At 39.0% G+C, this 60,948-nt stretch overlaps 1 protein-coding gene across 4 annotated transcripts; it reads left to right on the top strand.

Annotated features, from left to right (window-relative positions):
• Nucleotides 1-9,652: 9,652 nt before the first annotated feature.
• MORC4 (MORC family CW-type zinc finger 4) lies at nucleotides 9,653-59,815 on the top strand. Of its 4 annotated transcripts, none has more exons than XM_032474596.1 (17): nucleotides 9,653-10,037; nucleotides 10,162-10,234; nucleotides 15,358-15,490; nucleotides 20,607-20,824; nucleotides 21,564-21,711; nucleotides 24,005-24,137; nucleotides 24,457-24,585; nucleotides 27,674-27,793; nucleotides 29,206-29,306; nucleotides 40,817-40,915; nucleotides 43,891-44,019; nucleotides 45,778-45,846; nucleotides 46,253-46,304; nucleotides 47,680-47,855; nucleotides 57,319-58,012; nucleotides 58,318-58,563; nucleotides 58,914-59,815. In XM_032474596.1, exons 1-17 carry the CDS (start codon nucleotides 9,936-9,938, stop codon nucleotides 58,992-58,994), a joined length of 2,703 nt encoding a protein of 900 aa, XP_032330487.1. In that variant the 5' UTR covers nucleotides 9,653-9,935; the 3' UTR covers nucleotides 58,995-59,815. The 4 variants fall into 4 exon arrangements, with proteins under 4 accessions (XP_032330487.1, XP_032330486.1, XP_032330485.1 ...); XM_032474594.1 differs by having other exon boundaries at nucleotides 9,654-10,037; nucleotides 58,318-58,601; XM_032474595.1 differs by lacking the exon at nucleotides 40,817-40,915 and having other exon boundaries at nucleotides 58,318-58,601.
• The last annotated feature ends 1,133 nt before the right edge of the window (nucleotides 59,816-60,948 follow it).

Raw genomic sequence — 60,948 nt, forward strand, 5'->3', positions numbered from 1 at the left:
TTGAAAGTATGATACACATAACACTCATGTAGACACCAACTAGATTCTAAAATTTACACTTTAGTGTAGTTGTCTTGTCACATATTTATCCATTCTTCTATCCGTGTATCAAACCACTTAATTTTTGGATGCATCTCAAAGTAAGCTGCAGACATCAGGACACAGCCCTTGAAACAATTCAGCATGCATATCATTGGAGATCAATGTCTGTTTACAGTTCTTATTTTAGGCAAACATTTTTGTTTGTTTGTTTGTTTTTGTTTTTCGGGGGGGGCAACTAGGTTTATTTATTTTTAGAGGTGATACTGGGGATTGAACCCAGGACCTCATGCATACTAAGTACACACTCTACCACTTGAGCTATACCTTGCCCCCTTAGGCAAATTGTTCATATAGCAAAATGTACATATCTTTTTTTAAACATTTTTATAGTCATTTTACAATGTTGTGTCAAATTCCAGTGTAGAGCACAATTTTTCAGTTATACATGAACATACATATATTCATTGTCACATTTTTTTTGCTGTGAGCTACCACAAGATCTTGTATATATTTCCCTGTGCTATACAGTATAATCTTGTTTATCTATTCTGCACATGCCTGTCAGTATCTACAAATTTTGAACTCCCAGTCTATCCCTTCCCACTCCCCTCCCCCTTGGCAACCACAAGTTTGTATTCTATGTTTATGAGTCTGTTTCTGTTTTGTATTTATGTTCTTTTTTTTTTTTTTAGATTCCACATATGAGCAATCTCATATGGTATTTTTCTTTCTCTTTCTGGCTTACTTCACTTAGAATGACATTCTCCAGGAACATTCATGTTGCTTTAAATGGCATTATGTTGTCATTTTTATGGCTAAATAGTATTCCATTGTATGTATATACCACATCTTCTTTATCCAGTCATCTGTTGATGGACAGCAAAATGTACAAATCTTAAGTGTACCATTTGATGACCTTGACAAATGCATATGACACTGTGTATCATACAATTTAAGTAACTCCCACCCCCAACACATATACACACTCACACACACACACACACACACCTGGGACCACCCTACCTGGGCGAGCTAACAAGCCACTCATGTAATCCTTGGTGCATAGGTTAGACAACTGTCTTATTCCCTCTGAACCCCTCATACCCAGGGAACACATCCTGACTCACAGCTGAAGACTGGCACGGTGGCCAGCTGGCACTGAGAGCTCTCCAGGGAGACCAGCTTTGGGTGAGCTAACAGGACACTCCTGCTTGGACTGGAGCGCCCACCCCCCACCACAGGTGCCCCCTTCCCACCCCTCCAGGTAGCTGCAGCTTAGCTCTCTTTCCCCCTGAGATGCTCTGGGATTCTTGTCAGGTACGAGCCAGGAGGTGGGCTGCCCAGGTTTGTCACGATGGGAAAACAGAAATTCCAGTCACCGAGCTCGCGTGCTCTGTGCCGACCAAGGCTCCGATCCCGGGGCAGGTCCACTCAGGCCCCTGATAAGGCCCTAGGAAGAGAAAGGAGAAAGTTCACTTAAAACCCAACAAAGCCCAGAAAGGAGCGTGGTTTTCTGTAGGAAGGGCTTATGGCCGGCACTGAGCTGGAGGAAAGCGCCCACGTTCCCATCACTGGGGAAAGGGACGGAGCTGCACAGGCCTGGTTGGGGCACAGAGGGGGCCTGGGGCGGGGGCTGGGAGGGAGACCAGGAGGCTCTTTGGCACTTTGTTCTGCCACCTCCCTCGGACTGGTAGGTCCACTGGGCGAGTGCTGACTCCCTTCCCAGCAGGACCTTTACGGAGCTGTCACTCTGGGAAGGGTGCCGTCCATGCCACTGGCCCCTAGGTCTGACCCCTGGCCCTGGTTTGCCTCTGGGCTTCTCCCGCAGGGCTCCCTCCCATCCCTGGTCTTTCCTATCCAGCCCCTCAGCCGGCCCTGCTGTCCTGCAGCCCCTCCTTCCCTGATGAGGGCTCCACAGCTTAATTATGGTCCAGCACTGCGTTCCTTTGTTCCCCTTGCTGTAAAACTGCCTGACTAATTTAGCTCTCTGGCCTTGATCTGCCAGTGTAGGAGTATATCTTTCCCCCTCCTCCCCGGCCCTTTATTTTCTTTATTTATTTTCTGAAATCTGTTTGCCTTCCCTGAGTTTTCACAACTGGAACTGAAATCAGAGCTGTAAAACACACCATGCCAGTGGCTGTAATGAAACTAAATATCTGTTCAAAATGCTTATTCATATGATAGTCCAAATGTTCTGTTCTGTGTGCTGAAGCTTTTACCACTAGCAACAAGCCGTTGGAGAAATAAGTACTAAATGTAAATCAAGTTCGATCAGCCATTGGTCCTATTTGAAATGACTGGTCAGAACAGATAAATTCAAAGAGTAAAGTGGAAAGGGAGTTCCTTCTAATGAGGAAACAGGGTTTTATATATCTTCTCTATCAATAAGTTTTGTCTTCCTTTTATCTTCTGTATAGTAAGGAAAAAAGAAGTAGCCAGAAAATGGTAATGTTGAAAGGCAAATGAAGTTAAAGTAGTTTGCAAAGCCTAGACCTGTGGTTCTCAAACTTGAACCTGAATCAAAATCACCTAGAGGTCTGGGGCAGCACCTGAGAATTTTCATTCTAACATGTTCCTAGGTGGGACTGATGCTGTTGGGCTAGGGACCACACTTTGAGAACCACTGCTTTAGGGGCTGTGCTGAGTAGGCGAGAACATCAGGAGTCCCTTATTCTGGGAAGATTTGCCCGCCGTGACTTGGAGGAGGATCTAGCTCAGTGAGGCCGGGCCTGGGGCAGAGCTCAGCAACCCCTCCTGGGGCTCCTACAGTGACCAAAGAGCACAGGTCACACCCGGGACTGCCTGTCAAAGGCCCAGTCTCTTTTGGAGTCGTCTAACATCTGCCATCATACCTCCCTCTTCCTGGGTGGTGGAGGGAACTGGGCCACCAGCAAACCCCAGGGCACGTGGTCCAAGATGAGCCCTGTGCCGCAGAGCAGGGGTGGTTCTCAAACTGAGCATGGGTCAGAGTCACCTGGGGCAGGGGTGCTTCGTCAAACCCACATCTCTGGGCCCACCCCCAGAGCTTCTGATCAGTAGGTCTAGGGCAGTGGTGGCTGGGAAAGTGGGTTTCCAGTAAGTTCCCAGGTGATGCTGACTGATGCCTCTTGGCCAAGAGAAGAAAAAGGCTTCTGTGTTCTGATGACTGAAGCAGAGAGGCTGCTGAGAAAGATGCAGACCAGAAGCAGCCTGAATAGAGACTGGGAATTTAGTTAGCATCAGACTAAAATTTCTGGGTGACTAGATTTTTGTTGAGTTAAGGATTAGTGAGGAAAGCACCAAATTATATACAGCATTTATTCATTCTAAATATACCTGAAACTAATCATTGGATAATGTTGTTTAAGTTCAGCTATTTCAACAAGGGGAAAGGGAAGAGAACCAACATTTGCTGAGCCTTGCTAAGCTTTTTTGTAGGCCCTTTACATGTTACCTCATTTGCGTCTCACAACAAACATGCAGAGAAAGACACTGATTTTTAAAAAAAGTCCCCACTTTTTCAGATAAGAAAACTGAGCCCCAGAGAGCCTCAGTGACCTGCCTAAGGTCACACAGCTGATAAGATCTGGACCTGGGTCGAGGTCTGGCCCCAAAGCCCTTTCCACTACACCCTGCTCATGAAGGCATCCTTATTGAAAGAGCAGAAGAAAGGAAGGAGAGTGTTTTCAGGGGACACTTGATAGAAACAAAATATCCACCATGGAGAGTGAGTAATGAGGAGGGAGGCTGAAGAGATAGGTGGGGACTAGATCGTGAAGGGCCTTGAAAGTCACCTAAGGAATTTGTACTTTATCACAGTCAATGAGGAGTCATTGCAAACATTTCAGAAGGGGCGGGCCTTTCAGTTGGGTGCAGCCTAAGAGAAAGGGAGGTGCTGGTAAGAGCAGATGGGGTAGGGTGGGTGGAACCCCAGAGCCCTGGAGCTGAAAGCTCCTTCTCATCACTCCTCTGACAGATGAGAAAACTGGGCCCAGAGAGGGGAAGTAACATGCTGGAGGGATGCTCTGGGGCACTGCCCAGCTCCCCCCTACCCTTGAGCGCTGGAGCCCTCATTTCCCCAGCTGCAGGGGGTGATGGTGACTGACAGCTTACAGCTAGCCCCTCCTAGGAATGGGCCCTTGGCTGAGCACAGCCACCCTGCCCAAGGCTGTGCACCCATCCTAGGAGGCAGCCTGCATCTAGTAACTGGTCAATTCAGGGACAGAAAGCCCTGGCCCCTTTACCACATTTAGGACAATTCTGAGGGGCCACGCTGACTCCAGAGCTCCCCATGGGAGCTTCCTTCTGTTGTGGCCGCATCACAGTTTGACTTCCTCCTCTGCTCGGTTCTGCTTTCTTCACTCCCTGCAGGTGTTGATCCTGAGCGTGCTCCCCAAGAAAACTCCTGCCTGCAGATCTCCATGTCACTCTCTGCTTCCCTGGGAACAAGGCCCGTGACACTTCCCTAAAGTCAGAGGCCAATTCAGTGGGGTCAGGACAGGAACCCATACCTTCTGACTCTCAACCTTTCTACCACACCTGGCTGACTTCCCACCCTGATTCCTCTTAGGCTCTCTCTCTCCATCACATCCATCCAGGAAATTAGGATGAGTGACCTTGGAGACTGGGTCAAAGGATGCTAGAAGAAACGCTGCTCCTGCCCTAGGAGTGCCCTGCACAGTAACGAGCACACGTGTGTGTCGAACAATTAGCGCTGTTACAGGCTCATCGGCTGGGAGGAAATGTCAGGTGCCTTCCTGGCTCATCTACTTGCCTGGGACAGTGGCTGGGGGAACTCAGCCTGGACCAGGCTGAAATATGGAGATCATGTTTATGGCTCAGGGCTTCGAACCCAAGGCCCTGGACCAGGGCTATGCCCGCCTTGAGGACTAAAGCTCTGCCCCAAGACAGAGAGAGGTGTGTTAGGGATTTTCAGAGGGCCCACCGCACCCTGCTGAAGCCATTCCCTGCCCCTCATTTTGCAGCAAGACCCAGGGTTTCACACCTGGCACCCATGCCGTGCCCACTGGCAGGATCTGTTCACTGGAGTCCTCCCTCACAACGTGCCAGCGGCCGCCTTAGCCCTGTTTAGTGGTGAAGTATGAGGAACCTTGCGTTATGGCCTTTTTACAGCCCTGCGGAGCCACAGTGATGGAATTTGTGTAGATTCATTGGCTGTTTTTGTTTATCGCTGTGCAGCGGCAGTGAGGCTCAAAGGAGGCCAAACCCTAGACTTTCAACTGCTCCCTGGGCCCCTCCGAATCGCCCCTCCGTCATGGGGAGCTGGAGAGGGGCTGAGAGGAGGCCTCTGACCCCAGTTGACAATCAGGACACAAAGCTTTTGTTTAAACACCAAATCCACCAAGTAGGAAACATGCCGATACTTAGAGCAGCATTCACAGTGCCCCACCGCAAGCGAGGCAGATGGGCCACACACCTTAGAAGAAGGCAGTATATGGGCATTTTTAGAAGTTCCAAGGCTTGAGTCAAACAAGATTGAGGGCCAAACAGTGCTTTCAAAAATGCCGTGCTGTGCTAAGGGGAAGAAATGGCAGTGGGTCATTGTGCAAGGAAGATTATGACTGCTCTGGTGAAAACCTCACCGAAATGGACATTCATTTTCCCTGCCCATTTATCCTTCCCCTAGGATGCCATGTTCTGTTTACCATTTCCATAACTGCACTTTGGGCCCCTCAGTCTTCTCCCTCAACCTTGTACTCACGACAACTGCACTCACCTGCCTTGTGACGGTTACACTTAGCCACAGGGTCTCTGTCTTTTCAGAGCCCTACAATTGCCACTGCCCTAGTGGGTTTGCTATAACGTTCTTTCCTGCGGATAGACCTAACCTACAGAGGAAACACTCTTGAATTTCTTAATGGTGCTGGTACCCCTCTCACCAGCATGTTCCTCGGGGCCATGGTAAATGGTGTATTCTGTGCCTTTCTGTTTGAGTTTTCCCATCTTTTTCAGTATATCTACTCCAATATGCTCACTTCTAAATCTTTTCAGCCCTTATTCCACTATTGCCACAGCAACGCTGGCATTTCAACCTCAGTTAGCTTGGATCATCACTTTTTCTATACCTCTAGGAGCCACCCTAGTGGGGAGTTTGCACCATCTCTTGTCCTGGCCGGGGTATTAATTCCTATTTTCCAGGAGATTGTTCCCACACTGATAAACTCTCCTTTACCTGACCTTATGGTCTAGCTCCCTTGATCAAGCCCTCTCAGAATCCAATTTTGTGTGCACTTTTTTAGCTCCTGCCAGTCTATGCTGGCTAGTCTGTACAGCTCTTTGGGGTATAGTTACTTTCCTCCTTTATCAAGCTTAGCATGTTCATGCTGTGCCCCAACCCTTGTTATAGGCCTGGTGGCCAGGAGAGGAAGCGAAGACACACTTTGTCTTGGGGAGAAGCTCTGCAACATCTCTAAGCTAGAGATGGAAGCAATGGCCAGCAGGGAAGTCAGGTCATTTCTGCAGGTTCAGAGGGTTCAGAGAAATCTGGGGTTTCGAGATTTTGGTGGCATTAATCTAGATATCCCCAAGTTGTATGTCAGGGTCCTATTCTTTCCCCGGAAGCATCCTGATTTGGGATCAGCAAACTTGACTCTATTGGGAGTTTAATCTTCTTGGAGCTCAATAACCACTGAATTCTATTGGTCTTATAGCTACTCTTCCCCATATTTCTCAAATACTTGATATATCACACCATACCATATGTTCCCTTCTGCCAGTACACCATCCCAATTCACCACCTGGTGAAGGTCTTAACAATAATAGGACTGCCACCTTGTGGCAGGGGACTATCTGTGATCCACTTCCTACTCTGTGACGCGGTCCTCCTTGCCAACTGAGCAGTCAGTGATCTGGTTCCCAAATCCCATCTAAGTGCTGCTTTTCCTGGATAACTCTTAGTTTCAAGTGCTATAATTTTAGTTCCCCGGTGAAGCCGACTCTGAGACAGAATGTAGCATGCATCAAGAGATGTCTCTCGAATTAACACCTGTGGAAGGAGCAGGCATGGGCAGGGGAGGAAGGTGAGCTGCACTGAAGGCCCAACAACAGCCTCAGCCAAGCCCACAGAGGGATCTGGAGTTAGAATGACCCTTCAGAATTGCCCCAAGTTAAGCTGAGATGATCAAGCCTTTATAGCCTTTCTTTGGTCAGTCACGGTGTGCTGCCCCAGAAAACTTCGTGACCTTGAGTGAGGCAACTCTCTATACCTGAGGCAATCCAACTGTTATCTCAGTGGCTCAGCCCAAAAGTCCTTTATTGAAATGGGAGATAGGCTGGCACATCAGAGTATCCAACACAGGCCCCAACTCTTTGCTCTAAACATAGTCGATTAAAAGTAAAGAATGAAAGTGTAGTTGACTTACAATGTTGTGTTAGTTTTTTTTTTTTAAAAAGTAAAGAATTAAGCATTTATCTTGTCCTTCCTATATGAATTGTATTTCAGAGTAACCAAGTAGCCATGGTTAACGAGGATAAATTCTACAAAGAAGGATCAAGTTAATAAATTACAAAGAAATGATGGGATTTGTTTATCATCGTTTTGCAACTCTAATAAAATATTTTTTCAGGCAATGAATATCAATTGATGAAATTATAAAGTAAAAGGTTGATGGGAAACTTTATAGTAGAACATTCAGGCTGCCTCTACATGAACCCGCTGATCAATCTGAACATCACTAAGCGTTAGTATGTACTTTCCAATGTTACAGAATAAGAAGTACAAAGCATCTCTGAGCATTCCTGCAGAAAAAAAAAAAAACACTTTGTACTGGAATCTAATGAAGACTTTAGAGCCAGCTTATGGTTTACATTTAAGCTACACTTATTCCCCTAACAAGAGGAGCAAACTAAGTAACAACACAAATAAGCAAACAGACAAATGAGAATGTAGCACATTCAACAGTACAAGTGACTTGGTTTCTTCAATGACGCAATAGAATGAAGAAAAAAAAAAGAGGAGAGACTGTTTTAGATTAAAGTAGATTTAAGACCCATAACCAAGTGCAATGTGTACATCTTGTTTGGATCTAGATGTATACAAACCAAATGTAAGGAGACATTTTGGGGGATAATTGAGGAAATCAGAATATGGACTGAGTAGTAGGGGATATCAAAGTTAGGAACTTTGTTCAGCGTGAAAGTGGCATTGTTGCTGCTTATTTTTAGAAAATGTCCATATTTTTGGAGGACATTGAAGTATATAGAGTAAAATGAGATGTGAGATTTGCTCAAAAATACTTACAGAAATAAAAAAAGAAAATAGATAAAGCAAGTATGAAAAAGTCCTAATAATTTTTGAATCTGAATAATAAATAGCTGCAGATTCATTGTATCATTCTCTGTACTTCTGCATATTTAAAAAACTTTAAGACACCAAAAAAAGAGACAAATATAAAAGACTCAGTGGGGGGACATAATGCTCTAATAATATAAATATATAATAAACATCTGAGAAGGTATTTAGCTACACTGGTAGGGAAATGTAAATTAAAACAATAAAGAGGTAGTATTTTCTTATTCAAAAGATTGGCCAAAAGTTAAAAGATCAAAACCATCTAGTGCTATGAATGTGGCAAAGTAGCTGTTTCCTAGGGAGTAAATTGCCTCCATCTTACAGTACTTATTAAGAGTAAACCACACATAGGCTATTAAAAACAACATTCTGTATAAATAATTGTACCAGAAATTCATGATCTCTTACAAGAGGATGGCTGAGGAAGCACTTTTTTATTGGACAAAAAAAAAAAGAATTGAGAACAATTATTACAGAGGAATGGTCAAATAAATAATGGTCCATCTACACCAGGAAACATTTTTTAAAAAAAAAAAATCTTTTTTTCTGTAATCAGTATATGTTTAATGGTACAAAAATTAGAAAACACAAATCAGAAAAAAAGGCAAAAAATTCATAACTCCAGACCTGAAGATACCATCTTGGAATACGTCACTTCAGGTGTTTCTCATTGTGGGGTGTGGGTGTGGTCGTGTGCGTGCACGCACGCACACATATGTATGTATGTGTATATGTACTTATTTTTCCAATAAAAGATATCATGTTACACAGTATGTGGCAACTTCTTGTTTCCTTAATTCTCTCATGAATATTTTCCACAGGAATAAATTTTCATCCACAAACATGGCCTTGAAGAACTGCATAGTATTCCGTTTTATGGATTCTCTGTAACCTAACCCATCCCCTACTTTGGGGTATTTAAGTGCGTTCCAATTTCTCCTTTTATAAACAGCCTCCCTGCACGCTTGCAAAGCTTTGAAGAGGATTTGCCAATCGACTTCTAGAAAGTTCTGGCTGCTTCGGGAGGCATTTGAGGCAAAATAGTCCGAATGCTTTCCCATCACGCGAGCCTGCTATCTCCCCAGATACCAAAACTGTAGTCTTTAGAACTTGTAAGACTTGTCTTATCCTGCCCGTTAGTCATGCCGCTGAACTGGGACTCTGTTCCAGAAATCCCTACACCCTCTCCCTCCCCTCGCCTCATTCCCGCCCCTCCCCACGCACCCGCCCCCTCCCCCCAACGCTTTCCCGCTCGGCGGCCTGGCCTATGGCGAACGCCAAGAATTAATTAGGGGCGGGGATCGAGGAGCGGCTGTCAGGAGGTCGCCATATTTCTGTACGGCCCGGCGGCCGGCCCGGCAGTCGGCGGGTCGGGAGAGGTGCTGACAGGGCGGGGCCACCGCGCGGCTCTGCCGGCCTCACCCCTCCCGCGCCGGACAGGTGGCTGGAGCGCGCCCCGCCCCCGCCAGCTGCGGGTGGGAGCGAGGGAGGGCCGGTCCCGGACGGCGGCCGCCAGCTGCGAGCGGGAGTGAGCTAGGGCCAGTCCGGGACGGCCGGGCGAGGAGTCCGGCGGCGGCAAACGAGTATCGTGGCGGCCAAAAAAATGCTCCTGTACCGAGGGGCCCCCGCGGGCCCTGGCGCGCCGGGTGGCGCGCTGGCCCGGCCGGGCGGCGGCCCGCAGGCCTTTGGGATCCGCCTGAGCACGGTAAGTCGGGGGCCCGAGGGGGCGGACGCGCGCGCGCGCGCCGGGCCCGGGGCTGCGGGGGGCGCGCGGGGAAGGCCCGGCGGGCCGAGGCCTCACCCGGGACGGGACCTTCTCTCGCCCCCAGATGAGCCCCCGCTACCTACAGAGCAACTCCAGCAGCCACACGCGACCCTTCAGTGCCATCGCGGAGCTGCTAGGTGAGTGGCGAGGGCGGGCCTGGCCGCGATCGCCCGAGGCAGCGGTGCCAACGTGGTGCCGCGGACGCGAGAGGAATGTGCGGAGCTGCGCGGGGCGGGCCGGGGTTGGGTTGGGGGCGTCAGGACCCATCCTGGCTCCGCAGGGTCGGCTCTGTCGCCCGGAACAAGGTTCCACGAATAAAACTGAGGAAACAAGGTGTGTCCGAAGACTTAGGACTCCTGTGTGGTTTTTCTCTCTGGCTCGTGATGTCTCGGGCACTTTAGGATAACCTAGTTAATAATCAAAAGGAGATGCATAAAAATATCGGGCCCCAAGGCAGCAGGACTCCACACGGACTGGCGACCCATGGAGGGCGCCAAGCTAGCAAAGGGTCACGATAGAGGACCCGGTAGGCCGTGAAGAAAGATATGGAAAATGGAATTCTTTAACTTTTGGGACCAGAGAGTCTGGGAATGATGGGACATCTCTTAAGAGATGACACGAGTGCATTTGGCTCCCGGCTACTGCGGAGAGCTAGGTCCGTGGTCCACGAGCGCCCTCACACCGCTGGAATGAATACTGAGCACTTAACCTCTCGCTCCACCGATGTTTGCTTTTAAAGCGTTTTCAGTTGATCCCTTGAAGCCAAGTACACCAGCTTTTGCAGTAGTGTGCTAAATACTGTGTGGAAAGCAAAGAAGAGAAACATTCCTGGACAAAATGCAGCAGCATACAGAGCACATTGCAAATGTTTTAAAAATTGAAAGAAGGGAGAGCTGGCTATGGGGCAAGGTAACACAACAAAATCTTGAAAATGGTTTCAAAGCTCCCCAAATGAATCACTTTCTTATTTGCAATCACTGTGGCCATGCAGTGTGAATTGTCTCAGGCAAGAAGTCAGTGGGCAGCGGGAGGAGATGGTCAGGAGAGTTATTTGGAAGGGTGATGGGGAATTTTGATGATTCGTTTGACCATAACACAGAATGCTTACAATATGTATGACTGTTTCAATAGAAAGTGAAGGGGAAAAAGTGACATTGGCACGTTTTGAATCCTAGAGAACAGGGACTATATTTTTAAGGTTTTGCACCGTGCCTTGAATGAAACTTCACAGTGGAATGAGATCTGCGTGCATGTAACTTAACAAAAAAGAAAAGAGAGGAAAAAGTAACAATTTACTTAGTGGGAAATGGGAGACAGAAATGTATTGTCCCCTCACAGTGGCACTGCACAAAACGCTGTGTACCTATGCTCTACCATGTACTGAACTTTACAGTGATTTAAAGAGGGTTCCATTTATAATTGTGAATATATATGATTTATGTCTTAAGCATTAACTCAGAGAACCTAATTCTGGCCTAAGATGACCCATATGAGTGTAAGTATCTATGTGTGTTATATACATACACACATGCCTGCACATATACGTACAAACACACAGGTTTTAAAATCAAATCACAACTATTTGTGGTCATTTAATACTAGGGGAAAGGGAGAGCAAAGTATTAACTGATAATCCAAAGCTTTCATTTTAGGTTTTCCTTCAACAGTTTTCTCCTCCACTTACACATTAATTTTCTGGTGAATCATTTATTCAATAAATATTTATTGAGAACTCACTGTGGGCAATGCCACTGTGGTAGGTACAAAAATGAATATAACACAGATTCATATTCTGGTAGGGGAGATAAAAACATGTACAGAAGATTTATTCTTTGTATTATGACAAAATAGAAAGTGATATATTGGCAAAGATAGACACATCGGGTGCTGTGGTCATTCAGAGGAAGGACGGATGACTCCAGCTTACCAGGAGGAGGAGGGTTAGGAAAGGCTTTGGAGAGGAGGTGACATTTGAGCTGAGATTTGAAGGATTGGGACATGTGGGTATGGGTATGGGGAGGGGAGGGCATTCCAGGCAAAAGGAACAACTGCATGAATAAAGGCATGAAGAGTATTGAGTAGTTGAGTTTAATTGGAGCATGGAGTTCACGAATAGTCAAAACTGTAGGTCCTTGGAGAGTTTACATAGAGCTTTCACATACATTTTTAACTTTACCCTTTGAGGTAAATGGCATCATGGTTATTGTTCTCATCCTGCAGATAAGGATACAGAGGCTCAGAGAATCTACTTGACTTTTCCAAGGTTACATGTTTACAGATCCGAGACTCAAACATTGGTCTTTTTACTCCAAGTACCAAGTAGGGAATGAGGTTAGAAAGGTGGACTGGGCCCAGGACGTGACTGGGAAGCTTGGGTATTTGGGCTTTTAGTCTGAAGTTTTCTGAGCAGAGGAGTGTCATGGTCAGAGCTGGGCTTCAGGAAAGTTAATCTTGCAGCATTGTATAAGACTGAAAAAGAAGCGAGACATAGCTTTGAAAGACTAGTTATCACAGTAATCCAGATGAGAGGGAGTAAACTCTGTAAACTAAGAAAGTGACAATGGAAATAGAAAGAGCAAGATGGGAGAGAGCCTAGGGATGTATAGGGTAAAGGAGAGAAAGATAAAAAATGACTTTTGAATTTCAAAATTGTGGTCAGTTGAATGCTGACACTGTGTGTGTGTGTGTGTGTGTGTGTGTGTGTGTGTGTGTGTTTGTACAGAGAGAGAGAGAGAGAGAACAAGAACACAGAGGAAGAATAACCTTGTATCAGAAGATGATGTCCTTAATTTTCAACAGGAATACTTTTCGATACTTGCAGTATGTCTATAGGGCAGCAGCTTGGCCCTGGCAACCTTGCAGGAATCCACATAGGTCATCCTCCTGGAACAGGAGAGGATGGGAGGAAGCCCTACCTCAAAGCCATCTCCCACTTGCTGTCCTCTCTCCAGTGATGCTGTCACGGGACAGTTTCTAATTGCCTCCCAGGTTATGATGAGCTATGAAGCTTGAGTTACAATGCTTTTTTAGAAGACCAGAGGTCAGATGATTAGGGGATAAGATAGATTCCCAGGGATCTGGTTTCTCATGCTCTTGCCTAAGTGGTGAGAGAGGGGAGTTAGAGTCCTCCCGCTAAGGGTGGCATGGGCCGGGTTAGGAGAGCTAAAACTCCTTGGGATCTGGTAGCACATGAGATTGTGCAGCTCTTACCTAAGTGGTGAGTGAAGGGGAAGGAATCAGGGTTCTCTCACTGCCCTACCTGTTCATAGGCTAGGTGGGCTGGGCCATGGGAGAAGGTAGATTCCCTGGGATTTGATAGCATAAGCTTCGTGTTGATAAATTTTTGGAAGGTTAAGCAGCAAGAGGGAAGATTGAAACCATCCTCCAGATTGGTGCCTTATTATTATAAGTTCATTTATCAAGGCCGACCTTGTTATTATTATAATTTCATTTGTTGAGGCTGAGTGGAAAGCCACTTAAAACTGAAAGTAAGTGCAAAGCTGTACTGACTGCTGCTGGCCTGCCTGCTGATCTCTTTTCCCCTGCTGCTCCAGCTGACCCTGGCCTCTGGAGTGCCCCCCCCCCCCGCCGTACTCCACCTGCTTCCAGCCAAGGAGATAAAATATCTAGCTGCTCCTGGCAGTTACCTTGTAACTCCTGAAATGCCTGTATTAAAACTCTTTGGTATATTCCTGTAAAAAACAACAAAACAAAACCAAAACAAAACAAAACCAAAACAAAAAACACCTAGTAAAGTTTGGGCAAAATTTGTAGTAAAGAGAAAAAAAGTAAAAGTGGTTTTGTGAGAGGACTGAAAGCTGGTTCATTGAATGTCCAATTGTACAAAGGCAGAATTGGAATTGATATATGTTGTATGTTTCCATTGTGAATGTTCATAAAGTGTTAGAAAAAAATTCCTGTATGTCCAAAGTTTTCGGAGTAGAAATGAGGTCCTGTTGGTGGACAAGTTAAAGGTATCAGTCTTAGTGGCCCTGGCTTTCTGCCAGCAGGAGTGATTGATAGGTTCTAAAACAATTCAGGGCCTGCTTGCCAAGTGGTTTCTTGAAACAATGTAGGCAACTTCACAATGCTGAATCCTTCTGTCAGTTAAAGAAAAAAAACTGCTGCCTCTTATTACAAAGTAAAACACTGTATTTCTGATAAAGCCTCTGTTGCATGTCAAACTTAAAATTGCTGCCAAAAGCTGGCCCAGTTGATTTACCACATGACACAAGGCTCGACCCCAACTAGTCCTTAAAGATTGACTATATCAGACCTTTTAACCTTCCTCTGGGGCTGTTAGTGATTCCTTAGTGCTATTAAGACTTTTGGGGGGTTACAATGAGTGACAGTTTTATCAGTGACTCTGGCAACACCATTGGGGCCCTTGAAATTAATCTGTCTTGTTTTATTTGATGGACATTCTACACATTTAAGTGATTGTAACTGATACTTTTAATTGTGTAATAAAGTTGATGTTTTGAATATGTGCAATACTTTTCTTGCTTGTGATGGATGTTCCCAGTAGAGAAATGCCATGATTTGAACACTGGTTGTGGGATGAGTATACAACCAGAACCCCACCTGGATCTCTCAGCCCAGCCACATGAGTGTCAGTAAAGTAGTATAGAATGTCAGGGAAAGGGAAAGGGGTGGAAGGGAAGGTCTTTGTCTTGATGATTAAAGAGCTAAAAAAGACAGGAATGCTTAAGAAACATATCCAACAGGTTGTACAAACTGCCCTCCCACTCAGGCCGGTGAGCCCTAATGAGGCTTTTGTACCACATGTGTCAGTGACTGACAGTTATGTAAACTGGTGCCTATGGCAAAAAGATGTGGCCACTAGACAATGGCGCCCCCTGGGGATGTAGACATGGCACACATGTTAGAACATGCTAGATTTGATGTCTTTGGAGTCTTAGCTAATTAACCCATTTTGAAGACCTAACTCAGGAAGAATCATGAAACTTTCTATGTATTTTCTTCCTACTTTAATCCTATGTTCTCCATTTAATGAGGTTGGACAGCCTCACCTTCAAGACTATTACAGAGTGCCTAAGCAGAATCACTCCTTCTCTCTAAGCATGTTTTTCCCTATAACCTAGTAAGTGCACTACCATTAATGCTCCCTGCTCACCTTCTGGAACATTCACATGAAGGGAATAAAGGACAGTTTCTATGTCTTAGGGGCACTGAAGTAGATATTTTAGTAGAATATTAGAAAAAGAGATCTAATATCACAGATTTCTACCTTTTGCAGATAATGCTGTAGATCCAGATGTATCCGCCAGGACGGTCTTTATAGATGTTGAGGAGGTCAAGAATAAATCTTGTTTGACCTTTACTGATGATGGATGTGGGATGACACCTCATAAACTACACCGAATGCTCAGGTAAAAATGTCTTCATTCTTTTTCTCTTGTCGTGAGTTCATGAACTCTATTTAAAGCTTAATAATGTCCTTTAGTATTTTACTTTCCCTTTATTCACTGAACCAATATTTATTGAGCAACTGTTATGTGCTAGGGCACTGGTTATGAAATAGACACTTTCCTCACCGAACTTACAGTCTAGCTGGCAATTCAGACAGTCAAGCAGTAATCATAACAAAAAGTGATAGGTATAATGATAGGAAAGTATAAGATGCAATGAGATAACTTACCAGGGGAACCCAGTCTGATCCAGGAGGTCAGGAAAAGCCTCTTAGATGAAGTGATATTTAAGCTGAGATCTAAGGGTAAGTAGTAGAATTTAACATGGTGAAAGAGCAAGGGGCAAGGGATGAGAGTCTAGGCAAATAAAACAGCAAGAGTAAAAAGACCTGGAGGTCTTCAGTGGTCTGAGACCTCCTCCAATTTATATTAACTTAAATGCACTCTTAGATCACAAGTATTGGAGATGGAACAATTTATGGATTAGAATGATGAACATGCCTGGATATAATCAAGCATCACAAAGGATAAATAGAGGGCATCATACACATAACCTTTAATGGTTTTGTAGTAGAATTGCAGAGTTAGAAAGTTCTCTTTTCTAACTGCTGAAGACTGGTGATACAGTTTTCTCTTGCACTCTGAGTTCATGTAATTACTCTAAAACGTTTGTAGTTGAGAATGTAAGTTTGTACTTCATTATCTTCACGTATCACTCAGTGAAAAAAGAGTATTTCCTCAACTCCTTCCTTCTCTCTTCCTTTTTTAGCAGATGAGGTTGGTTACTCTCCACATGGCTTCCTGAACTAGTGTGTGAAGCATGAGTAACAGTAGAGGGATTTGGTAGAGGAGGGAAAGGGCTCTGAGCTATAAAAATGGAAAAATTCATTTAGTTGTAGTTCTCTTTGAAGGTATGCTAATTCTATAACCCTATTTGTAGGGATGTCCCTTTGATCCAATAAAGAAAAGTGAAATTTGAGCATAACCAATTATAAATTTGGTTATGTTTTACCACTTAGCAGTCTATGTACCTTCTGTCTCAGATCCTCATAATTAGAAGAATATTTGAGGAAGAATGTGGTCAGTATGATGGTAAAGGTATAGAGTTGGCCCTGTTTTTAACTTACAGCCCCACTTTTATCTCCTAAAGTTAATGTTTTATATTAAGAAGAACAGAATGTTAGATGGGATAGAACCAAAATAATTATGTATCTAATTCTATATGTACTAGTTTTTTTCCCTGAAACCACTTATCCTCTTATCATTTCCTTCCCTCCAACCTTATCCCAGTGACATGGGTGTCAAATCTTACCACCTTCCATTTTGTCTGTGAAACTACATCTCTGAAAGTTGGTGCTTACAGTTACAAGACAGGAGGAAGGAGGAGGATGGTTTTAAAATAATTGTAATGATTTTTGTTCCAGATTCTTTAAACAAATTTTTACCGAGCACCTATGTGAGAGTCACTCTCCAGTGTGGTGAACCAGACATGAGCCTTGTTGTCAAGGAGCTGACAGTTTAGTGAGAAAGATAGAAAAGCATCAACTAGTAATACAACTGCATAGGTTATCCCACTAGTGGTAAGTGCTGTGAAGGAGGAGTGCAGTTTCTATGAGAGCATATAATGGAGGGATCTAATCTAGTCTGTGTACTCAAAAAAGGCTACCCTGAAAAAATGACATTTGAGTTCAAATATGAAGGAGGAGCAAAACAGGCAGAAACTGCTTTAGCCATTGCATCTTTTGATATTATCGTGCCAAATATGTTTCCCTCTAATTTGAACTGGACAATTGCTCCTCACATTTAAAAATTAATTTTAGAGAATTTTTTTAAATGAGTCCTCAGTTGTGTATAGTTATATGTTTTGGATTTTATTTCTGATCATATCTTAAAATAAACTTGAATCAGTTAGAAGGTTCCATTTATTTAAAAGAGATCATTTAGTTCAATTCTAACCTCCAGCCAAGGATTCAACTTACTACAGTTTGCTTTTAAATAGATGAGCTTTAGAGGTAGCTTTGAAAATTATTATTAAGTATGCTAATTTTTCTGTTTGTGGTTTGGGGCATATTACTTTTATATTTAGAAAAAATAATAGAGATAATTATGCAAAATTATTAAGCCTACAGAAATTCTATTTGACCTATAACATTTGTTATAATCTTATCCACATTTTCCAACTCTTTATGCTGTTCTTCCTATTTTCAGGCTAATAAAATAGTTATGTACCTGAAGCAACAGTTTCTCCCATAAATACAGAGCCCCATGAAAATCAAGTTAAAAAGAAAAAGCCTATCATTAAATTCCTTTAAGATCCACAATTAATTTTCTTTAGCTTCTGGGGATAGTGTGTGAACCAGCTAGTCTATGTATTTAGCTGCCTTTTTCAGCAGGGTGGAAACCCTCTTTTAAAAGTCAAGGATTAAAAGCAGCCACAGATTCATGGATTGAAGGCATTTGCTACCTCTGCTCAGAAGTGAATTTCCTAGTTCTTCCAAAGCAACAGCCAGGGAATAATAATGTGCTTAGCAGTCTTTCATTCTTTTATATTACATATTGAATCAACCAGTATATCTAGGGGACAGCAGTACCTGCCCTTGTATGTCCATGAATTTGCTAAAGTTTGTTTCATTGGTCAGAGTCCAAATTTAAAATTACCTCTCTATGTTCTAGAATCTTGACTTTTAAAGGAACTCAGGAGAAAGCTTATATCTTCCTGGATTCCACTCAAAGAGCTGATATCCCAGCAGTGTGTACACATTGAGTCTATTATGTGAGAGATTAGAACAGGATTTTCTTGATAAAGAGAAACCACCTGTCCAAGCCGAGATATCTCTGTGGAAAATCAGTGAATTATACCAAACTATGTAAGATTCATTCCTACAATTCTGTTATCTGTTGTGAGGCTTGTATATTAGGTAGTTATTGGTTGGTATCTGACAGCCCTTCTGTGATTTTCAGTTAAATGGAGTACCTAACATGGGAATGCAGGTGAAATAAAAGAACATGTGAAAAGAGTTAAGGGTAACATAACAACAATAACATACTGAGCTTCCAGCTCCTCTCATCTCATGATTCTCATCCTTTTCCATTTCTGGTTCTGGCCCTGGGCCACTACTTATCTTCTCAACCTTATATACTCATTTGGTCTCCCAAAACTATAACACAATGAAAGTTTACACTTACAAAGGAGAAAGAAACAATAAATGGCAGAAGAGGCAGGAATGGTAAGGAAATGAAAGGAATAATATAGTCTTCCTATTTACACCACTTACCCTTGATCACCTAATTGAAGCTTTTGTGGCATTAGAGAAGGTTAAAGTCCAAATAACCTTACAGATTCATTTCATGTAGTTTATGAAGAGCCCTGAGTTTTAGATATGCCATTAAATCTGAAGTAGAGGTAGAGGTTAGCACATGACAATTCTTAGAATGACTTCTAGAAATACTTTAAAATTAAAATTTGAATGCTGCTTTGTAAGTTATAAAATTAAAATTTGAATGCTACTTTGTAAGTTAATATATACATACAGTGTATTATTTAATCCTCCTAATGACCCTATTGTTTTTAGGTAATTCTTCCACAAGAGGAAAATGAACGCCTGAATCTTACCTTTGATAAAGTTATTTCCTGGAATACTAAGACCCATAGGCTACAGAAACTTAATGCTCTTTTGGTATTTTAAAAGGAAATTCTGCCCTAGAAATTACCTTTTTATGTGGTTGGATTTATTTGTTAGATACACAAAGCTCCTGTAAAGTGTCTGTTCTAGAAGGACATAATGGTATTATTGTATAACACTTTGAAATAGAAAATTAAAAGGTAGGCCTCCTTCCTTAGGGAGTAAGCACAAACCACAGCCTCCACGAAGTAGAAATCAGGCACCTCATCCGTGCTTAAAACGGTAAGAGCCAAAGCCAAGCTGCTCAGCCGTAACAGATAGAACATCTACTTTATTGATGTAGGAGAAACATCTAATCTGTAATATACAAAATCCTTCCTTAAACTGTAAACCAGAAGGGCAAGAATGTCTCTTTTAATTATTGTGTCTCCAGTGCTTAGCACAATGCATGGCACATAGCAGGTACTCAGCAAATATTTATTGAGTGAATGGTAGTATACACGTTGTAAACTTAGTCCATCTGGAGAGAACCAACCCTTAAAAATTAGTTTTATTTGTGACTAGAGGAGATATATGAATCATTTTCTAGATTTATTAAGAAGATAATAATCATTTTCTAGACTTCATGTCTTTACATTTTTGGGGTTTGATTATTTTGTTGTGTGTTTGAATGGAAAATCTAAGAAAGAGAAAGGGTCTGGCTTCCAGATTAAGCTGATCACATAAGAGGCTACAGAGATTGTTGAGGTGACTCACTGAAAGGCCCTTGATAAAACAAGAGAGACTTTATACTGCAGCTGTTTGCTGATATTCAGAGGCAGAACTACCTATTTTTATCCCTTGGCCACATTCCAATGAACTGTCCCAGCAGATAGAGCAGAGGGTAAGAATTGAAAGTGTTATCCTTTGGGTGAATAGTTGAACTTGTCAAGCTATGTAATCTCTGGCTTTCAGATTTCTAGAGGGCGATATAACTAGATTGGGGATGCCTAGTCTAGTACCTCTGAGTAGTGCTAGTATCTGGTACTCTTGTTACCCTCTCCAAGGTGTGCTCAGAGATAACCACCCTTTTCATCTTCCCTTAACTTTACTATTAGTGATCAGAGCTATTTTCTTGAGATAAGAAAAACAGCTGTCCATGGCCTTTTCCAGCTCTCTCTGTTAGTGGAAAGAGGCTGCCTTTACATTTATAAAGCATGACTCTAATGTAATGGAAGTGTTTATATACTCACAAACCACACAGGAAAATCAGTCCCATTTCTCCATAGTAATTGCCTATGTTTTTAACTTAATAGGTTTGCCCAGAAATACCAAAAGGAAGGAAAAAGTGGGGGGGGGGGGTTACAAGTTTTCTTCATTTGTAAGCCAAACATTCTGCCTGTCACCTATCTTAGGGTGCTTTTTACCTTTCTAATTTATTTTTTTCTCATTTCCTTTTTCTTGTGTAATTGCAGCTTTGGCTTTACAGATAAAGTAATAAAGAAGAGCCAGTGTCCAATCGGAGTCTTTGGTAATGGTTTCAAGTCAGGCTCCATGCGTCTAGGAAAGGATGCTCTTGTCTTCACCAAGAATGGGGGTACTCTCACTGTTGGACTACTGTCACAAACCTATCTGGAATGTGTCCAGGCCCAAGCAATTATTGTACCAATTGTTCCATTCAACCAGCAAAACAATATCCTTTCTAGAAATGGAAAATGTTAGTTAAAAATTAGTCTAATCTGACTATTTTGATAGAAACAAATCCAGCTATCATTTTCATATATAAAGAGGTATTCAAATGTCTTACATTTAACTAGAATTTAATCCTAGTAAGTACTTTTAAAATAAATGAACCATTGACAGAGGCTTAGAAATGTTTTTGTTATATTGCAGTTTTCACTGTTAGGCGATTTGAACTATGTAGTGTCTCCCCTATCCCACCGCTCCCATGGTAAAGTTCCCCGGGGCCTTCTATTTTTTTCCCCTAAGGGTAGTTACATTTGCGTCATACCCCCAGAAACATACTATTCATCAGCTTATCTGATAGCTAATAGCTCATTTTCTTATATCTGGACAAGCTATTATTTCTGTCAGACACGAGGTTGTTTACGCAAGCAGTATAGCAGTAAAGTTTGAACTCATTGCTTCCAAAGAGTTGAGAGGTTCAGCCTTTGACCTATTTCTTAAATATAAGGCTGCCTTAATTTATGTTGTATCTTTGAAGCTATATTCTGCAGCAGTAGCTGATTTTGGTGTTTATCTTTACAACCTTTCTGTGTTTTCCCCATTTCCTTTCTTCTGTAGCAGTAATGCCCATGCTTTATATCTATATGTCTATATTTTGTCTCAACATGCAACCCAAAAGGCAGATCTTCCTAACTGATAGCATCCTCTTAAGATATTAATTTTTCTTTGACTATGTTTGGTTTTACAAAAAATGATTATTACTGAGGATTCCTTGCCCAGCCTAGAAGCCATCTTGAACTATTCAATTTTCAACAGTGAAAGTGACCTGCTGTCCCAGTTTGATGCCATCCCAGGCAAAAAAGGCACTCGTGTTCTCATTTGGAACATCCGCAGGTATAGTATTCCAAAGGTGATAGATTCTAATAAGCAAAGGTAGTATGATGAAGCACATTTCAATAAATCTCTCTAGAGAAGCAGAGAAGATGAATTTTGATACATATTTGTATCTCATTACATACCTTCCCTTAACTTTTTTAGAACTACAGCTCTGTTTGAGACAATGCTCCTTACTGGTAAAATGTGGAAATTGATAAAGTGGAGACGTGCATATCCTGTGGCTAATTACCATCGAGATAGTTTAACATTATGCTAAAATCTTCAGAATCCATTATAAATATCTACTTTATATTCATGGACACTGTTTTGCGATAGGTCAGTGATAGTTATTTTACCTATTTGACGATGAAAATGAAGTATGAGAAATTAGGGTAACAAAGCACAAGACAATCTTTAAAAATAAAGACCTCTGTATTAGTGCTTTTAGAGTAGCTGGATTAGAAGTAGAAAAATCTTTGAAGCAGATAAATTTGAACTATAATGAGGGTGGCTCCAGGTCACATATTTAAAGCTAATAAAACAATCTGGAAATCATATCTAGGGTATGTCATCTGTTTAGCCTTGTCATGTTAAATGGAATACATTTAACAGTGTCTACTGAAACCTAAAAATTTTTAATATAGAATAGAAGTGTTACTCTTAATGTTTAATAGAACAGAATGTCAGATATATTCATTCTTCTTTTTCTCCTTAGGTCAAGTATTTTACCTCATTTCTTAGGTGGGTAAAACTTAGATAAAAACAATGCTGGTTCATATAGAGAGTACTTTCAATTAAAAAAAAGTAAGGTAATACACATCTTCTGTGTCCTACTCGGAAAGCCTCAAGTAACATAATTTATATCATAAAGGATCATTTTCATGAGGTATTTTCAGTGATTGAAACACATTAAGCAGACTTTTTTCTTTGTACATTGTTTTTCAGTTATATGATACTAGGTGTTATGTAAATAAAGGATTCCATGGTCAAATAACTTTGGGAAAAGCTGGCTTAAACAAAGCTTTCCATGTTAATTTATTGCAGGATCTCTCACAGGCTTTACTGTGCTAATGTTATTTCAAAATGCATTGAAAATATTTAAGAGAGCAATACAGTATGCAGTATTTCCCAATTTCAAAAACTGTTTCTCAGGACCTCTTTTCCTTGGATGATGGGTGGTGAGGGGCTGGGAGGACAGGGAATCTCCTCAGAGTACATGTGTTTGATTTTGGTTGGGTGGCAATAATCAGGATTACCCTGGAAAATACAGAATATATTATTATAGTGACAAGAGCTTTATACAGGACATGTATTGTAGTGGCTTTGGTTTAGCCCTGAAGAAGGCACTACATTTTCAATGCAGCAGCCCTGAGCTTGTGAAGCCTAAAGTATGAGGAGGGTATCCCTAGAGCTTGAGGTGGTTCTGAGAGCCAGGAATTGTTTTTCATTTTTTTTTATTAAACTGCCTTTATTTATGTCTTTATTTCTTTTTTTAAGAGTATCTTTAAAAAGGGGGAGGGGATACTGTTCCACAGAGCAAATTTTGGGAACTATTGTTCTGTTGTATATTTTTTCCCTATAATATAACCCATTATTTGTTTTGAGTTTTTTCTGGGAACAAAGAAAAGTCTTGCCTTTTTTCCTTGGCAGTTGCTAGTGATGTAGCCCAGTGTCTTGGAATGGGCCATATTTAAGTGACCCAAAAGGATTATGAGAAGAAAGGTCCTTATGAAAGGAACAGGAATAGTATCATATTTAAATGATAATTCCATAAATGATATACTAGAAGACTAACAAATATATGCTGTTTCTATAACAACCTTTTTTTCCTTCTGAAAAATAGGATTAGACCTGGAGAAATATTATATCATTAGTCCTTATACTATTGTTGAAGTTAGAAAGAGTAGGTTTTGACTCATTTCTTTATTCAGTTGGGGAAAATGATGTTGAATGACCTACCAAGCAATACCCAGAAAGCTGGGATCTGTTTAAGATCCTGCTTCAAGGAGAGCTGACATCCATTTGATTTATTAAATCACAGATACTACCACCTTGCTTTTTTTTAAATTTCTTTCTGTACTTGGCATCATCATGTCTATGAAATGTAGTATATTTGTTAAGACTGGAAATACTCTTAAATATTGTGTGATCTTCAAACCAAGTAACCTGTAGTTCCTTTGCACTGGTAGTCAGGGAAAGAAGTAGGTATCTGAGTTTTGGCTTATTTTGTTTCTTTTCTCTTGGGTTCCTAGTGCATTTTTGTCCTTTGGAGCCAGTTTTTGTTAGATTGGTACTTGTCTCTTTTACCCAGAAATAAAGATGGAAAGTCCGAGTTGGACTTTGATACAGATCAGTATGACATCCTGGTATCAGACTTTGGCACAGAAGAAAAAGAGACTGGTGGTATTACCTCTGAGCTGCCAGAAACAGAGTATTCTTTACGGGTGAGTAAGAGTGGTTTTTCTTCAACAGTGAGAGGTAAGATGTCCTGTAACGTGAAAATATTATGGAACAAGATCTCACTTTAGTTATATAAAGATGACATCCTTTTAACCTTACGGTAGGATTCCTCTTCACTGTCTTATCTGAAACAGTGTAGCTAATATAGTCAGCAGCACTTAGTGTGGTAGTTGACATAGCATAACAAGGTATAGAAACTGAGCCAAATCTTTGCCCAGAATAGACCTCAGTTACTAGCAGTTTTTTATGGGGACGTCAGTAGCATTGGCAATATTGTATAACTTTCCCTTCACTGTTCCTTAGGCATTTTGTGGTATTTTATATATGAAGCCACGAATGAAAATTTTTCTGCGTCAAAAGAAGGTGACTACCCAGATGATTGCCAAGAGCCTGGCCAATGTAGGATATGATATATATAAACCTACCTTCACAGTATCCTTACAACTACGTGAAGCTGACCTCTTTGTTCCAGGTTTAGATTTCCAAGTTGGCACAGAAAAACAAAAACCTTTCCTTTTCCAATTCAAACATGTGTGTTATAGTACAAACCCTATTTCATTGTACCCTGAGGAGGTATTTCTTGAATGCCAGTCTATGCACCAGTTTTATCAGCAATCACTTGGAAATTATTAAAATAATACAACATCCTGAGGTTTTAGAGATTCTAGTTCAGTGAATTTTGAAATCTCTCTTTTTAATAAATAGTCATTTCTTTTAAAAATCCTCAGCTGATTATAACAAATAGCCAGGTTTGAAAAGCTCTGCTGTAAGGAATGATCCACACCATTTGGTTTGTACTGGAATTTCATTATATATTACATTGATTGAAATAAGCAAAATATTGACTAGAACTTGTTAATCTTTTGGACATACTATGATTTTTGTCATAACAAGTCCAGACTTATATTGATAGAACTTAAGAGAGTGGAAATTAAAGGTTGATTTTCTAGGGTAAGATAAATCTTCAACAGATTTGACATGGATCTCCTGGGACTTCTCATAATGGCAGCCACTCAGAGAATAATTACTCACTTCTAACCTCCATTGTCCTGGGAATGAATTTCAAAGTCTTGAGAAAATCTTAAATTATAGAAATTAGGTCCATCTTCACTGATAGGTTTGGGGGCCAAGAAAGTCTTTGAAAGGGTGAGAATTCACAAGCAGTTATGAAGAATTGCTCTTGTAATTTATTTTCTAGTAACTAAATTCTGCTCTTGCCCCAGGAAACATGTTCACACTCTATTTGCTTTATCAAAGGTGTTATCTAGCCCGCTTTGTCTTTCTTCCTCTGACCAAAAATTAGAAATTGCTATTTCCTTTTTAAAAGCCATATAGTTGTTGCTCATAGCAGATGGATTTTCTCCTTTTGGAGAACACATACCTTGTCTGTTTTTTTTTTAAAGCTCTAAACAAACCTGACTTAACAAAGCCAAAGCTAACATTGGTAGTATCTGTAGGCAAATTAGTTATAGTATCACTGTATGTAGCTAGGATCTTAGTGCTGTAGGTTTAATGGAGCCAGTCTAAAAAAGTGCTTTTCAACTACTGTTTCAGAATATACCACATTTCTGCTTCCAGCTTCTTTCTTTTGTGGATTTGTATCAGGGTAACTCCTATGCGTGCATTCCATGTGTACCTCAGCTCTTCTCAGCATCCCTTCCCATTAAATTAGTTACCTTCCCCTATTAGAATTTGGGTTAAACAAATTCACTATAGGCATGAAACTACTAATAGAGTCTCCCTAAGATCACTGAAGGACAAGATTACTGATACTAACTTATTTATTCCTCAGTTATTAAAGGATCTCCTCTTGTCCTTTCTCCCTATACTAATTTGGGGGAACCTCCTACCCCAGTGTACTCCCACCCCATAATTTAGAATTTAAAAGTATACAACAGAAAGAATTTGACAGTCTTTATCTTTAAAATGTTCATTTTTTATTGAAATACAGTCAGTTGCAATGTATCAGTTTCTGGTATACAGCACAATGTCCCAGTCATGTATATACATACATATATGTATTTTCATAAAAAATGTTAATTTTATGGTATACAGTTTTTGTTTTTTGTTTTGGAGAGTTTTGTCCTGTTCTGTTTTTACACTGGAATAGGATCTTATTTGAGGTTTGATTTAAGCTTCTAGAACCCAGAACATTATATGTTCTGAGCCAAATATTACTTATGTATGTACCCACTTGTATCATGTCTTCATGTAATACCTGACCCATTTGTCACATGCATTTGATGCCAAGTAGCTTGTTCTTAGAGGGGGTAATGGAGATTATTTCTTGAAAAAGTAATACAAACAGATTTTCATGTGACTCATTTTGGACATGAGGATTTCTTAGTACTTTTTTAATGAAAATGTAAGTTTCTCTGTCTCCCCTTTATCTTTCTCACTGTCTTACCTTGGTTTTTAAATCAAATAGGACTTGCTAAAAACTGATAATTATTCATGTTTTATGTACAATAATTAGTTCTCTTTATTTCACTTACCCAAGCTTGTTAACTTCTTTCCATTAAATATATTACAACAGGACTATTTATTGACCTTTACCTTTAAGTGATTTTGTTCTTGGTGCTTTTGCTGTCATTGTGTTTTGTATGGTAGCCACACTTACCTTATTGCTTATAATTGTGTGGATCTGTGTTGTACCATGTACAATTCTTACCTTACCTAGCAGTAAATGAAGCAATTAGCAATGGTTAAGAAACATTTTGTAATTATTTATGAATTTTTAAATCACTGATAGTATTTTGGTATATTTTCTTACAGTCTTTTCTATGTATATGCATTTATTTTTAAATTTTATTTTTATTGAAGTATAGTTGATTTCCAGTGTTGTGTTAGTTTCCGATGTACAGCAAAGTGATTCAGTTATACATATATACATTCTTTTCATATTCTTTTCCATTATGGTTTATTACAGGATGTTGAATATAGTTCCCTGTGCTATACAGTAGGACCTGGTTGCTTATCTATTTTATATATATAGTACTTTGTATCTGCTAATCTCAAACTCCCAATTTTTCCCTCTCCCCTTCCCCTTTCCCTTTTGGTAATCATAGTCTATGTATATATTTATAATACATATTTTTAGATGATAATTGTTATTATAGTCTGAACATTTCCTAATGTTCCCAAATATTTTTCAAGTACATCATTTTAAGAGCTGCATAATAGACCATATGGATATACCAAGATTTATTTAGTCATTCCCTTATTATCAGACATTTAAATTACTTTTTTAGCCATTATAAATAATTGATAAATTTCTGTAACTCATAAAACTGTTTGGTCTTCCCTGGTTATTTCTGTAGGATAAATTCCTAGAAAGAGAATTATTTGGTCAAAGTTTAAGAATATTTTCAAAGCTATTGCTACAGATTTTTTAAATGCCTTCTAGAAAGGTTGTACCAATTTGTATCCAGTGGTGTCTGATGTTTTTTGCTATAATACAGTACAAAATTTTGTCTGCTAAAACCCCTGGTGTTTGTCTCCTTAATGATTTTCTTCTCAGAATAAGCAGGTGAAAATAACTTTTGGGTTCTCTTGCAAGAATAATAACCAGTTTGGAGTAATGATGTATCATAATAACCGACTCATAAAGTCTTTTGAGAAGGTGGGATGCCAGGTGAAGGTGAGTAGTTAATGCTTCTTTGACATAGAATGCCAAGAAGAGTCAGAAAAGGATTTGAAATTTGCAAAGGGAATATACTCATGAGTGGCTTTTTATTCCCATCTTGAGTTGGTTGTTAAATCTGATCCTGGAATTCTGTGTTACCAGTGAACTGACTTGTGTCCAGAAGCTCTTTTTACTTCTCATTCTTTGTAGACTTAATCAACCCAGGAACTTTACTGAATGCATTTTCCAGGTGGCTATTAATAAGAGGGAGAATTAGAGCATAAGCAACTCTGCCATGTGTATAAGCTTCTAGTGTTTAAGGTTGCTCTTTCCATTTTCTTGGGAAGATAATAAAGCATAGTGGAAGATACATAAATTTTAGTGGATGATGACAAGAATTCGAGTCCCAGCTTTTCCACCTAAAAGCCGTATAACCTGTGCTCTGTTGTTTAACTTCTCTGAGGCTCAATTTTCTTACTGGTAAAATGGAAACAAGAATAATAACTTTACCTACTCTGCCTACCTTAGAGTTTAAGGATTGAGAGCTTTAAATGGGATAAATTAAGTGAAAGTATTTTATAAACTGAAGAATACAAATATTACCATCATCTTAAAATTTTAATGACAATTTAAAATAGTAATATCCACAAGTATCTCATTCATTCCTATTTTGCAGATAAGATTGCTCAAGCACAAAGAATGATAAACTGCGTTATATTACACAGTAGGACAAAGTTACATATGACCCAAGAGAGCTAGTTTTCAGCCTATATTGCTTTTCATTGTTATATTGTCTTTATACAGCTTGTTTGTGTGCAAGTCTAATTATACTTTGACTCCGTTCCTTCTATTAAAGAATACAAAAATGATTTTAAATCCAAACATCTCTTGTATCAGTTTGTAATTAATAATCACTGCAAGTCTGACTCTTTTTAGTAGTTGTTTGGTGGCCTACATATATAAAAATTGTTTATTTTAATAGAATATTTTAATTACATAACATCATTAAATTTTTTTCAGAATGAAATTTGCTTTCAGTTCCCTAGAACAGGAGTATATAACCGTGATTTTTTAACCCTGTCACTCTTTGTTTAAATGAAATCTTATAACTATCTCATAATATAAAACAGGTGAAAGTGGGCAAAGTGTGGGTGAAGTAGAGATAACTATTAATCCCTCCCTGGAAAATCCTGGGGAACCTATGGAGCACAGTTTGAAAATCTCTGCTCTAGATTTTGCCAGAGGTTCCAGTTCATTATAATACAGTCTGTTGAAGTAGATCCTCCCTTAGTGATTCTCTAGATCTTGCTGCCCTTTCCTTGCCCATGGATGTTACGCAACCCTTCTATTATTTTTGGAATCAAAAGGAAGTGCCTCCAGGCAGTCAACAGTAATGTAAGTGTTGAAATTAATATTTTTCTTCTAAGCCAACTCATGGAGAAGGTGTGGGAGTAATTGGAGTCATTGAGTGCAATTTCTTAAAACCTGCCTACAACAAACAAGACTTTGAGTACACCAAGGAGTACCGGTGAGTCACTCCCAACCTGAGGTGTTTCTGAAAGTTTCTTCAGATGTGATTCTATTCTCTGAAACGTCTAAAATCATCTCTAAAAACCAGCCAGATAAGTTAACTTCCTTCAAATCTATTATCTAAAATTAGAGATAAAATGATTTGATTTTTCTGTTAAAGCTTGCTGATACATGATATATGGAGCCCAACTGAGATAAACCTTAACTTTAAAAATTACGGAAAGAGCATAGAAATTTAGTAAAACAGTTCTGGTAAAACAAAGAGCCTTGGAATTGATCTTAATGAAAAGAGATGAGTGCATATAAAGTTAATGAATATGTTGAGGGAAAAAAAAAGCAGTTTGAAGTTTGTCCCAAAAGATTTCTTGAAGTCAGTGAACAGACTGAGAGGAACGTATTGGAGTGGCAGGAAAGACGTATGTTTTCAGGGAAACATTTAATGGGTAAGACCAATAAAGAATCAGAAAGGAACTTGACATTGAAGCTGAACCAGCAAGGATATTTTTAGGAGACAAAGAAAGGAGTTGTTAAAGCCAGTATATAATTGTTTTAAAACTTTTGGGGAGGGATGGATCATACATTCCTTCTTTAATTAAGTATTATGAGATATCTCCTACATGCCAGATACTAGCTCCATAAGAATAAAAGATAACAATCATTGATGCCTATGAACAAATGGGATAAGATGTATGTAAATAAGAAACTTAAATATCTATAAAATAATTACTTTAATGGGAGATATATGCAAAATGGGAAGAACCTTTAAATATGCCTACCAGAGTCAAGGAAGGCTTCACAAAGCAAAATATATTTGACTTAAAACTTCAAGGAAAAATTGGAGTTTGTTTGGTAGACAGATAGGGGAAGGACATTCTAAGCAGAGGGAAGTATGTGAAAGGGTGAAGAGTGTTCTAGGAGTATTGAGAAAGAAGGCATAAGGACATTTGGTATTGTTTTCCTTGAAATCTCAATAGCAAACTTTTTCTTAGAGTAGAGGAAAAGTAATTCCCCAAATCTCTTTTGTTTTGTGTCCAAAACTGTAGTAAAATTAGTTATATGTTGTACCTTAATTTATATAAAACCATAAGAATTTTAGGTTTAGTATTTGACAAAAAGAGAACTATTTGGATGGCAAGCCCAGATTAATTTCAGGGTAATTGGTTCTTGGTCACTAGGGCTCCTCATAGGTTATGATAACTGCTTGCCCTTAGTTTAAGTAAAATGATCTTTTGAGTCTGGCCCATAATGAAGATCTTTGACTAGGACTTGACTCATAAGAGTGAAAATTTAAAAATTACATGAGTTTGACAGAAGTCTCAGAGCCAAGTCATTCTGTTTCCCTTGAGTGAAAGGAATAGTGAATTTCTAGTGATTAATCAAATAGTTAAGATTTGTGAAACCCAAATGTTAGATATTAAAAATTACATAACATCTCTCTTTTGCCATCTTTGCCACATCCCCATCTACGTTTTAAGTTTTAGAGGTATTAGATCCTTGGTTTGTGATGTTTAGTTTCAGTATGATGAGTTTGAGCTGATGACCGGGGATCCAGATCTGGATATTCCATAGGCAGTAGGTTTATTCAGTTAAACATATAGGATTTCTGGCTTAAGTAGCTTAATATCTACTACACATTTTATTAAAAACAGAAATCTATTATACTATCTTGTATACAGAGTCTTCTGAGGATAATACATTTGCATAACTCATCCCAATTCTGGCATCATTTCCCTTTTTACTCAGTTTATTTTATATTAAATGAAAAGGTGTTTAGTTAAAAAAATAAGGGAATTTGAGAGGATGGTTAGAAAAGGTTGTCTGCTATCACAAACTCATCCTCTGTGTATTTACTTTAGATATCAAAGCTGCAAATGCTAAAAAAGATAGCAGCCATCATACTGCTGGAATGTCTACAAATAAATCATTTGTAATATCACTTTTAATAGTTGTGGATATCAGATTTCGGCTACAGCTATCAGGGCTCAAACTTACATTTTTAGAGTGAATTTTGGTTGAAGAAATGCGGTCAGCACATACTAACTGAGCACCTCACTGGTGCATAGCACAGTGGCTAGGCTTTGTGGAATTTTCCAGAGAAATTGAGATATGGTTGCTGTCTTTGAAGAGTTCACAGTCTAATGACAGATTGTCACATACACGAAATGGTTTAAAGAACAATAAACTGGATGTTTGATCAATCAAAACTAAGTGGTGTGGTATATGAAGCACTCCCTGACAGAACAGATAGGGAAGGTTTTAGGTAGAAGGTATGACCTGAAAGTAACCTTTAAGGATATAAGTTTTGGAAAAGGAGGGAAGGGAATTCCAGAATGGAATTACAGCATGAGCTAAGGCAGTGACAGGAACTCAGAATGGGAAGAATATGGGGAGTGGGGATAAGGGGATGTAACTGGAGTGAAGGGGGATAAAGTCAGATGGATAGAGTAGGGCCCTATTCTAGAGCAGGGTTTGGCAAATTTTTCTCTGAAGGGCCAGGAAGTAAATATTTTAAGCTTTGTGGGCCATGTGGTCTCTGTCACGACTACTCAATTCTGCTATAGTATGAAAGCAGCCATAGACAATAAGAATTAATAACGTGTCTGTGTCCAATACAATTTTATTTATGAAAACAGTGGCCTGTATTTGGCCCACAGGCTGTAGTTTGCTGACCCTGTTCTAGAGCCACAGTTCCCAACTCTGTGACAAGCTACACATAATGAACTTATGGGGAGCCACAGGATATTTAAATTTTTGAGGGAAATACAGTGATACTTGACTCTTGCCTATAAGCAATAGAAATTATTTTCTGTTGTTGTGGTAACAAATTACTACAAACTTAGTGGCTTAGGACACTAATTTATTGTCTTAGAATTGTATTGGTTAGAAGTCTGTCACAGATCTCTGGGCATTGGCAAGGCTGCATTTATTCCTAGGGGCTCTAGGGGAAAATCTGTTGCTTTGACTTTTCCAACTTTTAGAGGCTGCCAGCATTCCTTGGCCCTCTTCCTCCACCATCATCAGTAGTGGGTTGGGTCCTCATATTGCATCATTCTGATGACATTACTCATGTCATCACATCTCCTCCTCTGATTCTGACTCTTCTGCCTCACTTTTCCATTGTTAAGGATCCTTGTGATTAGGTTGGATAATTCAGGATAATCTAAAGGTCAGCTGATGAGTAACCTTAATTCCATCTTCAACCTTAATTCTCTCTTGCCATGTAACCTAATATATTCATAGGTTTCATGGATTATGACACAAGACATCTTTGGAGGACCATTATTCTGCCTACCACAGTCTGCCCTCTGAACCTGTAAGGTCCACTTACATCACACATTTACCCCATCTCAGCATCCCCCAAAATCTTTTTTTAAACATTTTTTATTGATTTATAATCATTTTACAATGTGTCAAATTCCAGTGTTCAGCACAATTTTTCGGTTATACATGAACATATATATATATATATTCATTGTCACATTTTTTTCTCTGTGAGCTACCATAAGATTTTGTGTATATTTCCCTGTGCTATACAGTATAATCTTGTTTATTGATTCTACAATTTTGAAATCCCATCTATCCCTTCCCACCCTCCACCCCCTTGGCAACCACAAGTTTGTATTCTACATCTATGAGTCTATTTCTGTTTTGTATTTACACTTTGTTTGTTTGTTTGTTTTTGTTTTTGTTTTTTAGATTCCACATATGAGCGATCTTATATGGTATTTTTCTTTCTCTTTCTGGCTTACTTCACTTAGAATGACATTCTCCAGGAGCATCCATGTTGCTGCAAATGGCATTATGTTGTCGGTTTTTATGGCTGAGTAGTATTCCATTGTATAAATATACCACTTCTTCTTTATCCAGTCACCTGTTGATGGACATTTAGGCTGTTACCATGTTTTGGCTATTGTAAATAGTGCTGCTATGAACATTAGGGTGCAGGTGTCATCCTGAAGTAGGATTCCTTCTGGATATAAGCCCAGGAGTGGGATTCCTGGGTCATACGGTAAGTCTATTCCTAGTCTTTTGAGGAATCTCCACACTGTTTTCCATAGTGGCTGCACCAAACTGCATTCCCACCAGCAGTGTAGGAGGGTTCCCCTTTCTCCACAGCTCTCCATTTGTCATTTGTGGATATCTGAATGACAGCCATTCTGACTGGTGTGAGGTGATACCTCATTGTAGTTTTGATTTGCATTTCTCTGATAATTAGTGATATTGAGCATTTTTTCATGTGCCTTTTGATCATTTGTATGTGTTCCTTGGAGAATTGTTTGTTTAGGTCTTCTGCCCATTTTTGGATTGGGTTGTTTATTTTTTTCTTATTGAGTTGTATGAGCTGCTTATATATTCTGGAGATCAAGCCTTTGTCGGTTTCATTTGCAAAGATCTTCTCCCATTCCGTAGGTTGTCTTTTTGTTTTACTTATGGTTTCCTTTGCTGTGCAGAAGCTTGTAAGTTTCATTAGGTCCCATTTGTTTATTCTTGCTTTTATTTCTATTGCTTGGGTAGGCTGTTCTAGGAGAATATTTTTGAGATGTATGTCAGATAATGTTTTGCCTATATTTTCCTCTAGGAGGTTTATTGTATCTTGTCTTATGTTTAAGCCTTTGATCCATTTTGAGTTGATTTTTGTGTATGGTGTGAGGGAGTGTTCTAGCTTCATTGCTTTACATGCTGCTGTCCAGTTTTCCCAACACCATTTGCTGAAGAGACTGTCTTTATTCCATTGTATATTCTTGCCTTCTTTGTCGAAGATGAGTTGACCAAAAGTTTGTGGGTTCATTTCTGGGCTCTCTATTCTGTTCCATTGGTCTATATGTCTGTTTTTGTACCAATACCATGTTGTCTGGATGACTGTAGCTCTATAGTATTGTCTGAAGTCTGGGAGAGTGATTCCTCCAGCCTCTTTCTTTCTCTTCAGTAATGCTTTGGCAATTCTAGGTCTTTGATGGTTCCATATAAATTTTATTATGATTTGTTCTAGTTCTGTGAAATATGTCCTGGGTAATTTGATAGGGATTGCATTAAATCTGTAGATTGCCTTGGGCAGTGTGACCATTTTAACAATATTGATTCTTCCAATCCAAGATCATGGGATATCTTTCCATTTTTTAAAGTCTTCTTTAATTTCCTTCATCAATGGTTTATAGTTTTCTGTGTATAATTCTTTCGTCTCCTTCGTTAGATTTATTCCCAAATATTTTATTACTTTGGGTGCTATTTTAAAGGGGATTGTTTCTTTACTTTCTTTTTCTGTTGATTCATCATTAGTGTAAAGAAATGCAACTGATTTTTGAACGTTAATCTTGTAACCTGCTACCTTGCTGAATTGTTCGATCAGCTCTAGTAGTTTTTGTGTGGACCTTTTAGGGTTTTCTATATATAGTAACATGTTGTCGGCATATAGTGACACTTTTACCTCTTCTTTTCCAATTTGGATCCCTTTTATTTCTCTCTCTTGCCTGACTGCTGTGGCTAGGACTTCTAGGACTGTGTTGAATAGGAGTGGTGATAGTGGGCAGCCTTGTCTTGTCCCAGATTTTAGTGTGAAGCTTTTGAGTTTTTCACCATTGAGTACTATGCTGGCTGTAGGTTTGTCATATATAGCTTTTATTATGTTGAAATATGTTCCCTCTATACCCACTTTGGCGAGAGTTTTTGTCATAAATGGGTGTTGAATTTTATCAAATGCTTTTTCTGCATCTATTGAGATGATCATGTGGTTTTTGTCCTTTCTCTTGTTGATGTGATGTATTACATTGATTGATTTGCATATGTTGAACCACCCTTGTGTCCCTGGGATGAACCCCACTTGGTCATGATGTATAATCCTTTTTATGTGCTGTTGGATTCTATTTGCTAATATTTTGGTGAGGATTTTGGAGTCTATGTTCGTCAGTGATATTGGCCTATAATTCTCTTTTTTGGTAGTGTCTTTGCCTGGTTTTGGTATCAGGGTGATGGTGGCTTCATAGAATGAGTTTGGGAGTATTCCCTCCTTTTCAATCTTCTGGAAGAGTTTGAGAAGGACTGGTATGAGTTCTTCTTTGTATGTTTGGTAGAATTCCCCAGTGAAGCCGTCCGGTCCTGGACTTTTATTTGTAGGAAGGTTTTTTATTGCTATTTCGATTTCATTTCTAGTGATCAGTTTGTTCAAGTGGTCAGTTTCTTCTTGATTCAGTCCCAAAATCTTAACTCTTACATCAACTCAAAGTCTAAACTCTTGTCTTAATGTCGTCAGCTCAAAATCCCCAAATCTCCTCATCTAAATCAAATATGGGTGATACTCTGAGTCTGATGCAATATATTAGTGTAAAATTCCGCTCCATCTGCAGATGTATCTTTTTTTTTTTGTATTTTGCTCCTAAAATTTAATGATGGGACAGGCATAGGATATCAGTTATAGATATTCCAGTTTAAACATGGAGGAAATATTGGAGGAAAAAAGAACCACAAGATTCCAAGCAATTTCAAAATCCAGTCAAGCCAACTCCATTAAATTTCAAGACCTGGGAATAATCTGGGGCTTTCAACTCCACCCTCTGGATTTAAGGCTCTGTTCTCTGGGTTCATGGCACCACCCTCAGAGTCATCTTTCCTTCTTCATGTAAAGTAGGATGTATTTTCAGCTGAGTAGTTTCATCAGCCTGTTTCCTGACTGTAGAGTTTTGAGGGTCCAAAAACTGTCTTTCATCTATACTCTCTCTGTCCCTTTCAATCCAATCCAGTCTAGCAATTTTTGTTCTTGTATACTATTCTTAAGGACCTTGTGGGTCTCAAGTATATATGGTGGATATTCACTCCATTAGACAACACTCTTGACAGGTCTTTCCTAGATAATCCTATTTCTGTTCTTGGCTCTGCTGAGATGGTGGTAGAGATCTGATTGAAATGTTTAATCTTTTCAGAGAGGTTTTTGTGTGACCCAATACACTGACCTTTTGATCTTCCTGAAGTAATAGCAAAAGATTGTCCAGCCACTGCCTTGGCTTTTTCTCTAGAGCATGTATTCTTGACAGTGAATCTCTAAATTTTAGCATCCTTTGTTGTCTGGATAAGTTGATAGTTTCCAAAATCATTAAGTCCTGGTTCTTTTTGTTTAACAATTTTTCCCTCAATTTCTTTCCTTCCTTTCACATTTTATGTAAGCAGCAACCAACACCAGGACATACTTTCAACACTTTGCTTGGAAATCCCCTTGGCTAAATATCCAGTTTTATCATTTATAAGTTCTGCTTTCCACATAACTGTAGGACACAATTCTGCTGAGCTTTCTGCCACTATAAGGATCACCTTCCCTCAAGTTTTCCAATTATATGTTCCTCATTTCCTTCTGAGCCTTCACCAGCAACAACTTTAACACCCATAATTCTACTAACAGTCTGTTCACAATGTTTCAGAAATTCTCTGAGGAAATTTGTGTTTTCTGTACCATGCTCTGTGCTTCTGAGCCCTCACAGTGGGATGTTTAACATCCATATTTCTAATAACAGTCTGTTCAAGGTAATCCAGGCAATTTCTGTGATGCTCCTCAAATTCTTCCAGCCTCTGCTCACTGCCCAATTCCAAAGCTACTTCTTCTGCACTTTTAGGTATTTGTTATAGTAGCACCCCACTTCCAGGTACAAAAATGTTTACATTCCTTTTGATTACATCACATCTTTGTGAATCTGGGTTTTTTTGTGATTTCTGTGATAAAAAGCAAGTAATAGATAAAAATCAGTATTGAATAAGAAATGAGGGAAGCTGTGTCCAATTTGATTCCAAGGTTTGAGTGGTTGAGCAGTACCCAACAGGCATACCCATCCCACTATATGTAATTGTGGCTATTTAAGAATGAAGTAGAATTGTTTTTAATTTATATATATATAATTTTTTTCAAATGGATACTAAATTTTAGTACATAAATACTTATAAAGTTGTTTGGACCTAACTGTTTAATAGTAAATGGAACTAGTACATATTTCTTTTGACCGAAGGGTGTCGTGAAAAACTTGAGACACTAAAGGTGCCATGAACCAAGATGGTTTGAGAACTTCTGTCTTAGAGGGACATTGGATAGAGTAGTTGATACTTTAAGCAATGAGAATTCATTGCATATTTTTGAATAGAGAAGTGACTTGAAACAATTCTATCTTAAGAATATAGTACATTGTACTTATGCACTGCTTTATGGTGTATAAGCTGCTTTATGTGAAAGCACTTTATAAACCATATGTCAGTTGATAAATCTGAAAACAGAATGCAGAATAGATTGAAAAAAAAAGATTAAATGCTATTGGAGTAATCTAGGTATGAGGTGACGACCTGAAATAAGAGTAGCTGTGAAAAAGGAAGTATATGACAGATAGTGTGAAAAAAAGATCAGAAAATTTGGTGATATATTAATAATGGGATAAGGGAAATAAAGGAGAGGAAAGAATCAAAGGTCACTTCAAAGCCTCAAATTGAGTAGACTGGGACATTGGCAGGATCATTGATAGATAATGAAGTTGGGAAAAGGAACAGTTTCATGTAGTGGCAATGGTGGAAACTTGATTGTAGAGGATTAAGACAAGAGAGAATGAAGAGGAGGTAGTAGGTATAGACCACATATACCAAGTTTGGGGAAGTAGAAGGGAGGAGATTAACAGAACAGTGGAGTCAAGGCAGGTTTTTGCAAGAAGGAGTGGGGTTTCAGAATACATGAGAACGGTGTCTTGATTGAGGTGATGCTTGCATGGCTGTATGCATTTCTCAAAACTGATAGAACTACACACTTTAAAAGATGAATTTTATCCTGTGTAAATTTTACCTTAATATTTTTGCCTGAATACATGAGAACAGAAGTTTATTTTTATGTTTTAAGTTGAGCTATAATTCACATACCATAAATGTCACCATTTTAAATGGTATACTTCAGTGGTTTTTAGTATTTTCAAAAAGGTGTACAACCATCACCACTCTCTAACTCCAAAACATTTTCATCATCCCCAAAAGGAACCCCTTGTCCACTAGCAGTCAATCTCCATTTCCCCTCCTCTCCAACCCCTGGTGACCACATATCTAGTAACTTTTTTCATTTTTTACTGTGGTAAAGCATACCTAGCATAAAATTTACCATCTTAACCATTTTTAAGTGTACAGTTTGGTGGTATTAAGTACATTTATACTGTTATGCAACCATCACCACCATCCATCTCCAGAACTCTTTATCTTGCAAAACTAAAATTCTCTACCTATTACACAGTAACTCCCCATTCTTAACTCTTCCTGGCCCTTGGCAACCACCATTCTAATTTTTGTCTATGAATTTGACTACTATGAGTACCTCATATAAGTGAAATCATGCAATATTTGTCTTTTGGGACTGGCTTATTTCATGAACATAATGTCCTCAAGGTTCATCTATGTTGTAGCATATGTCAGAATTTCCTTCCTTTAAAGCTGAATAATAATCTATTGTATGTATATACTGCATTTTGCATTTTGTCCATCAGTGGACACTTGGGTTGCTTCCACATTTTAGCTCTTCTGATTTGTAGTCTGTGATTTTGTCTAATATTCGTATAGCCATCCTTGCTCTCTTTTGGTTACTATTTATATGAGATATCCTTTTCCATTCTTTCACTTTCAACTTATTTGTGTCTTTGTATCTAAAGTTAGTCTCCAATAGACAGCATATACTTAGATCATTTTTTAAACCCATATATATTACCTATCTCTCTGTATCTTTTGATTGGAGAGTTTAATCCATTTACATTTAAAGTAATTATTGATAAAAAGGACTTCTGTCATTTTGCTATTTATTTTACATGCTCTTTATAGATATTTTGTCCCTCATCTCCTGTATTACTATCTTCTTTTGTGTTTAGTTGATTTTTGGTAGTGAAACCTTTAAATTCTTTTCATTTCCTTTTGTGTATGTTTTATAGTTATTTCTTTGTGGTTACAAAGGGATTACATGATCCTGTGATCAGGAGTAGCAAACAGTGATCAGAGCACAAATCCCCAGTATTTAGAGGACAGGGTCCTTTTTGCCCACCCTGTCTCCTGCAAGCTGCTCTTGGAACATGTGCACAGACAGCTGCCTGTCAGAGGACTGGGGTAGGAGATGAATAGCTACCACTAAAAGCTGAAATTTGCCAATTTATCATCCAAGAATTCCCCTGGAAATTATAGGTCTTCAGTAGACTCCAGAGTTCCAAATAGTTACATTAGACAGATTCTGCCAGGGCAATTGTTTTCTAGATGGGGAGGCAGATTCCTGGTGCTTCCTGTTCTACCATCTTCCCAGAATCCCATCTAATCTACTTTTTTCAAATGATTGATTGATTGATTGATTGATTGATTGATTTTTTTTTAATGGAGGTACTGGGGATTGAACCCAGGGCCTCATGCATGCTAAACATGTACTCTACCTCTACCATTGAGCAATACCACCACCACCACCCCCAATCTACATTTTTTAAGTAGATTAAAAGTAGAATTTTAAGAGAAAACAAGGAATGGTTCTTCATCTGTGACTTTTAGATAAGGATATAAGCATAGAGGTAGGAACATTGGTATGTTGTAGGGGAATAATATTTTTATAGGGAAGCTTATATATAATTATTTTAATCTTCTCTGTGCAGTCAGAATCTAATTTAATATGAGTAAGGAGTTAAGGAAGAATTCCTCTTTAGGAGAGAAGAGGTCTGCAAAACACTTGGGGAATGATCCAGGGAGTCAAGAGATTTTCAAAATACTAAATTTGTAGTATTTCAATTATCTACAGCTCTACATTAAGTTGTAATCCTGGGTTGTAGAATTAAATAGGAATTAGTCACTAGAAATTGGCAGTTTTTAAAAGTAAAATTCAGGTTTTATACACATTATATCATTTGACCCTGGGTCTGCTTTTGTTCATTTGGGAAAAGATAAAGGAGAAAAGGCAAGAGCCATAATTACAGTACAGCCTCCACTAACAGCTATGTGGTGGAAGGTTGAAGGAGACTTTGTTGCCCATTGGTGCTGTAACTGCTATGATCAACATTTAGATGAAGAACTATATAGACATTTTAGTATTTGATTGATTTGTAATAGATAGGGTGCAGTATTTGACCCTCTGACTTTCAACTTGGTCCTGAATTGTTTATCTGTAGTTATCTGACAATAACCCCCCAATAACATATCTACTATTTAGTCTTCCGTCATTGTCTCTAATATCAGCTCCCCTCACCACGATTCTAAAAGCCCTGAAAATTTGGAGAACACAGTATTTTTTAAGACTTGTAATCATCTTATCTTTTCAACCAAAGTGACTATTCAATATTATGACTTTGTCATTTTGACATGTAACTTGCAAAGGCATTGGATTCCCATCCTAGTTTCTGAAAGTTTAGATGTTCAAACCTATGGTGAATATTCTAAATTGCTGGTTTCTGTTAAATGGTAGCATCTTAAAGATTGCAGAATTATTCAACAAATTCTCAACATTGATATGCTTAAGTACATTTATTTATTTATTTATTTTTCTGTCAGGTTGACAATAAATGCCCTTGCCCAGAAGCTCAATGCTTATTGGAAGGAAAAGACCTCCCAAGAGAATTTTGAGACCTCAGCCATAGTCAGGCCAATACCGTGAGTAGTAACTTTAGAATATAAAAATATTAAGGGTAATTTCTATAGAGCAAATGGAAGGAATAGGGTAAGGTGGTGTTTTTGCATAAGGAAGTTTAATTAACTAAAAACAGGAAATCACAGGTACTAACTTCATCATTCTCTCTAGACCTCTTCATTCTGGTATAACACTTATGTTGTTTGGATCATAAATATGAAGAGTTTAGTACTGTCAGTTTATCCTATAGGCAGTGTGATATAGTGGAAGATGATAGGTATTTAAATCAGCTACTCCTGGTTTGAAAATCTGGATCTGCTTCTTAATAGTTGGGTGAGCTTGAGTAAGTAAGTCCTTTCACCTCTCTGAGTATATTCAATAAGGTGACATAACCTTTTTAGCACAGTACCTGGTATATAGTAGGCATTCAGAAATCTTAGCAAACTTCCCTTCCCTTTATTCCTAGTGAACATTGTTGGAACCGTACCAAGAAATTTGATAATAGAAATAGAGAACCCAAAACATCAGAAAAATGTAGAATTTATTGAATCTAAGACAGGGAATTATACACAGAATGGTGGATCAGGATGAAATGCCTCAGTAAGCCAAGAAAGGAGCATAACACAGAGGATAGAGTGGGTAATAACACGTATACAGTCAATTACACCATCAAGACAAAGACTAGAGTGTTAAAAGTTCATTTTGGGATAAGCACCTGTTTTTTTAGATGGAAATCATCAGACAAATGTGTGATATAAAATTTTGTTCCAAATGCAACATGATTCACTGCCATATGAATATCACTGTCTTATTCTAAAGATCCTTGCTCATGCCCAACCTCCATGATTTTCAAAGAAATGCAGATTAAGATGAGATGCCTTTTTTGCCTTTTAAGTAAGCAGTGACTAATGCAATAAAACAGATGTTCATATATTCCTAGAGTGTGTGTATGTATGCTATATAGCCTTTCTGGAGATAGAATTGTAATAATGATTATTTATTAAGTACTTACTTATATGTCAGGTACTTGTCTAAGTTCTTTCCATGTTTTTACATTTATTTAATCATCACAACAACTTTGTGAACTAGACAGATGATATTATTACTTCTTTGCAAATGTAGACACTGACACACTGAGCGCTTAAATAACTTGTTCAAGACTAGACAAGTAGAAACTGGTAGATCCAAGGTCCAAAATTATAGGCAGCCCAGCTCCCAAACCCAAGTTCTTAATCACAACACCCTTCTGGAAGGATGCAATGAGAAGGATATGTCATAGCCCCTGCAACTACCTATTTATTACAAGCACGAGCTAAAAGCCTCTCCTGTCTGCCTGGATGAAAGGATCTACTATGGCCTGCATGTAACCTGAGGCAGGGAGTTGCTGTCTCTAATGCTTGTCCCTGACAGAGTAATATTGGCGTGCTTCTGCAAGAGACTCTTCTGTGCATGTGCATGTAAAACCAAAGCTAATAGGACCTTTCTTCTCTCTTTCCATTACTGCTGAAACTGCTTTCTCTGGCTCTAAGTAAAACAGTCGCTGTATGGAAATATATAGACACCAGAGGTCAGGCCTGAGCTTAGAGCTTAGAGGTTGCAAGCCTGGAGCATCCTGCAGCTAGGAGATAGGAAGCTGTGTGTCCAAAAATGTGTATGAATTCTCTTTGTTAAAACAGAGTCTTGTACAAGAAGGGGACATTGTATTTGAGTGGTAGACTTATGAGCATCTTTTATTTTCTTTTTTATATCTTTATATGTTTTCTAGTTTTTCTATATACACTGATATTGCTTTTATAAGTAGGAAAAAAGGACTATTTAAAAAGATAAGAAAAATATTGAACTAAGACATAAAAGAATCACACTACTTTATTAAAATGTCTAGTATAAGAGCAGTATAAATGTAACATACAGAAAACTGTCCTAGGCTAAATTACAGGGTTTACAACTTGGTTCTTGGTGCCTCTCTACTCTCTTTCTGTGCTTTTCTCCAGCCTTTCCCCTTCCCACTCTGATCTGCCTTTCACATATTAGATGCTGACTACTTCTGCTATATATGGACCACCTCCTCTAACAGAGAAACACATTCACTTTAAAGTGTAGGTCATTGGGTTACACTTCCTGGGGGAGATGGAAATGGGTATGTGTTTTAAAAGTAGAACTCTTGAAGAATTTTATCTTAATAATTTAACCCAGTTGTTGGACTGGAGCCACCATTTCTAGTTATGAAATGTAATCAAATTTGTTACTTTTTCGGATTAACTTTGGGAATATCAAACTAATAAAATTTTGATTTAAGTATAAACAAAGAAATTTTGAAAGGTAAAAAAAGAGGACTAGGGAGACTGCAGGGAAATGGGGTAGACATTTTGATGACGATGCTTCAATAACTCTCAGAAATGCATTTCAAATCTATCATGGGATTGTATAGAAGCAAATAAAATGATACTATGGGTTTTACTTTTTAGTAATACTATAATATATATAAATTTTTTTGCTGATTAATGAATTTTCAAGTTAAAATTATCCTTTTGTTTGCTTAGAACAAGAGATGCTGGGATAGATGGGAGGGCATAGCTCAGAGGTAGAGCACATGCTTAGCATGGGCAAGGTCCTAGGTTCAATCCCCAGTACCTCCACTTAAAATTAACTAAATAAATAAACCCAATTAACTCCCCCTGCAAAAAAATTCTTTAATTAAAAAAAGAAAAGGAAAAAAAAGAGAGATTCTGGGATAAATACTATTGACTTCTATAACATGGTAGCTCACCACGTTAAGACTTGCTACTATTTTTCATATCCATATCTGGTCTAGTTCTATCATTATTTTATCTGTGAAGATCAAGATATATATATATTTTTTTAGACATCTAACTATAGTATTTCTAACACATTTCATATATAAAATCATGTTTTTTTTGCTTTTAGGGTATGCCTCCCTAATATAAGACAGAGCACAGAGCTAGAATATACAGTCATACTTCTGTTTTCCTTCACTCAGGAAGATTCCTGATCAGACATGGGTACAATGTGATGAATGTCTTAAATGGAGAAAGCTTCCTGGCAAGGTTGATCCATCTACATTACCTGCAAGATGGTTTTGTTACTATAATTCCCATCCAAAGTACAGGTAAGGTTAAGACTCACTATTATGCCAGAGATAACACCTGATTTGTCTCTATATTCTAAAACGTTCTTCATCTCAAATCCACAGTCTTCAGCCTGGCATTCAAGCCCCTGTGCTAACTGGTCCCACTCTACCTATCCAGCCTTATTATTCATTGTATCTTAACACAAACCCTCTGCTTTAGCAGGCCTGTGGCTTCACTCTTCCCTGCACGTGCCACACATATTCCCTCCTCCATGACTTGATGTTGTCATCCCACTTGCTTACAGTGGCTTTCTGCATTCCATCTGCATCCAAATTGTATCTGTCTGGAAAGCTTATTTTGTGTGATACTTCTCTGTTGACAGTAGTTTACAGTGATTTTACTCTGGCTTCCTGTGGTATTTAATTCTTGACATTTGTTCACATACTATTTGAATTTTTCGGATGTTTTTCATGTGTATGAACTTGGGCTCTTCAAGCGATTGTAAACTATTCGAGAACAAGGGATTTACTTTTCAGGTTGAGTCGATGCTTTTCTTCATATGCTTCCTATACCTGAATCTGTTATAGTACCTATTGTACATTCAATGTATGTTTGTCTTTCTAATATATTCCTTGAAGCAGCTAACATCTAGATAGTGCCTGGCATAGCCATAAGCATTCATTTCAATTTAACAGATATTTTTAATCTAAGTCAGTCTCATAGGTTCATAGTAATAACTCAGTTTGCTTCAATTCAGCTGTGACTTTCTTAATTTTTTTTCTGCAGAGTAAATCCTGACAGAGAAAAGGTACTAACCCAGAATATGCTTTTTAGAAAAAGTAAAAGTTTAAAAGGGAGAAAATTAAGTAAATGAAGTCCAGGTCTGTAATGAGCAAGCATTCCCCCATAGTCTCCAGATGTGCTTCAGTACCTCTCCAGGGAGAGTAACTGGGATTGTGTGATTAAAACATGGGACAGAGTGCTTAGAAGTCTCAGTTTTTGAATCCTGTATATCCTATCAGTTTATACTTAGTCCAGAAGACATAACCTCTCAGGGCACTTTGTCCCCTTATAAAATGGGTATAACATAGGGTTTCCACTTATTACTAATTTTTGTTTATTTGTTCCTAGGAATTTTCTGAATACATGTTCTAGTACTCTTTTCAGCTTTTACTCCCAAAATTCTCTTCTTCAGAATAAGCTAAATACTACATATAGCAAATGTCTTTTCATTTATAGAATCCTCTCTTTCTCCTCTTAGCTAATCTTTGTTCTGTTCTTTTTTATAATGGAAGCTCCTAGTCTCTTCTTGCTGCTGTCATAGCCTCTGATTTTCTTGTTCAGGCATCATCACATAGTTTAGGGATTCTTCTGCTTCTAGACTGCACTTTGGGAGTTACTTTCCTAGTAGACGAGAGGCAAAAGGCCTAGGTTCTAGTTTCAGCAATATTCCTTTGTGTGGAACCTCAAGCAAGTCTCTTGTGCTTGAACCTCACTGTGTAAATATAGAGATTATGTTTTATGCTGTCCACCATAATATGAATTTTGTAGCTATCAGGTACTTGGAATGACTTGGGAGAAAGGTGATACATGCACCAAAAATAATGATATGATATACCTCGAAATAAGAACTGCTACATGTTAACCTGCACACAGGTTTTGTAATACGGGTAGAGTCTGAACTCTATAACGTTGGAAGGTTGTTAACCTGCCTTGTCATAGTTGGGAGGAAAGTAAGGGGTAAAAATGAAGGACACGTTTTGTTTCCAAAAGATGATTTCTTCTCTGTACTACAGGAGATGCTCTGTTCCAGAGGAACAAGAACTCATTGATGAAGACCTGTACTTGAACAAAGCTAAGAAACAGTTGAGTATACCCGAGGTGGTGTTCTGTATCATGCAGTAGTGCAGCCTGAGCCTTCCTAATAGGACAGGGGAATTTTGAGACGAGAGATGACTTTCTTTGTTTTGTTTATAATGATTTCCCTATTGATCTCTCTGTTCTTCTAATTCTTTATTCTTTGTAATCATCTCCTGAATGTCTCAACTAGTGGTTGACTTAGCCTCTCTCCTTCCCCCGCTCCTCTTTTGATAGGACATTTGAAATCTCTCTTTAATCATAGAGTTCAGGAAGGAACCCTTAGTTACAAAAAGAGGCTCACACTATTTCTAGTTTAGAAGGAACATTTCAGCCTAAATCTACAATGGTAATCCATTTCAGACTGAGAAATTTCATGAGTGAACTAAATAGCACTTTTATCTTCTCCTATAGAGATCAAACTGTTGAGAAGAAGAAGTTGCCAATGGAAAATGACAGCCACCAGGTGAGAGACAGCCCACCCTCATCCTTTTCTCACATAAAATTTTCCCCAACAGAAGACATAGGTTGAAGGAAGCAGCACTCTTGAAAGCTGCATAGAAATAATGAACCATTTGTTCTAGTGGTCTTTTTTTTCATTGGATGTTTTGATTTTGCTTTGATCTGCTGCTACTGATGTTCAGATCACCAAAAATAGATGAGCCAAATCATTTATTGCCCATATTTAGATTCAGTACTGATTCTGGACAGTGTGAATGTCATATTTGTTGTCACAGAATATTCAGGGTTATGTTCCATCCTCATACAGGCTGCTCCTGTTGAGTGTCTGGTTTTCCTCAGTCTCCTTTCTTCCAGGATTCAGGGGTGATTCCTTCCTCCTTCCTTGGGAAGAAGGGGTGGTTCTTTGTGCCCCTTCCCTATCCCTGCTTTCAGGCTGGCTGGCTTTATAAAGACTCTGCTGTTTTGAATTTTCAGGAGCACTGTCTCTCGGACATGGTTGCCCAGCTCCGGACGCTGAAGGGTGCAATAAGGTTGGCCGTCCTTTCAGGGACACTCCTTTCCTGACAGCCACCATAGCACCCATATATCTTCCCCTCCCAACCTTGCCTTTCTGCATGATTTTCCTCTTGACCCTCTTTCCCAGAGATATCTGCTAGTAGCATGTTAGATTCACTTTCCACCCACTCAGTCAGGGTAGGTCAGACTGGTGAGGATAGAGGCAAAAAAATACTAATTCTTCTGACACCCTACCAAGACCCAGGTGTATTCATAAACAGGTTTCATACCCTAATGTCTTGGCTCAATAGTCTAATCTAGAGATTGGGAGATTTCCTGGGACTGCCCTGTCCTCAGTCAGTTTACCTCCCCTTTATACTCCTTCACCTTCATCATTCATACTATCTTCATAAGCTGGCTCTCCCACAAGATCCCAGATGCATGTCTCTGTGTGTGTGCAATGTGAATACATGTTAGTCTCGCATGCATTTCTCCAAGACCAGCACAGACTCTTGCTGCAGTGCTTATTCCCTCCATCCCTGCCCTCATCACAGATCTCAGAGGAGTGAAAACTCAGCCTTAAACTGGGTCACAGTAGAGAATTAGACACTGATTAGGGGACCTGGGTTTGTGTTGTGGGTGGGATGACTCTAGGAGCCAATAAGTGATTTGGGGAGGTCTGTTGGTGTCCAGCTGATAAGGTTATAACTGAACATGCCTGGGGTCAGTGTTCTAGTGTTCATTACTGCGCACTGTTTGTTTTGTGTAGGAAACAGTTTCTTTTTATTTGGCCAAGTGTTCTTTCCTAGCATCAGAGGATTGACTCATCCTTTGGTATTTAGTTTGAAATTGGGATTTTAATGAATTGTTTCTTTCTTTACTAGGTATTCACTAATCCACTGAAGATCCCTTCTATTCAAGATATGGATGACTTGAATAATAAGACAACTGGATATGAGGGAATTGATAGCCCAGGCCAGCTTTCATCTGTTGGAGAAGAAAGCAGAACACCTTCTCTTCAACTTAAGCCTCTGGATTCCAGTGTTTTTCCATTTTCCAGGTGGGTAAAAAACAGTCTCTCTTCAGTGAGCCTCAAGGTTTGTTTTTTTTCTGTAAAATACATTGGTATGGTTATCATGTTTTTCCTAAGGCCTGGCATGGAATTCAGAGGAAAAACAACATTTTTGAGTTGATAGAATTGTGTGTTGCATATACCCCCAATTTTTCAACATTATAACTGCTATGTCAAGTCTGTCTACCTATCTCTCTATCTTTTTTTTTTTTACTTTTTTGAGGTAATCATCTGATGAATGTTCTTTTATGGATTATGTATTCACATTATGTTGGGAATTGTGTAAGTGAAATAATGGACATGAAAACTCTTTGCATACTGTAATGTAGTATACAAATGTAAGGTAATATTACATAGATAAGCATTGTTTCTTTCATTAAGTTTAGGAATAGTAAAATCCTGTGGGGCCCCATAGGCCTAGCACACGTTGGCCACATATAAAAATGAGTATTAGAAGTTTGTGCCATTAGATAAGACTTCTAGTTTCCTAGAGTAAATTTTGAGTATAAGTTTAGTCTTGGGATTTATTTTCCATCTTTCAGCACCTCGTCCATATTATTTTGTTAGTATTTACAACAAGAATTTTCTTAAATATCAGGAATATTTGAAGAACTAAAATGTATGCCCCACTGCTGCCATGAGACTGGAACTCAGAACTGTTGATTATGACTTGCTTTCTCCTCTCTACTGTGCTTCTCGCTTCTGGCAGGGCCAAGCCATAGGGAAGGTACAGAGTTGCTCTCTAATAGTAGAAACTTCTACAGTCCTCAATAATGTGACTATTATATAGTGGGTTGTGAACTTTATATTAACCCTTTTCAGTTTGGATATCTTCTCAACATACTGCAGGAGAAAAGCAATGGATATATGATAGGATAAAAATGACTCCTGTCCCTGCCCCTCTTAATGTTACTGATTCTTTTCCCTCTTCCTTGCTTCTTAGGTGAGTGTTTTCAGCTTCTCACCTAGACAAGCATCTCTTCATGTATGCGAGTGCCCTATTCGATGATTCTTCCACAATTAAGCCCTGTAGATATTAAAAGAACCCCATGACCCCCTGAGAATGAACAAAAAGTCTCAAGGGGAAGTAAGCTATTAGGAGAAAAACTAATAAAACTCTGAAGAGATGAAACAAGAATCTGTATGAAAGCATCTAAAACAGTGCCTTGGAAGATAGTAGGTACTTAGTAACTAGTGGTTGAATCTGAGTCATATTGAAGGAACAATTTCTAAAATAGAACTATACAGCAAGGGGGTAAGAATTATAGCCTAGTTGGTCTCAGGGATTTGAGTTTAATTCTTCTGTTTCCATACATAGTTTTCCAGCTCCCATTGTAGGTTGGGAGGGGTGTACAGTAAAGTGCTGTATTTTTTTAAGCACATTGTTACCACTCTACCTTGATCTCCTTGAGTTGGTTGTATATCAAAGTTGTCACTGGAATATCAAGGTGTCATTGCTCTTGAAGGCTGTCCTTTCCCTGCTGTGACCACTTTTCCTTTCCCTTCAGTGTTTCTGCTGTTACTATCTAGTGGATTTTGGTAACTTGAAGGAGATTACAAATGCTAACCTATGTTATGTGTGTATTTTATGAGTGTAGTATGGCAGTACATCCATTGGGTGGCATACTTCATCAGTCTTTATTAGGATTTCTGTATAAGTCTTTATGGAACTGCTATATCCAGAGCCGAGTTTTGGCTCTAGAAGACAGGTAAAGTACTTTGACTGTTTATGTGTAACTTTAATTTGAGAATAATATTCTTTCAAGAGATATGTGATAATTGGTGCTGCTAATGTCTTATGTGAGGTCAGTAAATGATGGTGATGTCACTTTGAGCTACATGTGTAGGGGGATTCAGATTAATTGGAAATAAGCTGCCTTTTTATAGAGGAAAAGTAAGGTATTCAAGAGTTGAGTAAAATACATAGGGTTTTCTGATAAAAGAGTGTTAAAGGGAATCATAGGTTTAGTCAAGAGTTACAAAGATCTCCTTTGTTATCAAAACCTGAAGCTGATAAGGGTCTTTGGGTCATGTAGTACAACTCTCTAACTCTAGATAAAATAAAGCCTACACTAACCAAGAGTGTTTTAAAATTTTCTAGTGTGGTAGCTTATAAGACCTAAAAGGGGCTCCGGATGCATCATTGGAAACAGCTTTGTGAATGTAGCAATGGGAGGTGAAGACCTGCAATAAAGAGTAGATTCAGCCAGTATTTAAGCAAGCATAACCTTTTAGGGGAAGATAGCTTATTTCTGTTAAAGGAAATAGTCCTTCCTGTTCATTCATTCTACATATATTTGAGTGCTTACTGTATGAAAGCAGTGCTCTAAGGAATCAAAGATGAAGGAGCTTATGGTACTCAAAGTTATATATGTAAGCATCCCTAATACATGCTAGGTTTCATATGAGTGATATAAATTAAGGTCTAAAGTAGCCATGAGCATATGGACAAAGGTGAGAATTAGTGGCTATAATTTATTTAGCTGTTTAGAGAACTTTTGAGCAAGCTATTATGTCAAAGACTAATTATTTAATGTTTTAAAAGGATAACAAAAAATCCAAATTACATTTTAGTAGTGGAAGGAGAGGGGAAAAGACATTCTAATATATTTAAAAGAATATTGAAACAACAAATACAAGTTAGAAATAGAAAAAACAATTTTGTAAGTGAATAAGATTGATTCGGGGGCCAGTATTAACATTTTAAAATATGATCTTTGAGAGGGACTTCCAGAATGGCAAAATGAGGAGTGTGATGAACTCTTTCACCAACATATAACCATTTAACTGGAGAAAAATTATTAAACAAAACAATCATCCCTACTTCCTGGAAATTGTCCTAGGAGCATACAGCTAATAGAGAAACATTCATTCAAGAAAATCTGTTAAGTCTCAGAAAGAACAGCAAGAGTCTATGGCATTTAGTCTGCTCTTATCCCCCTCCAAACTATGTTTTATGAAAACTATTCAAGGAGCTCTAACCAAGTGGATGTGATCAAGAAGTTGGGGGCTCCCTCTTCCCCAGCTCTTAAACTAGAGCTATGGTTTCACCTGCCCCTGGAAGGGGCAGGCCTCTGATATTTCTCATATTCCCTAGGTCTGTTTTGCAGAAGTTCTGTTCAGGCAAACTCAAGAGGACCAGGTCTTTCTTCTTCCACTCAGCTTTCTCTTCCCCCTCCCAGTCCCCACTCAGAGGTTGGAAGCACTCACCTGGGGACAGCTTGCTGACAATCCTGAACCCCTACTGCACCAACCCCAGCTTACTTATAGGGCAGAGGCTCATGCCAGAAGGAACAAGCCAAAAACCATCCCAGCGTCCATTTGTAAAGAAAAGGTTTCACTCTTGGAGAGTGGGCCACAGTCCTTGCCCCTAGCTCTTACACAGTGGCATAAAGGTTCTGCTTAGGGAGAGAAGGAGGCCTTACAGTTGAAGAACTCCCAATTCTACCTGAAGGAACTGACTTTGTGTGGAACAGATCATGGAGAATTCCATTCCTAAGAGTATTATCAAAAACAATGAAAATCTTAGTGGAGAACAATTAAGAAGGCACTCATAGCTCCATGATACAAGTTACAACAGGCAAAATGACTGAGTAATCAGAAATTTGTTAACAGAGAGAACTAATCAAAAGAACAGCTAAGAAGAGCTCTCTTGGGATCATAGTCAACACTGTGCAGGAAGGTTGTGCGTAAGCACAAGACTGTACCACTCAGGAGATAAGGTGGACTTTAAAGCAGTCCCCAAGCCTCACACAGATCAAACAACAAAGGTCAGGAGCCTCACTGGCACTAAGGACTTAAGCACAACCTCTGATTAACCACTGGCTGAACAATAAACTACTCTGACCCAGGAGCCATTCCTAGGAAGCCAGGCTTAAAAATAAAATTGTACATATCCATGGTAGTCTGGAAGACTGTACGTGCATAAGGCTGTGCCCTCTTAGAGGTAACCGAAGAGGAAAAATCCAAGTTACTACTACCTGGCTGAATGTGAGGCAGAAACATAAACTCCTTGACCTGTGATAGCAGCCTTCAAGCCACATATACATTCAGTGGCAAAAGGTAAAAATCTAACTGGATAAGGGGTCTTAATCATGACTTTTGACCTATGCTAACCCAAGGAAACTCCTAGGTTGCCAGATAAAAGATTAAAAACCAAGAAGAAATTTGAGCAGGAACATCAGAGGTTGCATACTACAGAGGAAATAAATTTCAAGGAATCAGTTTAGCCAAGTCACTACTAAAAAAAAAAACAGCAAACAACAGGAACATCCACTCAGGGAGGTAGGATCAGTGTCCAGAATTGCTGTACTATATTATCTAAAATATCAATTACCAACAAAAAATTATGAGACTTGCAAAGAAACAGGAAAGTGTGATCTGTACATAGGGGAAAAAAGAAGCAGGTAATAGAAACTGCTCCTAAAAAGACTCAAGCGTTAGATTTAGCAAAGACTTCAAAGCAGCCATTATAAATATGTTCAAAGAACATGTTTCATCAAATGTAAGATATTAATAAAGGGACAGAAATTATTTTTAAAAGGAACCAAATGGAAATTCTTGAGGTAAAATATGCAATAACTAATATAACCATTTCACTAAAAGGACTGCACAGCACATTAAGGCTGGCAGAAGAAAGAATCAGCAAACTTGAAGTTATATCAGTTACAGATTATGCCATCTGAAGAACAGAGAGGAAAAAGAATGAAGAAAAATGGAAAAAGCCTCAGAGAAATGTGGGACACCATTAAGTGCACCCAGCATACGTAAAATAGGAGTATAAGAAGGAGAAGAGAGGGGGAGGAAAACCAGTAGAAATGATATTCAAAGAAATAACGGCTGAAAAGTTTCCAAATTTGATGAAAAACATTAATCTACACATCCAAGAAGCTCAAGTAACTCAAAATAGAAACAATACAAAGAGATTTGTAGCCATACAGTGAAAATATTGTGAAAATATTGAAAACCAAAAGTAAAGAGAATATCTTGAAAGCAGGAAGAGAAAAAAATATTCATCATGTAAAAGAGAACCTCAATAAAATTAACAACTGGCTTCTTATCAGAAACATTGGATACCAGGAGGCAGTGGGATGACATATTCATAGTACTGAAAGAAAGACTTCAACCAGGGATCATAAATCCAGTAAAACTATCTTTAGAAAATGAAGGTTAAATAGATACATTCCTTTATAAACAAAAGTTGATGGAATTTTTTTCTAGCAAAACTGCCATGCAAGAAATACTGAAGAGAGTTCTTTAGCCTGAAAGCAAGTGATACCAGATAGTAATTCAAATTCACATGAAAAAACAGAGTACTGGCAATGATAAATGTAATTAATTATAAAAGCTAATACAGTGGCATATTTCTTCTTTCTATGCTTAACTGACTTAAAGAATAATTGCATAAACAATATGTATATATTTGTATATATTTTCATATATATGTATATAATTTTATTGTTGGGCTTATCTGCAGATGTAAAATGTTTGCCAATAACAGCACAGAGGAGGTGAGTGGAAACAAAGCTGTACTGGAGTAAGGAAATAAAACCAGATGGTAACTCAGACCCATAGTAAGAAATGAAGAAAATAAAAAAATGGAAAAATAAGAAGATTGATTTAGCAAACTCTATAAATATAAATATGTACTTGCTCTACTTTCTTCTCCCACTTCCTCAAAAGATATAACATTACATAAGTAATGATTGTAGTAATGTTTTGTTAGATTTGTAAATGTTGAACTAGAAAATACCCACATAACATGGAAAGAGGAACAGTAGAGGAAGAAAGGAACAAAGAAGGCATGACACATACAGAAAACAGAAAGCTAAATAGTGGACATCAATTTTTTCATATCAGTAATAATATTAAATATGACTAGATTAAACAATTCATCTCCAGTTGGAGATTATCAGATTGGGTTTTTTAAATCCAACTATACTACCTATATGCTTTAGATTCAGAGATAAAAATGGTTGAAAATAAAAAGTTGAAGAAAGACATACCATACAAGCAGCAACCATAAGAGAGCTACCGTGGCTATACAAATATCAGGCAAAATTGACTTTAAACAGAAAATGTTACTAGATATAAAGAGGAATATTTCATATTGATAAAGTCCATCAGGAAAATATAAAAATTATACCCATATATGGACCTAACAACAGAGGCCCCAAAATGAATGAACCAAAAGCAGACAGAATTGAAGGGAGAAATAGACAATTTAATAATAATAGTCGGAGACTTCACTTTACCACTTTCAATAATGGGTACAAGATCAACAACGAAATAGAAGAGTTGAAGAATTCTATAAACCAACTGGACCTGACAGATATGTAGAGCATTTTGCCCCCAAACAGCATAACACATTTTCTTCTCAAGTGCACATGGAATATTTTCCAGGGCAGGCCATATATTATGCCATAAAACAAGCCTTAAGAAATTTAAAAGGATTGACCTCATACAAAGGATGTTCTTCAACCACAGTGGAGTTAAATTAGAAATCAACAACAGAAGGAAATTTGGGAAATTCACAAATATGTGGAAATTAAATAATACACTCCAAAATAATAAATGAATCCCTGTCAAAATATCAGCTGGCTTCTCTGCAGACAGCCAATGGAGGAATATGACAAAAAGGAAAAAGAAAATGAGAAGAGATTATGTAGCTGGAAAAGAATTACTAATATGTAAACCCTAAATTAATCTTTACTAAATGAATACAGATCTGGAATAAATTGATTCCTAAAGGGAAGAACCAGAAGTATTTATAGAACCAATAAGTAAAATCCACTCATTGCCTTTCATTGACATAATAGTTCTAAGAGTTTGAGAGATCCAAAAGGAAGAATCCAGCTGCCTATGAAAATAACAAATGAGCAACTCGTCTGGATAATGGTTCCTTGTCTCTGAAAGACCCTTCTCTGGGAGAGGACTCTACACTGTAGTGTCTTGAAGACACAATAAACTTATTGTGGGCTGCAAAAAAAAAACCAAAACAAACAAAAACATAATAATTCATTTTTGATCACCTCTTATGTACAAAATTTTGTTCCCTCATCCCCAAGTAGCACAGTTAAGCTCCCTTCTGTCAAGGAGCTTATACTTAAGTGGCGAACCTACAATACACACACACAGTAGAAAGTAATATATGTTATATAGAGATTACTAAATTGCTATAGGAATTCAGAGGTTGCATTTGAACTGGACTTAGACATGCAGTGTTGAGGAGAAGTGCATTCCAATCAAAAGAAGCAGCATGGGAAATCATGGGGTATTCTGTTTGGCTGGTGTTTTTGAAGGGAAATAGTGAGAGAAAAAGCTAGGGCCAAATTATATCCCAGCTCTGCCACTTACTAGCTACATGATTTTCACTAGTTATTTAACTTCTCTAGGCCTGAGCATCCTTTTAAAAGTGAAGTTAAGAATACCACCTACCTCAGGTTTAACTGGGAGATTTGGGTCAGACCATACACATTAAGACTTTTCACACTGTCTGGCACAGAGTAAGTGTTCAACAACTGTTTCCTATGTTTTGGAATGGAAAAGCTCAAATACCAAGCTAAGACATTAAAGCTTTTATGTTGTGGGGAACAATACCTAAAGATTTCAAGTAGGGAGGTGACATAATCAGAGCAATGCCATAGGAAGATTAACTTGGCAGTGGGTGAGCTGGAGGTGTGACAAGGGGATACTGGAGGTAGCCATTGCAATAGTCCAGGAGAAGTCATGAGAGCTTGAACTTTTGAGTATTGATAATGTAAAACTATATAAAATTACTGAGAGTTTGGTGGTATCGAACACAAATAGGAAACATAGGAGAAGGAGCATATTTGAAGGTAAAAGTGAAAGCTCAGTTTTATACATACTGAGTGAGATGCCAGTGGGACCTCCAGAAAGAAATATGTGATAGGCAGTTGGAAATTCAGTGCTGGAGATCAGGGCTGGGGGAATGACTTGGGGGTTACTTCCCAGAAGTTCGAGCCAAAAGGTTGTATGACATTACGAAAGGAAAAAAAATGTACGGAGAGAAGAGAATTAAGGACCTTAATTCTTCCCTTAGCGGTGGGAAATTGAAGAGAAGGCAGATAATGTGACCTTAATGGCTTTTCATAAAACTTTGTTGTTTCTATTTAGTAGCATATACTATTCCTTCATACCAGCAAACTGTTTTACTATTTGCCTCAGTTCCACAGCTAAATGGACCATCTACAGTGGCCCTTATGCATGTTTAAAGATGGATACATTTGTTCTTACATAGCCCCTAAGTCCTTTTGCTTTCCCCCTAAGGCTGACACTACAAGATCTATTAAGATAGCAGACCAATTTTATTTCAGGGTGAACACTAGTTTTGGAGAACATTAAGGCGTTATAAGAAGCTAAGGTTTATGATGTCTTAACAGATACTCTCAGAAATTGCAGAGAAATGTGGGCATCCTTGAGATACGGTGGCCAATAACATGCCTGGTTCTTTCTCATTGAAAATTTGAAAGTTAATTTTTACCTTGAAATTTCCTGGTTTTCTGGAGAGAGAGCAGAATAGTTATAAGGATAAAAATGGGGGTCCCATCCTGCTGCATGATATATATAATTGCCTATGGATTTCACTGGCATCGTTTTTTTTTGTTGTTTTGTGTGTGTGTGTGTGTGTGTGTGTGTGTGTGTGTGTGTGTGTGTTCCTTCAACCGTTAGTGTATATAGCAGCCAGAAATGGAAGGTGATTTGAGGTCACTATCCTGGCCTTTCCTGAAGAACTGAGGGAGTGCCTGTTTACCCCAACAGAGGGGAATTCTTTTGTGAAAAATGAGAAATGACTTGAATTGGCCAATTCAGTTTCTTTGTTTCTGACTAGAGCCTTGTGTTTTAATTAACTTTTACAAGTGGATAATGGGCAGTAGCCCCAATCCAGTTGGCTGGCAAAGGCATTGTGTAGTGTTCCGTTGGAATATAAAAATGTGCGTTAAGTCTTTGATCCTGGAAGGTTTTTGTGACACTTTAAAGTTAACGAGCTGGCTCAGTCTCCTCTACATATTCCAATAGGCTTTTTATGACCTTTTTTTCCATTCTTGTGTTAGGGGATTTTGCATGTGGTTTTTTTGTTTGTTTGTTTTTCCTCCCTCTACTTGTCTTTTGGAAACTTTTAAGTCAGTCTAGTTTCCATCCTATTTTCAGAAATCTTAGCAAGGTCAGCCTGGTCCTGTTTTATCCAGATACCGTGTCTTCACGCCTTTTGATTTCATCTCTCCGTTAAGGCCTGTTGCTATGTCAGCAAATTGCATGAGTGAACGGGTTGTGGTTTGAGAGTAAAGATGTAGTCCTAACCTGAAATGCCCTGTGAATAACAGCTAGAGTCAGTTTTAACATGGGAAATTTGAGGACGGGGTTCCATAGGATAAGGAAGATACTTCGCTTGTATTGTGACAGCTTAAAATTGAATTTCCTCTTCTTGCAGTAAGTACAAATGGATCCTAGGTGAGGAACCTGTGGAGAAACGAAGAAGGCTCCAGAATGATATGACAACACCTCCTCTGGATTATTCCATGCCTGGCCCTTACAGGAGGGTAGAGGCAGCAGTTGCCTACCCAGAAGGGGAGAACAGCCACGAGAAATCCAGTTCTGAGAGAAGCACACCACCGTACCTTTCGCCGGAATACCCCGAAGCAATCAAGAACACCGGTCAGAGTAGGGAGGTTTCAGTTCTGTATTCAGGGGCCCAAGACCAACAGCAGGGGGCCCTTGTCTCTGAAGAATTAGAAGATCAGATGCCAAGATTGGTAGCAGAAGAATCTAACAGGGGCAGCACACACATAAACAAGGAAGAAGTAAACAAGGGACCTTTTGTAGCTGTTGTCGGTGTTGCAAAAGGTGTTAGAGATTCAGGAGCTCCCATTCAGCTGATCCCTTTTAACAGAGAGGAGCTTGCTGAGAGGAGAAAAGCAGTTGAATCCTGGAACCCGGTGCCTTATTCTTCCGTGGCCTCTGCTGCCACCCCTGCTGCAGCCGTTGTGGAGAAAGGAAGAGGCTACGAGGAGAGCGGAGGTCGTAATACACCAAAGATGAAGAACCAAAGAGAGCTAGAAGAACTGAAGAGAACCACAGAAAAGTTGGAACGTGTTTTGGCAGAAAGGAATATGTTCCAGCAAAAGGTTAGGGGCAACACCTTACCACCAGGAATACAAGGTCATTGTAACTGAGGGACTAGAGAGTTGGAATTCCGATGAACTCATGTTCTGAGGCCTTAAACAAAATAAGCCATTGAGTGATTCTGTGGTATGTCTCAGACTAAGTGAACCCTAATGTTCTTCCTTCCCATATTTTGGGATGAAAAGGCCCATAGGGAGAAGAATATCTGTAGAGGAATTCCAGGGTGAATAGTCGGGAAATTTGGGGGCACTCTCTTTAGCTTTCAGTAGTATGTGGGGTCATTGAATTTCTGTTTCTTGGACTGCAGGTGGAGGAGCTGGAACAGGAGAGGAATCACTGGCATTCTGAATTCAAGAAAGTCCAACATGAATTGGTGACTTATAGCGCCCAGGAGACGGAAGGCTTGTATTGGAGCAAGAAACACATGGGCTATCGCCAAGCTGAATTCCAGATTCTGAAAGCTGAGCTGGAAAGAACCAAAGAGGAAAAGCAGGAACTAAAAGAGAAACTGAAAGAGACGGAGACACACCTGGAAGTGCTGCAGAAGGCTCAGGTCTCCTACCGGACCCCAGAGGGAGATGACCTAGAAAGGTTAATTACTAGGGTTTAGTTATCAGCCTGAGAGTGCTAATGGGAAGCATCCCTTAGGACCCCTCGTTACTGGTCGCAGATAAGGGAAGAAGCCTTAATTAAATCCTAGGCCACCAAGGATTGAGGAATCACTTCTTAGAGAGCTGCAGCCAGTCTCCCTGTGCTTGGTGGCATTGTGCTTCCTTCTTTCTTTCTAGCTAATGGAAATGTAATTGTTGAGAGATGTAGGCCCATGTTGAAGGAGCTTCATTTTGTTCTGTTGGCTAACGACTTCATGTCATCTCTTCTCCTGTCCCTCACTCCATCATACAGGGCTTTGGCAAAGCTTACGCGGCTGCGTACCCACGTCAGCTATCTCCTTACTTCTGTCCTCCCTCACTTGGAGCTTCGTGAGATCGGGTTTGACTCAGAACAAGTGGATGGGATCCTGTATACGGTGCTGGAGGCAAATCACATACTGGATTGAGCACCAGATACTTTATATCCCCTTTTCTACCCTTCTCTTCCCTCTCCTTTCCTTCCTCCCTCCCACACCTCTCTCTCTTTTTCTCTCTCTCTCCCATCTTCCCTCCCTCCCTCTCTCTCTCTCTTTCTTTCTCTCTCACCTTTATGCCTTACATCGAGAATCTTTGAGTAAATCCTGGCTCTTAATCAGTCTGCTTCTCATTCAGTCTTGGTGTGGAGAAAGAGTCTAGTTAAATAGGCTTTTAAGAATCCCAGGAACAGAAGAGTAATAGTCACCAAACCAGGTGACTGGAAAGCTTTAACTTTCATGACTCAGATACTTGGCCTATTTCATATTGTTTCTGATGATTTGTATTCATTTAGGTTAAATCAGTCAGCAAATATTGGGTCCAATGTACCAACTGTTTGGGGATAAGTTAAGAAGCATAACTCATGGTTTCAGCCTTCAAGGATCTCACAATCTAGTTGGAAACACAAGATACACACCAAGTTAATTGACTTGTACAAGCAAGTGGCACAAACATGATAGAGAAGTTCTGGGGGAGGAAGGCATCACATCAGAAATGGGACCTAAACTAAGGTTGGTTTAAAGAGCGGCATGACAACACTGTTAACGACTGTTGTTCTTTACGTGGTAGGACTGTGGTTGATAGTTTTTCTTCTCCCTATCTTCCTGCTTTTTTCAAATTTTCTATAATAAACCTGTTATTCTTCTTACATTGGAAAAAATAAATCGTTTTTAAAAAGAATGAGTAGGCTTGGATTTAGATATCACATGAGAGACTGTGTGAAAACATAAGGTAAATTTTAATTTGTAATTTATGTCATATTTAGCATCACTTCTGGAAGCATAGCATGAACAAAAGCACAGAAAAGGCTGGAATGTAAAAAATGTGTTTGGTAGGAGTGATGGGTTAATGTAAAGGGAACTAAGGTTAAATCATGACCCATTTACCTACCCCCCTCTGTGGTATTTGCATTTTAATAAGGAATTCTTGAAAAGGAAATCTTCAAAGCTTAAATTTTTAAAATGTGTATCAGCAAACTGTGGGACTTCAGGTTGTGAGGGAGGTATTTTAGAGCAGCGAGATCTGTTTGTTGTCCCTCAGAGTACACTTACCTACTCTTCAGGCTGGTGCTGAGTGAGAGGTGGCTCTCATATCAAAAGTGGTAAAACCTTCTTGTAAAAGTAGACATTTTGTTTATTCATTTCTTTATTATATTTATTTATTACTATGTATTTACATAGTGTATACTCTCCAAACAGTTCAAGGTACTCTTCAAAAGATACTGAATAACAAACACATAAAATATACCAACAGTGAAAAATAGGAAGTAATGGAGAATCTGTAAAAGGGAGGTGGGATCAAGCAATCAGAAAAGAGTTAGCTCGTCTGGAGGAATGTTTTGGGTATTCATTCTGTTTCTCCTCTGCGTAGTTACTTCAGAAGACTCTCCCAAACGTGTTTTAACTATATTGAAAGGAAGCCCATCGTCGATTTTCCCAGTGGGATTGCAAGGAATAGGGGGAGGCCAGAGCCATGATTTACCACTAGCATGAGTGCTTAAAGCTGTCCCTGGCCCCCTTTTCTCACATCACTGCAGCTCTTCCCTGACACGTGATTGATTCTCACATCCAGCATTTAGACCATGATATGGAAGACCTCGGTTGTCTAAATATAAATTTATTGAAGGATGGGTGGGAGCACATTCAGCCATTGTCTCAGGGATACTTGTTCTTCAGATGGGGGCCGTGAAAGGGCAGGACTTTGCACTGACATGGACAATATTGGAAGGGAGGATGGTATAGGGAAAAATTCAGAGCCTTGAAGATTCAGCCTGAGAGAGAGGGGAGTGTGTATGTGTGTGTGTGTATGTGTGT

The sequence above is a fragment of the Camelus ferus genome, chromosome X (assembly GCF_009834535.1).
Source record: "Camelus ferus isolate YT-003-E chromosome X, BCGSAC_Cfer_1.0, whole genome shotgun sequence".
Lineage (NCBI taxonomy): Eukaryota > Metazoa > Chordata > Mammalia > Artiodactyla > Camelidae > Camelus > Camelus ferus.

Excerpts from the sequence above, each read along its gene's own strand:
- MORC4 (XM_032474594.1), top strand. The coding sequence starts at position 9,936 with ATGCTCCTGTACCGAGGGGCCCCCGCGGGCCCTGGCGCGCCGGGTGGC. Across the intron at positions 20,825-21,563 it reads TCCATTCAACCAGCAAAACA|AAAAAATGATTATTACTGAG; the intron begins ATATCCTTTCTA and ends GTTTGGTTTTAC. Across the intron at positions 27,794-29,205 it reads AGGTGGGATGCCAGGTGAAG|CCAACTCATGGAGAAGGTGT; the intron begins GTGAGTAGTTAA and ends TTTTCTTCTAAG.